This window comes from Channa argus, chromosome 15, assembly GCF_033026475.1.
Source record: "Channa argus isolate prfri chromosome 15, Channa argus male v1.0, whole genome shotgun sequence".
NCBI lineage: Eukaryota > Metazoa > Chordata > Actinopteri > Anabantiformes > Channidae > Channa > Channa argus.
The window spans coordinates 17,605,229-17,666,176 of NC_090211.1; the positions used below are offsets into that span (position 1 = coordinate 17,605,229).

Genomic DNA, 60,948 nt, shown 5'->3' on the forward strand with positions numbered 1-60,948 from the left:
ATAACAATGGCACATTTTACCAAACAGCAGTAATCTGTTATTTATTTATATATTTATTTAGGAAAGCTGTGTCAGACAGACTAAAGCAGCAACAGCCTGGCAGGTAATTAATACTGCTGTCTCATTTCAAAGAAATGGAGAATCTGTGGTTTGTAATATTAGAAGTCAGAAATATGTCAGTGATTTTATTGTGCCAAGTTGTTTTTACTATCCTTCTAAGGCTGCAGTGCTCTGGGAGCGAACCCAAGAAGGGTGAAGCAAGCAACTACAGGATGAGGAAGTCTGATGAGTGCACCTGCTACTTCTAAAAAAAGGATTAAAATTATGTAAATGCCATCTCGGGTTGTTTGCACTTGCTTATTTCTGTAATTGAAACAGATATGCTTTATATTATGTGCTGATGAATGACAAGCATGCGTGTTAACAGATAATAAAAGCACTGAGTCTAAATGACGCAGTGATGCTGAGGACTCCCGCAAGCCATTACTCAGTCCAAATTTGACATAAGTAAAAACTCAAAAGAAATACCGGTATGCTGGGTGTTGACGAGTTGATGAGTGTAAACCGCTAACATTCCTGTCCCTGACTGCAAGTCGGACTAACAAAAACACAGATCATTAAAAATGGCGAGCTCCCTGCCGTTTGGTCTTCAGTACAATGAAGCAGCAAATCCCCGCGCTGCTCCTGTGCGGGCCTGGCTTACCGCAGCGGCCGTTACTTGCCAGCACTGCCACACGTTTCACATAAAACATTCAAACGGCGACGTATTTAGAGAAGCGGCAACTTAACTGAAGCACATTTTACATTCAATGAATTATCATCACCATCTCGTCCTTGCTGAATAGCTAGCTAAACGTGTTATACCTCTGTCATATTTGGAAACCCGGATTGACGCATCTGCGTTAGCCCTATAGCTATGTAGCAAACACTAGCCCCGGATTCAACTGCAGGCCGTCATTAGCCAACATTAGCTGCAATCGCCAGTATCAGCTAACAAGCTAAAGAAAAGACCACCCCGGGTGTCAACACTATACCGACAGATAGTAAAAATAGGCAAGTTCAAAAAATAGAGATCGCGTGATAAAAACATCCAAGGCCTAACAGTCCACCAAAAGCCAAATCAAACGTTGCAAAATACGAGCCACCATTTTGGAACGCCACACACCCCCTCTGCGAGCATTAGCAGATCAGCCAAGTAGCATGCTAGCCGGCGAATGAACGTATCTCAGTGGGACTTGGAGCTAATAGACTAGCTTACAATAGCTATCCTACTAGCAATGTTCATTGCGTTTTACCAGCTTAACGTCCACAACGTCACAAAACGGTCACGTTTTGTGCACATGTTGCTAGGTATTCATAACAAATATTAACTTCTCGGATGTACCGATTCAACATTTTAAGGCCACATTGGCAAATAATGCTCTTACGTTAACATTTCGGAACGCTGCGGGCCCGTATTTGATGTATAAGCTGCCAGACACGATGCTAACGCTGTCTTTTAGATGAACGGCTACGTCGAAAGGTTATTAACGGGCTGTATTATAACATTGCTGCTTGTTCGCTTTATGGACGAAAAGGCTCACTTGGAAGAGGAATGCAGAGAACTTGACACAACCAGCCCAAAGCTGACAGTGAAAGTCAAAGAAGTGATATTAATATACCTAGCGATGATTCCATCCTAATTACAAGACTTAACAACCGCACTGTTTACAAACATTAAAGCTATGTTATCGGCAGTCGTCAGGCCTGGAAACCCTTGACTACGTGTGGATTCTAAATGACGATGATTTAGCAAACTGTCTCTCATAGCTCGTTACAGCTAGCGAGTTTATTTACAAATACAGTGTCCTATTGGAATGGGTAATTTGTGTGGCCAGTCTCTAAAAGTGTGTATACACTTGAACAATTTGGTGTTATCTACAAGCAATGCGATATTGCATTTATGACGTTTTGGATTTAAAAAACATTACACGCTCCATTTGCTTATAACGCAAAATGAGGTCAGCTCCACAAAAGTATGCTGCAACGGACGCGCATTCAGCAAAAATGCAGCCGGCTATCCTAGCTAGCTTCAGGCCTGCGTGTTTACTGTCGGGTTAAGCTCAGTTTCCAAACAAAACTTTATGCATTTCTGGTGCAGCTCTGCGATTACGACAGAATATCCTGTAAAATTTCTATTCAGCATTCTTGGTGCCATTACTTACCTTCCATCTCCATGTCCTCTGGTTCGCTGAGCTGCTGCTCACCGGCTTTCTGCTGCTGCTGCTGCGTGTGGTGATGGTGATGGTTCATGTTGGCAGCTGTTGTTGTAGTTATGATGCGGTGATCCTTACTGTCTTTGTTGCCCTCGACCTTGTCCAGGGTCGGTTCGTTGGGGAACCGGGTTCTGGACTGCTGGTGAGGTGTGGTAGGATGTGAAGGTGGGGTGGACAGGTCGAGCCTCGGCGGCCGGGCCTGCTCTGTTACGACCTCGGCCTTGTCCGCTGTCAGCGCCGGGGATTGAGGAGGGGAGGTCGGCGGGGGAGCGGGTAGAGAAACGCGGACGTATTTGCTCGCTATTCGCCCAATCTCGGCGCCTTTGGTGGGTGCGAGTCGCTGGCTGACGGCAGTGGGTGGGATGGATGGACCAGGGCTCCGAGGCCCGCTGAAATTAGCTAAATCAATCCGGCTTTACCCCGGGAAATGTGGGGCAACAACACAGCTCACAGCACGACCTGCACCTTGAAGACCAATTACCCTGTTTGTAGCTAGCGGTAAGCTACCTGACACTCGGTAGCCAAGTGGTGATATTGGTACAACAACAATGAAAACAAAGGCTCATTTGCTATAGACACACACTCAACAACTTTGCCTGCGATATCCCCAGTCCGTGTGCTCCTCCGATTGTCCCTCGTCTGGGGAAGAGCGGAGGAAGGAGCTATCCATTCAAACCAGTTTCCAGTAAGGAATAGCACTAACGTTAATTTGGAAGTTCGCGGAGCCTAGAGTTGTCACGGCCCGACATAAACCAATTCCACCAACCGGGCTAAAACCGTAAACTACAGAACGCGACAGCTCGTTGCATTTCTAGCTAACCTCTCGTTTCTTATTAGGGATGTGCCCGGTCATAAAACAGTAGCGTGAGCTGTGTGGCTCTAGACCTTCTCCTCCCGTGGTTTGTGATGTGTTGAGTCTGAGGTAAATCTCAAAATGGCGGTCGCGCTCTTCTCTGAAATGTCACATCCGCATGGAGATCCAAACACTGGCCCATCCCCGTTCAGGTTCACATCAGTGCTAAATGATAGGGATCAGGCGTGTGCGTCGGATTCAGGAGAAATAAAATATAAGTACTACTAACAATTATTATATGAATGGAAATTGTAGGAATGACGAACCAGAGTTGAGAATGCACTCAACTACACATTCAAACCTAATCACTAATCCGGCTTGAGCGCAAAAGGAGACACTGAATGTGTAAACAAACTACCAAACGATAAGCGTGTTCATTCAGTTTACAATACCTAATCATTTTTATCCAGTGATCTCCAAAACATACGTTTGAGCCATAACCAAGCAGTCTGTCTGCCAAATAGCCTACGTTTAGAAGTTATATCAAATGTTTATTATTATTATTGTTATTACTGTTGTAGTAGTAGTGTTCCCAGTGGGAAAACTCTTGTTATCCTTGGGGGTGTCATCAAAATATGAGAGACAAATCTAATACAGAATAATAATAAAAAAGACCTTAATCTATGGTTATATCGTTAACCATTAATATTCACTAATTTAGCAGGTGGAGCATGAGACATTAACGCTCGTTGGCCACTATGTCTGTCAGAGCCATAGATTGTATATAAATAAAAATATAATATGGCCAAGGGTGGTAAGTAATTTTACTCGAGTACTGTACTTGAGTTCGTTTTGAGGTACTTTAGTGGAGTATTTCTATTTTATGTCACTTTTACATTTGCTCTAACCACAGTTGAGAAAAACATTGCAGCCTACATTTTCTGCTACATTTAGGCCATCATAGGCAAACATCAGCTATGATATTATGATGTATTATGGATTAACCACCACATTGGTACATAAAGTAGTAATCAGCGTCACCTTTTATCAGAAGTTGTTTTTTTTCTCTTCTCCATAAATTACTACAAATGTATGTTTTTGAATTTATGGCATTAACAGTCGGGAATTCAATACTTTTTAAAATGCATTTTATCGGTATATTTTTTTTGTAGGCTAATTTAAATAGATTTTAAAATGGCAAATGCCTTTAATGGCTCCTTGTACTTGTTGTGGAGCGTTTTTAGGCAAAACACGCATATTTACTTGAATATTGCATTTGAGGACTTCTGTCACATTTGGTCAGGGTTTTTCTTTCATATACTGACGCACTGAGTCTTGACTGAAATAAAATGGACTAGCCCACACACAAAAAAATACCAACGTCAATAGTGGAACCACAGATGAAAAGTAACTTTACAATAAAACAGTAGGCAGACTGCATAAATGTGCAATGAACATTATGGAGGACAATTACCATACATTCAGAAAGGTGACTGTATGAACTGCAGTGCTAAAACGAAAACTTCAGATTTGGAGGAAATGTCTCCATCCAGTGGTGAAAAGTCGGAGCTAGATCCAGACTTGACACTACCGTTATATATTTCGGATGTTTGTAAATATTATTATAACACTATTACTATTTTTTATTTTTTATTGTTCACTTCGTGTGGTTCTTCAGTATGAAACTTTTTTTCATATTAAATAACCTCATACGTGTCATGGACTCATATGATCTCATATTACGAAATATCATACTATTATATTAACATTTGATTGATCCTAAAGAAGGGGAAATCCAAGTGCTTTTGTAAAACAAAAGTGACAAAGCTATAATAGGCATAATAAATAGCAAAATGCAAAATAGAACAATAATGCCAATAGTTGCATCATTACTACTAATGATAAAATTCAAAGTAGGCGAACTAGATAAATTCCGAAATATAGGTCTACATACTTAACTGTATTTGAGTCTCTATTCTATTCGTCTCTATTCAATTTTAATTTATTCTGTTCTGTTCCATTCTATTCTGTTTTACAGAACTTGTGCTCTCTTGCAAGCTTTAGGTTTAGGGGTAGGGATTCTTTTGTGTCAATGCTGTGACGGGACATGTCGGAGAGTCAATGCCATTCGGAGGAAAGACCTCAAGTCCACCCTGCAGTGCTCATTTGACCAATAGTCTTTGACATGGGCGGGCTGAAGCGCATAACAGGATTGTCTGCCCTGCATATATCGCCCAACGTCGGCAACTAGGAAAAAATAGTTAGCTAAGCTAATCTTCACAGATGGTAGCAGTAGGGAGAAATGTTAGGGTGTAGTGCGAAACAGGGAAAATCGTAACAGTGTTTGTCCTACTTGCTACCAAACTCTTCCTACATTGCCCGTGTATCCATATAACGAATAAAAGTGCTTTTTCTTCAAGTTTTTGGTGCATTAAATGGAGGACAAGAAAGAAGACGGAGACTCGGAGATACAGGAACACGGACCCGAGCACTGGTTCTCAAAATGGGAGCGGCAGTGTTTGGCCGAAGCGGAGCAGAGGGAGCCGAGCGAGGAGGAGGCCGACAACGACCAAGATAAACTGTGGCACCTCTTCCAAAACTCCGCCACTGCAGTGGCACAGTTATACAAAGGTCCAGACAACCGCCTTCTGTTTGCTTGCTCGCTCGCCTAACGATACCGCCGTTGGCCGTATTAAATGTAGCAGGCAGTCAGTTGGTTAGCGATCCGCTATTTATTGGGGTTTGGTGTGATTAACATGAGTTAACGAAAGCGTCTGTATCCGAGGAATGCTAATAACTCGTTAGCAAGGTCGCTAGCCAGTATTGGGTAACGTTCACAGCTGATTTTGCAATGCTAAATATAGCTAGCCTAACAGTTATGCTATTCAGAAACCCCCCCCCAAAAAATTAGTTGGTTAGCTATAAACTCGAATCTGACGTCGAATCACCCATTTCGTTTGGTAAACAACATTGTCTAGGTTTATTTACATAAGTACAGTAGCCTACGTTATCGTTGAATACCTTTTTTTTTTTTTCAGAGCTTGTTAGCTAGATTGTTGACACCAAGTAAGACAGTCACGGACAGCTAACGTAATGTTAGCCGGGCAAGTTAGAAAATGGCGATGGCAACGTTAACAACAATCGTAGCTACGCGACATTCCCAGATGGCAGCAACTTGTTTTGTAGGCTGTCAGTGTTACCATCTGTTACACCGGACGCAATGTTCCGTTTAAATTGCCAATAAATCGGCAGCACACAAGTGAACACCTCCTTTTCGACGCCCGGCTTGCTGCTGAGTGAGCAATTTGTTTAGCAACGCACAGCTAGCGTTATAATCACAAAATGGCGAGGATAATATTGGTTCCCTGTAGAAATAATCGTTTGTCTACAATCTGCTAATACTTCGGCATTTTCACGCGTGACGGGCTCCTTGTCGAAACGAACAGCAATCGACCTGCAGAAGTCGATGCATGTGTGACATGGCTTTGCAACTTTACTGCTGAGAGGGCAGTTAAGTTGCTGTTGTGGGTGCTTACTTGTTTAAAAAGCCGCTGCCAGGTTGGGCATCGGCCAGTGGCTGACAGTTGCTTTTTATGACAAACTCTTTCCCTGCATTTGTAGGTGCGAGGCGAAATGGCGAATGAAAAGCCCCTTCCCCTCACACCTTCAGTCACTAAGCTGCTCTGTCTCTGAACTTGTGTCGTGGTTTGGTCCCCTTGACTCTTATCACTAGGATGCTTGCTTTCAAATCACAATCGAACCAGACCAAACGTATTTCCCTTGCCTTCCACAGACAGAGTATGCCATCAACAAGGCCTGTCATTGTGGGTGCCATTTCAGAATGCTGCCACAGCGGTTACCAACCTCTACAAAGGTAGGTAACCTTCTCTCCATCCTTGTGCTTTTGAGTACGTTTTGTTGATCGGCCAACTGCAAACAGTTGTTTTTAGTTCAGTTCATCCATAAAGACTGTAGCTTGCTGTCAGCGTACTTGTACATATAGACACAGTCCCATCCGTCCAGTGGTTAAAAAGGCCTGGGTGTTATCACTGTCGGCTTCATGATGATCAGTCTGTTCCATGGCTTGTAGGTGTTTTTGTATTTCTGTGAAAAAACATTCAACGTGGAGCCAAGAAACTGTACGCAACAATGTCAGGAATTCATAAGATAATCATGTGTTTATTCCTGAAAAAGCAGCGTTAATTACAGAAAATGGGCAGAGTTAAATGTTGTCAGTGTTCTGAGCCAAGCGCTCACCAGAATCGGTTCATGTTTTTCAACGTCACAGAGAGTGTGGAGGCCCATCAGAGGAGCTTTGATCGGGGGGTCCAAATAGGCCACCAACGTCGTAATAAGGTGGGTCATGTTGTTTTTTTTTTAAGAACAATACTACAAAGATTTACAAAGGGGCCTTCATGGGGAAAAAGCATAATGCATCAGTGTTAATTGAAATTTGGTGAACAGATGACTTATGCTGGATTGCAGGACATGTTGGCCTGGGTGAAAAAGCGTCGGAGAACCATCCGTAGGGAGGACCTAATCAGTTTTCTATGTGGCAAGGCACCACCACACAGGAGTAGCAAGGCCAACACCCGCTTGGCCATGGTGGCTCCTAGCCGGGCTAATTCGCCAGCTGAGACTGGCTCATCTGTAGAAGCAGACCTCCAGCCCTTCAGAGAGGCTATAGCGCTGCATGGTAAGGGATGTTTAGAGGAAGCCTTGCTCACAGATTATCTGTCATTCCAGACCTCTAATATAAAACCTGCTTCTACAACCAAGCAAATGGATACATTACCAGCTAGAAAATAACTGTTACTGCTCATCTTTAATGCTAGTATAAAGAACCACTACATTTGCATATCTTTTGTATGTGTTTACATTTTAAGATGTGAAATGAACGAAGAAAATGTAGAACTATGAACTGTTTCTTTTTAATCACTGTCCCCTCAATGTGCACAGTTGTGATTTTTTTATTTATTTTTTTCCCTCTCTGTAAGCAATGAGCTTGTGAGTGTAAACGAGCATGTGTCCTTCAGTCCATCTACTCTGCCACATGTGGCTCAGAGATAAGGTTATGTTGTGCTTGGGCGTGTGTGTATTGGCCAATGGAAAAAGAGTGCCTAATTTTGTTTTGTTTTTTGTGTGTGTGTGTGTGAAGAGAGATTTTACTGAATCAAAAGTGAAATTGGTTTTTGAATATGGTGCAAATTAATGTCATATAGTTCCCTTCAGCAGTCAGATCAAGCACTCCTGTATTTATGTGCACTGACCGCAGAGCAAATGAATATTGAGTACTTTATCTGAAGGTCCTCACATTTTGAAGTGGCCATTTTAGGATATCCTGGAGATTATGGTGAAGGATGTTAGGCATTTGGGTTATTAGGATTAGAAGATCACCAGTTCAGTCTGTCAGGAGGTTTCACTGTGTCTCCTTATTCAGTTATCAAATCTCTTTTGCATTGTGCTTGTAACTAGCCAAAACCGACAAAATCACTTTTATTTATATCTGTGCAGAAAAAAGTGCTTTGCATTTTTGTAAACTGTTTTGTTGCTTTTTATTTGAATTGTTATGTTAAGTGTCATAAGCCAGTTTTGATTTCACAACTGTGAAATCTGTATTTGTTGGCTTAAAATCAAGCTGTGTCATGAATTATTCCCCCGTTTGGGAAATGGAAATATTTTCTTGATCGGTTTACCAGTGTGGTTGAAGTTGCACTTGTTACTTGATAAGTCATAGGTTCTGTTGCCAGCAGAAATCCTACTGCACTCATGCCTATCTTTATTGCCGGGGGAATCATTTTGTGGTAATCTGTGTGTTAGGGACTGATGACTGCTTCAAATGGTTTTTGATGACCAACATGCTTACAACACCACTGTGAAGCAGTCTAAGCTTTTTGACTCCTGTTCTTGGATACAAAGGGGAGACGAGACTGCTCAAGTCGTTTCAAGTGACTTGCCGAAGAACTGTAAACTTGCTGTGTGCCATACGGTTTACATCTGTAACTTATGTTTGAGCTTAATGGTCACAAACGTCATATTTAAGCATATTTACACACTGGGCTGTGTTTTGGATTAATGAATCTGACGTAGCTGCTGGGTTGTAGTTTCACAGTCGTGTGATTCTTTACTTATAGATGCTGACAAACTGCTGTGATCTAAAACTGTTTTTTTTTTTTACTGTTTTAAACATCTGCCCTTGCTGTCTTTTAATGTTGCCCTTTGTGTTTGTGATAGAAGAACAAATTTAACGGGATTTCACCTCTTGGTTTAGGTTTCTGACATAACTTACAAGTCAGATATTTAAATAACATCTGATTAATTGCTGGAGCATTTGCAAATTGGGGACTTTTTTTTTTTTTTGTTGACAGATTTGCTTTTCCTTAGCCTCAGGCTTGCATAAGGTGCCCACAGTAATAGCATGTATGCAAACACCTGAAACAAGGAAAGCTGCGTGGTGCTAAGCTAACTTGACCCTTTTTTAAAGGGATCGTGGGTTGTTTTGCTTCATTCAAATGATGGAGATGTGTTTCTGCAGCTCTTACAAATGTCTTTTGTATAGGAGCAAGTTTTGTGGAGTTTTATTTTGAAGCTTATTATTTTTAAACTAGTTTGCTTATCTAATTTGTCCACATAGTGTTGATATTGTCTGTTGCTGCTCTAACCTGTCTCTTCCTCCTTCTTTCAGGTTTGAGTGGAGCTATGGCGAGTATCAGTGTTCGTTCTGGTACTCCAGGTTCTCCCACACATGTGAGTGGGAGCAGCAGTAACGGGGGAGGCACTGGTGGAGGTAGTTCTTCTGGTTCAGGGCCGGTGTGCCGCAGCAGGCGTAATGGGCTCCAGGACGTTGACCTAAACACTTTCATCTCAGAGGAGATGGCACTGCATCTGGACTCTACAGGTTCTGCCTCTGCTGGAGGAGGGGGAACCAGGAAACGAAACTCCACCCAGTGTAGTGATGTCATCACAGACTCCCCTACGCACAAACGCAACAGAATGATCTGATCTGCTCTGCTGTTCGCCTAAGTGTGTGAAGGGGTAGGGGAGGAAACTTTCCAAGCCAAGGGTATAGGAGGGGAATGGATGGCTTACGCGGGACAGCTGCACAGAACGAAGTTTGAATGAATGGGTGTGCAAAAGACCCTGGGCTGAGCGTAAAATCAGGAACTGAAGGCACACAGTTCAATCAAATGTTGGATGAATTCTTTCCTTTGTCTTCTTTCCCGACACTGTTACTACAAATCACTGACCTGCAATCAGATCACTTCATGTGTGTGAGGAAAAAGAAGGACAACACCACGCACTTCTCGGTTGTCGCTGCTGTCGAAAGGAGATAACAAAGGAAGTCACCAACTCCTTCTGGGATGCAATAGTTCTCAAAGGGGTGGAATTGCACTGTGCTGCTTTACAAGTAAAAGCCACTTGGTCCTTGAGACTCTTGTGCCCTTCCCTCCCCTCCCCTCCCCTCCCCTCCCTCAACCTCATTCATCCTCACCCACCACCTTAATAAGGAAGTGAGGGCCATGATCAAATCATCTCACATGGTGAATGGAGTTGCTCGCCAAATGTTGGACCCAGCTCTGTCAGAGAACCGCCACTGCATCAAACAACCCACCTGTTTTTTTGTTTGTTTTTTTTTGCTGGCATCATTGTGGTTCTTCTTTAGCACTGCCTGTAAGTGGTGGCGCTCAATCACCTAGTAGGATACAGCTGTGGCACCATCCTGCCTCACCTGCTGCTTGTAACCAGTAATATTGTTCTGGCTACTAGGCTAACAACATGTAACTACCAATAGCAGGCTATTGATGTTTGGATATTTAGATCTTATTCTCTTCTAACTACTCTGCTACAACAGTGGCTTGATCTAGTTCAGCCAGTCACCATTTTTGTTTTAAATTTTTCAGCCACAAGTGTTAAAATTCTAGGTTTGGTGCCACTTGTTTGCAGCAGTAATAGCAAAGTTAATATTATGTTCTTCTCCACCATGCGTGTTTTTTTTTTTTTTTTTTTTTTTTTTTTTTGTGTTGCAGGATAATGGAAAGGAGTGAGTGTGTGTGTGTCTCTCTGTGTGTGTGTGTGGCTTCTCAAGACAGCCCATTTTCAGACTGCGACGCCCTCTCTCCCATTTATCCTAGTCTTATTACAAAAGCAGCTGCTGTCTTATGTGATTGTGTGACTATTCTGATGAGTTGCAATAAGGATTTTTGCACTTAGCTTTCACCTTTTTAACTCATGCAAACAAATCGGCTCTTCCATTGTATCCCAGTTGTAGCCTTGTCCAGCCCTAAACAGGTCCACACATTACTTTACTAGTTGGTGCTTAAGAAAAGTAAACACTTGAGTTGAGTAGAAAATAAGCTCTGGCACACACCTCTGGTTTTGATAACTCTTTAAAAGTTTAATCAAGTTGTGGCGCTTTCTTCATGGGGGCTCAACTTGTATTCAGGGACTCTGAGTCCCCGCAACTGCCAAATGACTTAACTCATTGGAATATAATTGGTGCTCTTAAAAAATGGAAAAGCATAAATTAAAACATAAGTCTTACAAAAGTGGCATTTCTCAGCAGATCCATTATACTTGCCAACAAGATTAATTTTGGGGGGGAACAGCTTTTTGTGTAACGGCTTCATGCGTTAATGATATTTGGAAGGGTTGTATTTTTCAGTCCTTCTAGGAATTTACTATGATATGATTGCAACAATTAATTCAGCTAATCCCCTGTAAATCCTGTGCCCCCCTGCAATCTAAAATGGCATAAAGACACTTTTTTCTGTTTTTTTTTTTTTTTTTTTTTTTTTTTTTTTTTTTTTTTTTTTTTTTTTTTTTTTTTTGTTTTGTTTTAATAAAAAAAGCTGTTCGGAAATCTGACATTTTAGCTGCAACAATCACAAAAGTCAATGAGATTCTGGAGGGACTTTTTTTTTTTTTTAACAAATACTTGGTACAGGGTGGATCAGTGGGGGTTGTGTTTCATTCTTAAAAGGGTTGTTGCCTTCCAGCTGTAAGGGTTAGAGTAGGAGACACTGATATAACAAGCCAGAAATGTCAGTATATTTAATTTCTCCAGTACCAGCTCACATTACTTTACAGAGTGATAAAGCTACATGTAAGCTTGTCTGTGGGCATAATGTTGGAATATGCTTCATTTAGCATAGTAAGTTGATTGAAGATCTTGTGCAGATATTAAACCAATTGCTAAATGTTTTAGTGGTGCCCTGCCAAAGTAGTGATACAGTAGATTGTCAGTGAGCTGACGGGGGATGAAAAATCAATTTCCTAGTGAGATTGACGTGCGTCAGTGTTTCCTTCTCTTATCTTCATTTGTCTTATCTTCACCTTTATGACCTGAAAAGTGGGTTTTTAGTTGTATAAAGCATGCCATTTTAAACTCCTGTTACATTTTGGTCACAGATTTCATTTTTGCCTTATAGGTTGCTTTTATATTCACACCTGTTTGCTGGAGGGACAATGTAAGAAAAGATCCAAGCTGAGATTTGTTGATTCTGTCAAAAATAAGAGGTTTGCCTGGAGTTGCTTTTTGTGTATAAGTGAAAACCACTGAATGAGACTGAAAATGAAAACTGGTATTGGGAAAGTGGAATGTGAATTTGTTTTTGAGAAGCTTGGATAATTGTGAAGGAGGGTCAAAAGGTAATCCCAGTTAAATCATGTTTTGCAAAAAAAAAAAACAAACATCTTGTAAGTTCTTTGTAACTTCAGCAGTCACAGGTCTAGTGAAAAATGTAACAATGGATGGACCCGTTTCTTGAATAGGAATTTTGGCCTGAGAGTCCTGTTTTCAGAGTTCGTTATCTCTGGGACTTAACTTTGCAGGATGCAGTGCTGGGGGCCAACAGAAGATTGCAGATGGAGTGAATCCTGAGGCCTGACCTAACAGCCTGTACACGCACTCCTCATTAAACCAGAGGAATGCATTTTGAATATTTGTTTTCTTTCTCCAGACACATTACTGTTTTGTGTTCAACACTCCGCATTGGCATTGGTAGCATTCCTGACTGAAACCAGATGGTGTGTTTAACTACAAATGAGTAGTTACAACCTCCCAGTGTCTCTGTTGCATGGTAAGATGTCATTTAAAGGGAATATGTAATGTGTCTAATGACAGGAAAAATTTTGACTATCAAAGGACTTTTATTTTTTTTTCTCCCCCAAATGCCCTACTAGAAGGTTGGCTACAGAAATGATTGCACCGCTGTTATAATCACAATGTTCAAGCTGCGGTGTTGATCTCCACTGGTTATAATAAAAGGGGCACTTTGTGTTTTTCTTTTCCTGAACCAGTCACCGGCCTTCATCCACAGTTTCAAAGGACTGACTCATGCCATGTGTCTCTGGAGCCAACACTATTATCAGCTGTTTCTTGATACTTATTTGTTTAAAAAGTAATAAATGGCTAATCTATATACTTAACATTTAATTGTTGGTAATGATATGTGGTTCACATTGTAAAATAAATAAAACCATTGAGTTGCAATTGAATGGATTGTTTCATTAAAAAAAAGAAAAGTGTTTACAGTGATTGCTTGTGCATTTTGTACAGAAGGATCTCATTTGGGTTTTATTTTGAGCACAAAGCAAACTTATCTGTGTATGGTGGAGAAAGACACTTAGACATTTACAGATGTATTTAAGATATTGTGATACTGTCACTGGAAGCAAGTCTTGTACTATTCTTGTCTCTCAGAGACTAAAATAACCTCAGACTTTAGTCTAGATATGAAGTCAAGTTAAACTCTTAAATGCAAACAGAAAGGGGGGAAAAAAGGTGTAAGCACCTTGACAGGCCACTAGGTGGTAGCAGCCCACGCGAATAAAACATTCTTTACACAATGAAATGTGGAATGTAAGTCTGCTAAGTTGATGTATTAGTCCGTTACCATACGGTGGGGCAGCATTTAAAATGTCAACATACTTACATCCATCTTCAGATAAAAGTACAGCTCTTAAATCTGTCCAGCCTTAAAAGTACCTTTGTGGAGTTTTGATTGTCTCTTGCACAAAGTCTGCTTCATATTGTATTTTAAAGGGAATTCAGTGATCTACTTCATAACACCTCAATATGTTTTGCTGAGTAGCTCTTCTTGTAACTACAACCCAAATGTGTTTATATTCACTTTTTCCTGGTGGTGGAAATATATTATTTCCTTCTTTTCAAAACATCCATGGAGCAGATTTGTTTTAAAAATATTGTAATTGCTACCTTGTTTACATCTATGTTCATTTGCTTGTATTCATCCTTCGTGCCTTTGTGGATGCGCTGTTACACTTATCTGCACATTACCACTCGTTTGCCACAATAGCATGAAATCAATGATAGTTGTATGCATTGATATGTCTTCATGCATCGAGGTTTAAAAACAGAGAGGAACCAACTAATAAAAAAGTGGTATGTGGTACTTATGCTCAATACTCTACAAGGAACCTTTTACAAAAATCCAGTCCAGCTCATACTATGCAGATTTTCAAGAATTTATTTTTATTTATGCTGCACTAGTTGAGATGTTGTCTGGGTATTGTATTTCCCATCCTGTTACAACATACAGTATTAAACACTGCAATTGAAATTAGATACAATTAAATTAGATTTATGAAAAATTACATACCAGTAAAGCACAATGCAAACAAGCCCCTTGTCAACATATATATTTAAAAAAAAAAAAAAAAAAGAAACTGAATATTTTCTTTGTTTTGTTGCACCAATGGATGTGAATGATGCACAAGAGCAGCCAACATCCTGAAACTGTTCTTTTGGTCCATCAGTGTTATGCCTCACAAGCCCTTGGCGTTCTTCAAACACCTCTACCCATCATCTTTTATCCTCATTGCTCCTCCACCTTCTCATTTTCTACTGCTGCTGTCACCAAAGGTCAAGAATTCCTGAACAAGGACTTCTCTGCTAATCTGAATCTCTGTGAATGCTAGCAATCACGTGACTCACGTGATTCTTGAGTTTTTTCATAGCACATATACCAGGAAAAAAAGAGTCAGACCTCTAAAACCTAATTCTTAACAAAATCAAAGCATTTATAAGGAGAAGAAATAGACTGAAGGACCCTTGGCAAAGGTAAAACCCCTTAAACTTACTGGGTTGATTAACCTAATTGCACTGTAACCAATTTAATAACCACACACCGAAGGGTTTCCAGATTTAAAAGATTGGAGCTGCATACATAGAAATATACTTTCTGCAGCTATTTGCTTCTCTGCTAGAAATCATAGAAGGGCTCTAAATAGAACATTGTTCTTCCCTGGGCAGTGAAGTTCAGTGCCTCTTGAAGATGAATGATAAAAGGTTAGCTCTTGAGTCAAACGGACTCCAACCTGCACCTGGTTGAGCATTGGGCTAGATTCTGCTGGTTATGGTTTAGGACTCAGATCTGGCTAAGGGGGAGGAACTTCTGGTAGTAGCTCTTGGTCACATCAATCATCAGCTCCTGCGTGCACTCTGGGAGCTCTCCTGAAAAAAGGCCTGAGAGAAAGAGAGAAAGGGGATCAAAGGTAAAGACTGTTATGAACAGAAAGTGGGTTAAGTCCGGTGTGTGTTTGGGCAGTGGCGCTGACCTGGGCATCCAGAGAAGACAGTGAAAGGTGGTACCACTGTCTCAGGAGGAAGCACAGTGTTGTCTAAGATCTTACAGCAATCCTTCAGCACACAGCGACGGCCCTGTACACAACACGCAAAACGCAACTGCTGATTCAAATGCTTTCGCTGTGTTTAAATTATGCTGCTATTACACAACGATGAAAAACAGATAACGACTGTTCAGAACAACATGGTTATGTATTATCTTTGTGATGGAAAAGAAAAACTTGCTTCTGTTACACTTAGAGCTTCTGTAATAACCATGACATTCATGTGACTCATTGACGACAGGCATGAGGAAACACTATTGCTGTTCATTTCTTCTCTTGCTGGTGCAAATCTTAGTCTCGCTTAGCACGGTTTCCCCCTTCTTGTTCATTTGCGTTATTGTGACTTGTGTGCTCTCATTCCACTCACTATGACACAGTTTTTCCCAATGTGAACGTAGGAACCGATCTGCGCTGCGTTGACTACACAGTCCTCCTCGATGAACACATGATCCCCTATGTGCAGCGGAAAGAATGCTACTCTGGAGGTAAAGGGAGAGTAAAGGAAAAGACTTGAAGCAGACAAGTGAGCAATGTTTTGCTTTTGATGAAAATGTTTGCTGTAGAGTACTACTGTACACCTGCCAGATTAAAATGTAAAGATGACATAGTTTATATTTTAATATTTCAACAAAGTACATGTACTATGTGTTCTAGTTTAAATGCTGCTGCATTACATTAAAGTAAATTCTCTGAGCATATTTGACTGTTTTGCATTAAATAAAGAAAAATCCTGTCTTTCCTCTTATACACACAATATTATACAATTCTCAGTGATTATATCATATGGTATAATTGCTTGAAAAGTGTGTGGAAACACTCCAACCCAAATACCGTTATGGAGACATTCAGTAAAATAATACAAAAACATATTGTAATATTCAGATTGGACACAACTTTAACTTAAATATTCTGAATATTTGCCATAACAGTAAGAGTTTTTACCCTTTGCTGAACTTTTTAAAAGGTGGTCGAATGACACTACGACTCTTCACAACACAGTGTCTGCCCACCCTGACATTAGCCAGGTCTCCTCTGATGATACAGTCATTCATGACAATAGTCTGCAAAATAGACCACATATCATATTATATAACAGCATATTTGCACCATAAGTTAAACTGTCAGCAGACTCCCAAGTATGACGTTTTTATTTCCTTACTTTGCCATTGAGGACGATATTTTGGCTTCCACAAAGCACCGACTGTCTGCTCACTTTGTTGCCAGAAGCCTGAAATATAACGACAGAAACTATTAATATTTGTAAAAAAAAAAAAAGTGTTCTCCTGATTTTGTTTTTAATATTATAATCAATCCATCATCCACCTAAATACACATCACAGACAAGGATTTCACTTATCCAGCACCCAACGCCCCGTCTAGTTGAGGCTATTAGCTAAATAGCCAGCGACTAACGTTAGCTATCTAACAACGCTTTAAAATAAAACATTTTACCGTCTCAATATACTCTGCTTTGTTGTACAGTATTTCTGACAACTCCATGGCAAGCGAGCTGGTAAAAATATGAAACCAAGCGCTTAATATCCAACAATAATCTCTAAGGTTTCTGTCTGTGTTTGCTCTCTGCTATGCTGTCAGCTTCTCCTGTTCTGCGATCGATTAATGTTTTCCAGACAATACTAGGTGTCATAAATCATCGATGAATTAAACCCAACAAATTATATAGTTCTGTAGTATGTATCATATTTGAATTGAATATCGACTCACTCTTTAATAAACCCCCTCTTGTCATAAACTTCACACGTGTTCTAATTCTCGTTTCAATTGTCTCATCAATTCATCCAAGAAAATAATCTTTGATCTATTAAGCGTGCCTGTGGTAAATCTCTGCGCGTTTATATTTTCTTTTTTTTTCAAAGTAAATGTTTAAATATAAATAATATAATAATAATAACATCAATATTTTTGACTATGTGTTTATGTATTTACATTTGATAAAGCTTTTTACAAGTTACAAAAGAAAGACAACGTTTGCAATGTGCGCATGCGTACTGCGGAGCCCTTGACCCCGTTTCTTCTTCGCCTTGCACGCCGGGAATCGGTAGTACTTTCTCGCAAACATGGCGACCCGTGCCCTGCTGCAATGTGTCCGCTCGGTCGCCCGGCCCTCTCTGAGGCTTTGTACCGGCAACCTAGCAGTCAGAGCTGTTGCCGCTCCGGCGCCAGCCTTCTTCCGAGGCCACTGCTTCACCGCAGACAGCCGGAGGACGCGGTTGCTCGGGAACAGCCGGGTGAGTCTGCGGTAACATTGAACCGTCGCGGCCTAGCTTGTGCTGCTGTGACCTACCGACGCCTTTCAAATGCGCCAGGGTGTCCTGCTGCAGTTAGTGCTGGAATATAGACACTTTATTTTACTACGAGCGGAAACCTTTACATGTCTGTTGTCCCGAAACCCAGAAAAAACTCGTAGTGTTATGCTTTATGCGTAGATTACACAGCGGCTAAGCTTGACTGGCTAGCTGATTTAGCTACTTGGCAATGTTGGTGGGTTAATTGACACACACACACTTGTGCCTTTAAAATCCTCTAACCCAAAGACCGAGCGTGCACTGGCAAATCTATCAGTTGACAGACTTGTCTCAATTCCATGTGAAATTAAATTGTGTATCCTAAAAGTACTACTTTTATTGCAGCTGTGGTTTACTTGAGGTTTTTAAATACAGCACCTCCTCACGTGAAAGGCTTCTTCAGTTCCGACACGTATATTCTTTGGAGGCGTTAGGAATTAAGAAGCCTTTCGAAAAGGTGACAGGTGAAACATCTTCCGATTAACCTCAAGCCACTGACTAGCACCTTTTAGGATGACCATGGCCTTGATAACTGAGAATCCGAATCCAGCTGCATTTTTTTTTTCAGTAAACTCTGCTATTGCATCAGTATTTATTATATTACACAGTGATATTTGACTTTTATATTTAATCTTCTAGTGATTGTCACAAACACCCTTTTTATGGAGGTGTTTTATTTCTTGATACTTGATGCTTGTGTTGACACATGTCCTGTCATGTCTGTCATTGATTAGAATCTGTAGCATTAAAAAAAAGAAACATCTTTGGCACAAACATCTTCAGGCTGTCTTGCGAGCTTAATTATCAACATGTTTCCTCTCTGTGCCGTTTCCCCCCTCTTTAGATCTCCTCAGTGGGCATCCTGTGCCGACAGTATGGAGATCTGCCCCCTCTGACCCTAGAGACCATCAAAGAGCGCGTCATGTACGTGCTTAAGCTCTACGACAAGATTAACCCAGAGAAGGTGAGAGTGAGGGCTACGTCTCCTTTTGGCTCAAAGAATTAACGAATATTTGAAGTGAAATTAAAACTGATACATTTCGTAGCTTTTATCACAGCAGCTTTATTTCAGTAATTAAGAAGGAACCTTGTCTCTGTCCCCACATTGCCAAAGGAGTTCTGTCCTCTTTCATTCTGTTAGTTAGTGTACAATCACCTACTGTTTCTGGAATTTTCTCATTTGTTGTGATTCTAGCCCCTGGACCCTTCTCACATGAGTCCCCAAGGTCTTTGCATTAGTAAAAAGTTTTATAGTGTCTAATTCATGCAGCCTGATCCCTTCCCTCATATGACTTTTTTTTTGTGTGAATGAGACCCATAAATTAAGTTTCATATGAACAAACCTTAGAGGTAGAGATGGTGAAAATTCTCTTCTGTAACGTCCTTTGAGTTCTTCATGTATGGCGTATGTGCCAGGTTGTAAAAGTGAAATATTTGAAAATTGTTGCCTCTATGGTAGCAGGTCAGCAGAGTTTGCCGCCTTACATTTGCTAAATATGACTGTACTCTGGCAGTTTGCTGGTTTGTAAACAAGCAGATCTGGCGCAGAACCACTGGAAAACTATTCATGTTTACATATCTTCCCATCTCCATCAAATCTGAACAATTTCAACTACAAACTTTGATTTGTATTTAAGCCGCAGTAACAGGCACAGGTATAAATAAAGTGCATAGACGGGAGGATCGTGTCTGTGTTAACATGATGTAACGCTACATTTCCTATAGTTCTGTTACATTGCACTTTGCCAGTTACCTTGCTATTTGTAATGCCAGTGTAACTTTCTGCTCTGCAGCTGCAGACATCCTCCCACTTCATGAAAGACCTGGGTCTAGACAGCCTGGACCAGGTGGAGATCATCATGGCCATGGAGGATGAGTTTGGTGAGTGGGGGCATTTCAAACTTCTTAATGACTATGTATGTCAGTAGCTGTAGGTCATGGTGTGTCAGGAGTTTAACAGAAATCTTTTGTTTGTCGTTTGTGTTCCTGCAGGCTTTGAGATCCCAGACGCAGAAGCAGAGAAGTTGATGACTCCTGAGGAGATTGTACAATACATCGCAGACAAGAAGGATGTTTATGAATAATCTGTTCTAAAACTCGCTTCACAGGCAAGTTTCTGTGCAAGCTCTTATCGGCCTCATTGTATGCGACTTATTCTTGATTAATTTCTTATTTAAAATGTTTCCTTGCAGAGAGGTTAAACCCAGTGTGATTCCCCAAAGGGACTTCAAACCATTTGCCATTTCCCACTTCAGCTTTTTTGTCCATTGCAGCAGTTGGAATCAGCTGCCACGTCTTGACTGTGACTTAACTGAGTTTGGGCATGAAGCAAAATGTTAAATGAGAATGTTTCAGTTTTTGTTGTAGCTTCACCCTGTTGTTCAAATGTATGATTCCTAAAGAATAGATCAATAAAGACAAGATGTATAGTTGTGTCACAGCTGTGATGTTTGAAGTGTCTCTGTCACATTACCAGTGTTATTTAGCTGTCAGGCAAAATTCAAACTTTTTAATTTGGCTGCCATAATGTTAAGCTTAACCTAATGTTTTTCAGTCCGAGTTATGTCCAGGGAAACAGAAGAAGTGCTGAAATAAGATTTCAAACTACAAAGTTGGCCAGATTGATGTGAAAATTTCATGCAGAAATTAGCTGTTAGATTCAGAACAAGGTCAAATCAGTGAAGGATAGATTTTCTTACCTGCAGTGTTCACTACAGGTAACTGAGGTAATTCCTTGTAATAAGAGTTTTTCTACATTTCTGTTAATTAAGGTAACTCAGATAAAACAGTGGCCTGTGTATTAACTAAGTCAATATTCTGGAATGAAAACATTGTACACTAACTCTTAAACACTTTTGATGAATTATATTTTAATGCAGAAATTGTAGTTTCAAATTACGATACTTAGAATAAATTTTTAATTAGGGGGAAGAAACATGTCTTCTTCCCACATTGAACATCAGCTGTTAATGTTTTTTTCCTTTAAAATGCCCAACTTAAGAAATCAGATGTTACATTCAAAATTAAAATACAAGTGGACACATGTCCTCATAGAACTCCTGTTACTAAAAGGTGGGCACATGTTCAGGGGGTAGAATAGCTTACAGCAGATTCTTACCCAAATTCTCTTAAATTTAAAATTATACAGAATCAATTTACCAATATTTGCAGATTTTTGTCTTCAAGAGTTGCAATTAAATAGAAATGAAAACTCCAGGCAGCAACCACTGAGTCATTGTTAGTCTTTTATTGAGGGTTGTACCCAAGTTATACAGCTTTGTATGCTGGCTGCAGGAGCCAGAGGGTTACAAACAGTAATCAGTATACGAGTACAGCCAACAGAAGACCTACTACCTACTACTCTACACCTTAGTACAGATTCTCTTAAGAGCACTAGAATCCAGAAAAGAGTAAGAGGAGAAAAAAATAAAATTAAAATAAAATACAGAACAAACCAAGCAACAAAAGGAAGTAGATTAAAAAGATTAAATGAAACCAAATAGACAGCATCAGAGGAGACATTCATTATTAGAGCACACTGGAGTTGGTTTTTCTATACCTTGTAATAGCAGGCGACTTCGTTTTTGTCAATTATTATACCCATACAAATAAAGATTGTCCTTCAAAAAGTGCAGTTTCCGCCGAAGTTTAAGATAAAATCCTTTGATGACCCGAGGAAGACGTTTGAAAATAAAAAGATACTTCCTGTTTGTTTCTAAGAGAGGAAGACTTCCTCCCGTTGATTATAGACACTGTACGCTTATATTCTCATATATATTTATATATATATTATAATTTCAACAGTCTCCCAAAGCAATGTGCATAATAGGTTTACAGGTGATCCAACTACACACTGTGGATTGATAGAATCTCTATAAAAAACATTGTAGTTGTGTAAAATTTGCAGTTTCACCGGCCTCACTCTCCTCAGCTCATTGGAGGAGACAAGCTGTGAAAATAAAGACATGGACTTTGCAAATCTTAACCTGTCCTCCTCTCCTGCTACAACTGGCCCGACGGTTGCTAGGTAAAGTTTTTTTTTTTTCTTTTTCAGTTTTTACTATTAGTAGTAGTAGTAGTAGTACGATTCAATGATGGCACAACATGTTATTATTGGGAATCCCATCTCATCTGTGTTTTTAAAAGTTTTTTGGGATTTTTTATTATTTATTCATTTATTTAAAGAAAGCAAAGACCCAAGGTGGACATGGAAGTCTGGGTTCAACACTCCACTGCATAGTCTCTCTGAGCGACACCCTCCCCTTCCCGCTGTAATGTACCCTCCCACTCCCGCCCTAGGTATCCCGCCCGGCCCACCCACCCACATCTTTGTGCTGGTTAGACTAAAGCTTTTCAGGGTTTGTTTGTGTTTATTCATACTAAATGTAAAATGACAAGACAGCAGATTCTCACAGTTTTTGATTTTTTTTCTCTTTTGTTTGTTTTTTTTTTGTTTGTTTTTTTTAATGTATTTTTGTGTCAAAAAAATAGCCTTTTGATCGACAGTAGGAGCTGTTGGGTGTGTGATGAAATAGCATTTGCTCACAGGATAGTTAAGAGAAAAACAAAAAGTCACATTATTTTTCTTATATATTAAAAAGTAGTTGAGTATCACCAGCCAGCTTCCCTCCTCTCCTACCCTCCTTTCATTCCCTCTTTGCTCCCCTCCTCTGGCCCTGTTGGGAAGCTGCTTGGCAGCCCTGGGGATTGTACATTGCTCATGGTGGTTTTCCTCACATCATCCTTTTGCAAATGACTTTTTTTCTTCAAGCTTTTAACATTGTCCAGCTTTTTAAATACACATACACAACAACCGGAGAAAAAAAAAAAAAAAAAAGAAAATCGATCCCTTTCCTTCCCTCATACCCTCCCTCCCTACTCAATTTGGCATGATAATGTGTTTGAACACACACACACACACACACACACACACGCAAAATCTTTACAAGACCAGGCTTTTGAATCTTTCCACAACATACACTTAACAGCAGATTGGACTAAGAGTAATATCAAGCTGGGAACCAATGCAGTAACAACATGAATGAGGTGTTTTACAGACACGACTTGTCTCTTCTCTAACAGCAGTACAGTGCTGCCGCCTCATCTGCTGATCTGGCGCCAATTTTTGTTCCACTAATGGTTAAAGTAAGGATAATAAGGAGAGGAAAACACTTCCCAGATCAGCACGAGGACCGAAGCACTGCCTAAATCAGAATGAATGAAGTTTAAAGTAATTTTATCAATAGTGGAAAGGGAATATAGACTATTTAGAGTTCACTAGCTCCAGACCTCCTGTCAGTTTTGCGTTTTCTCTCCTGTAGTTAAGCTTTGGAGTTAGAAAGAGTTAGAGAGAGAGAACTTATCCTGGAATAGTCAGCAAAGAGGCAAGAGCAACCCCGTGTCCCTGAAAAGCCACGAAGAACCAGCCAAGGAGTGACATCCCCTTGCCTGAGTCACCACGGGCCAGTATGAAGCCTCATTTCAGTCAAGCTCAAGACGCGAGCGTCTACGAGGCAAAAGCCCCAACGAACCAGGTGCGGTCAGAGCAGTAGCTGAATACTTCTGCAAACACCAGCGAGCTATAAGTGGTGGTTCCAGGTTTGAGGCTGATCAGGTGCAGCAGAAGGCAAATAGAGGCGCCAGTCGTCGTCTATACTTTATAAAACCGTTTTCAGCTTACATTCTAGCTTAGGTCAGGCGGCGTGGCAAGGTTGCTGCTCTGACCGGCCCGCCCAGTGTGCAGGGAGAGGGTAAACCTGAGAAAGGAGGACGACACCCCCTCCTTCCCCTCTAGCTCCCTCACTGGGACCAACAAAGCACCATCTTCTCTAATCACCACACACACACACATACACACACACACACACACACACCTGACCCTGTTACAATACTCACAGGCGCAGCTTCTCCTGAAAATCCAAACTACACTGCCGTCATCTGTCTGACTGCCCATCTCAGCTCTGCTCTCTCCGTTCCACACAAGTGCAAAATCCAAGGCTCCTCATTTCAATTTGTCAAATTAAGTAACAAAAGAAAAACAATGACAAACATGTTTCAGATGTCCCACTTGATAACATTTGTTAAGCAAGACAAAAACAAATACAAATAATAGATACATATAGTTTAAGCAAAGAGATCTGGAAATAAGTAAACTAATCTTTTGTAGGATTTCATTATTTGGTAGAGAGCAGTTCAATACTGGCACACACCACTGTCAAGTCTGGCTAATACTTAAGGTTCTGTCTCACTACATATGCTCTGAAGTTGTTAAATATGTACGGCTAAACTTAAAAACACAACTAAAGCCAATGTTTCTAGTACATATGAAATAAAACCTCTATATCTGAGGGGGAAAACACACCCACACGCAACAAGCTTAACAGAACATAATAACATGATGAAGAAACAAAATTAAGGTCCATGGCTTTGCTAATGCTGACTTCTCGTTTATGTATTCGGAAGCTTTTCTTCCCCCAAAAAACAAAAAAAAAAAATAAAAATAAATTGTGCATCATGGTAGTCAAACAATCACTGGTAGCCAGGTAAATCTATTATTCACATGTGTATTTTGTAGACGAACACCACTGGTGGATTTTACATTCACGCATCTCTCACGCACATCCATAACTTCCTCTTTTCCCCTGAAACCCAACCCCTTCTCCTCCAGCGCTACAGAATGTGCCAAACACACACACACAAACACACGCGATTCATCGGGTCAGGAACATCAGATGAATAAACGCTCCCTCCATCCAGAGAGAAAAAAAAAAAAAAAAAAAAAAAAAACAGTACAACAATACAATCATATTCTATTTGTAAACAGGTAGAAGCCACTTGACTTGCTGTTGCATCTTCAGGACACAATTACGATCAAGGCAATGAAATGTGGACGACTTTTGCACTGTTAAAATATTATCTTCAACCAAAACAAGATTTTTAAAGTTATTCTTCTTTCCATTTTTTTTTTTTTCAAAACACCATCTGTGGCAATGATGGCGATTAAAAAAAAAAACGACGAAGAAAAAAAGCAAGTAATATTTGTGTTGTACTTAATGAAACATTTAAAACATTTTGTGAAACACGGGAGGAAAAAAAAAAGATGCCTCTCAGTAGGCCGTGTGAGAGGCTACAGTATGCATAGATACAGATTCGCCTTTCTCTTGGTTTAGAAGTCTGACGAGACAGAATGTTTTCAACTGACAGTCACACATTCACACGATAAACACTCTCTCCTTTTTTTTTTTTTATTTATTTTTTTTTAAATATCAGTGGAGTGGAGGAGTGGAGGAAAAGGAGGAGAGAGGGAGCGTTGGGATTTCTACAGCCCATCCTCCACAACTCCCCCCCCCAACCCCAATTAGGACCCCACCCCCCCAAAAGACAGCATATTGAAAGCAGTGTGTTGAGCTTCTCCAGCTTAAAGCAGTTATTTGGCAGAGGAAAAAAAATACAGACCTATACATAGTTTTCAGTGCTAGAAGTTGGATTTTCCTTTCCTACAAGGAGTAGTAGTTTTTTTTTTTTTTAATTCAACTACAAGGGGGGAAAACTGGCTTGATTTCCTGAGAACCATTGCTGGTTATTTAGCAGACAAAGAGGAATAGTTCAAATAACCAACGCCATGGCCAAAACACTGATCCGAATTCCCAGAGTTACAAAGCATCGTCTTCATCCTCAGTAAGAGTTAAATTTTTTTTTTTTTTTACATTTTCTATTGTTTTATACATTTTTTAATATTTTTAAGTAATTTTAATATTTTTTTCTCCGTTTTTTAAATTTTTTTTTAATATTTTTCCATCTTCTCTTTAAAATGAAGAATGAACACACCTTTCGCCTCCTAAGTCTTGTAAACAAGAGGTTGCAGTGTGGCACCTCCAAAACATTGAAAGCCTATTCTGAAAGTGCTGTTCCCCACCCCACTGCCTACTAGGAAGGCTAATGGGGGGGGGGCCTTGCTAGAAAGACCCGTCCCCTTTATTAGGGCCTGGGGGCTTGCTAGTCCCAGCTGCGGCTACAGTTCTTTGCACTGCAGAGCTCAACGTTCTTTAGTTTTAAAACAAAATTGGTGCAATACTTTTTAATGTCACTTTTACCATCACCAGATAATTCTCCTAAGTCAGCTTTAATTCTTCAACTATCTGTTGATCTTGAACTCCACGACAACGCAGTAAGGTAGGCGTGCCAAGGCAGAGAGGAGCGCACACATACTCATTCACACACAATCTCTCACACACATGGGCATACACACATACGGTAAGGACCTCAATGAGTAAACAGCTACACTGGAAAAACTGGCTGCTCCCTCTATATTGCAGATTATATATATATATATTTTTTTTATATTTATATATATATATATACTGAGAAAAAAAACACATTCAGTGCAAAGTTAAAAAAGCTCATACTCCAACATTGTCAGCAAACAAATGCAAAAAAAAAAAAAATTGGAATTCAAATAAACATGACGAATGAAACAAAATAATATATATAATGAGCTCGATTGAAGCTTTTTTCGGTCTGAAAGAGCACTACCTGGAAGCAAATATCCATCTGTTCACATTATAGAATTGGCCTGCATGATTCAAGTATTCCGACTGATATGTTTTTGGGCTAAAACAAAGTGGACATATGTGCAGAGAGAGAAACGTAACTTGTCTTCCACAGGGGGAGGCCCCGTTTTTTTGAATATCTTGTAAGTGAGAAAGAGTCCAACTAGTGCCATTGTGTTTAGAACTACTTTCCCCCCATTTTCTTCCGCTGATTTTTGATAATTCTTTACTGACCCTTCTGCCAGCTTTTTTGATTACCAGGCGGCTTACATGGAGTCTCCAGCCCCCGTCAGGTGATCTACTGGGAGGAAGGAGCTGATTGGAGATGGGCTGCTGATCCTCCCGGTCTCAGTGCCACTGGGGGTCCCCCACAGGCTGCTGGAATAGTTGGGTCCGCCCCAGAGGGAGGAGCTGTGGAGGTCGCTGCTGCTGTTCCATTGGTTAGGTTCAGGAGCGCGGCTGGGAAAGGGGTGAGACTGATCCATTCTGCTCTGAGAGGAGCCAATAGCCTGCCAGGCAGAGGAGGGAGTGGCCAAAGACTGCCCTTGTGCAAAGAAACGGTTGATTTCCTCCTCGCTGGCAATCTCAGCCAGAATAGTAGTGTTCCCCAAAACACACCTGAAGGGACACGATAGACAAGTGAGCATGTGCTGCCTCAAAACATTGGAATCTACTCAATGGCAACTGGCTTTGCTTAATCCTCTTGAAAACATTTTTTTCCGTTCATCCCAAAGGTTTCTTCAGTTTTTAATGGGATTGGTAGGGAGCCTCAAGTATTTCTTAGTTTAAATAGCTAAGGCTCCCAACCAGTCAGTCAGATGAGATCAGAAAGGTCTTCCAGAGCTTTAAAACGTCTAGCTAAGAGTCATGCACTTCAAGAGTCTGCTACAAAAGCAGCTGAGTGATAGAAACATCATCCACATGCCCATTCGCTTCTTTAAAACCTCCCAAAAATTCTTGGTGGACACACGAGCTCCCGCGGATCGTATGGATATTTTAGTGGTGGCGGTGGTGCATGTGCTGTTATCCACAGTACAGTTCTATATGTATTGCCGTTTTTTCTTGAAGTGCAAATCCATTTTTCAAATACTTAAGTGCTCAGCTACAGACGATTTATTTGGGACTACATTCATTTGGTACTACATTAAAACAATTCTGAAGTAATATTTGTCATCTTCCAGTTCTAAATCAAGTTACAAGTTTACATACTATAGAGATTAGGTATGACGTGCTTTACAAGAGTGGTCATGATTAAACTGAAAGATAACTAATTCAATACAGGGCTGGAATAGATTTTAAAGTGTGTGTCCTTACATGTGCAGGCTCTTCTGGGCCTTGGCGGCCTCATCCTTGGTGCTGTAGCATACCACAGCGTTGCCATGTGGCAGGTTGAGGTGGAATGTGATCAGAGGGCCGTGCTGCATGCACAGGGTCCTCAGGGTAGAGCCGTCAATCTGCAAGATACATGGACCAAATCATGTAAACTACAATTGTGTTTTATATGTATTTTGTAGGCCTGATATTAGGCTTTTTTCTTCTACACAATAATGTTCTATCATGTGTTATAATTTTGTAGTTTTAAACTTAAAAAAAATTACATAGAGATTCACTTCAACTGCTGAGAATTATAATGTACAAAAATCTCCACGTCTTCAACTACAAAACAGACACAACACTTCATATACAGTCAAGATATTTGTTCTAACCAAAGACACACACACACGTACCTGAGGTGTGAGATTTTTCAGAACAAGCCATTGGGTTCTCCCTGAGCTGCTGCTGTCACCCCAACTGGAACCTGCCATTATACACACAGTGAAATCGCAATCAAATATATGCTGAGAACAAGTGAAAAGGAACGTGTCCGTTAATCTGAAATCAATGGCACTGCAGGTACTCTTGCAAATGTATATGTGTCTCTCTTGCTCTGCTCTCACCAGGTGTGTATCTGGACTCAGAGGAGCCCCATCCCCCCAACCTCAAAGCAGAGCTATCCCAGCCAGAGGAGGCAGGGCTGGGCTTCTGGCTGGTGAGGCCGGGTGGTGGTCTGGAGGGGGCTGCCACAGACAGTGCCTTCGGAGGCAGGGGGACTTTCCACAGCTCATGGGCCAGGGAGGAGTTTGACACAGAACCGCCACCGGGAGACCACTTTGACTCACTGGGTCTGGCTACAAGGGCAGGAGAGTAGAGATTAAAATTGTTGCACTTTAACAGATGTGATGTCTGTCTTTTTATTTATTTTTTTTACTTTCTTGTCAAAAATGTTTGTCATTCTATTGCCAACGTCTTAAATCCCTCTCTGCTGTAAGACAGGTGCATATAACTAATGATATCTGCAGTTTCTAAGTTTCTTATTTTTAACAGGCTTTAGACTCTACTTACAAATCTATGAATTCGTATTTACATTTTCTCAACTGTGGCCACCCAACAGCCTCAACATTTCTACTTTTCTTTGTCTGAAGTTCTTTAAGATGGTTTAGCTTGGAAGCGAAAGGGCAGGGGGACAAGATGCTAAAGCACAAAGAGAAAGCATACCTGAAGTGCTTTGTGCTGTACTGGTGAGGGAACCGCTGTGGCTGGAGGCACGAATGGATGACCAGGCACTATTAGAAGGCATCGTGGTGTTCAGTGATGAGGATGGCCCTGAGAAGAACAAAGAAGGGTTTAGCATTTTTTTAAATTACAGATCGCGAACAATAAAAAGATACAAAATCAACAAAATCTCAAATCATAATGAGCGTTTATTGGCAAAGAATCACTACAGATCTAAATGGTAGCAAAATAATGCTCAACACCTGTGGCTACAGCCGAATAAGATACGAAGAGCAGCATAAAATGTCAATAAATGGCTAAGAAACAGCCACACACCAGCGAGTCACAAAGCCCTTTTTCTTTCCACTTTTGTGGCACATGGTCAGGGCCAGCACCCTGAACATTGATGTGCATTTACTTGAGCTGTTAAATTTCAGAAGCCCATGCTCATAAAAATGCAGCCCAATAACAATACGGGAAGATGCTTCTTACGCTGTTGTCAAAAACTGACACCAAATGAACAGAATGAAATTATGCTTTGGTTTGTGTTCGATTGTAGGTGTACAACCTACCGTTGTTCCTGTCCCTGAGGTGGTCTGTGTCACGGACGGTGTTGATGGAGAGGTTATTGATGACACTGCCGGGGGTCACATAGGGGTCGGTCTCAGGGTCAATGTTGGGGTAACCTTTCCAAGGCTCCCCGGGCCGGAACTCTACAGACACAAATGCAAAGTGATAAGCAGATTTCAAAACAAACCGTTTTCGTGTATTTGTGTGCTAAAGTACACAAACCTGGGGGCCAGGTGACAGTGTTTCCATGGGTTGGGGGGGAGTTGGCACGGGGCGGCCAGCCATCGCCCACCGAGCCCATTGATTGGCCGGGAGGACTCAGGGGAGAAGGGCCAGGAGACAGGAAGTCATAGAAGGAAGAGTCCTCCAGACGCAGCCCAGACGACATAGCACCTGTAGGACAAACACACACAGACTTAAGCATAAACCACAAAACAAAACTTGCTTGGTTATACTACTGGAACATATTGAGGCACAAAAACAAGGATAAAATAATCACAGCTAGTCAGAGCTTCTCTCACCAACAGTCTAATGCAACAGTCCTGCAATAAATCCTACCTTCATAAAGGCTACAAGTTTTTGCTCAAATTGTTTGGGAGAAGTCTATAACACTGAGAACTCAACTATTGTTTTAAACAGGTCCTTTTTGTGGTCTCTTTGCCTGGTTAACACACTTTGGACTTTAAGAAAACCATTTTGGGCTCAACTCTTACCCCGGACTACATATTCAACTTTATTCAGCCACTCTGATTTTAGTGGTGCGACTTGTCAGCAGGTCAGTTTGATGATACATTATGTAGAGGTGCAAGCACATTATTCTGTACCAGGTTTGCTGTTCTGCTCCAGAGACTCAGTAGCCCAAAGTTTTTTCAGTCTGGATTGGGGTGGCTCTTTGTAGCTCACACCTCCGCCACCACTACCAACAACACCACCACCAACACCCATGTCCAGGGGTACATTCAGGTTAGAGTTCAAGCCTGATGAAAAGAAGGAGGGGAAGAAAGGAAAAAAGAAAGAACTTTAGTTCCTCTCCATTTAAGGAGGATTACAACAAAATCTGACAAACAGGGGTTATACAATTATACTTTTACATATCATTATATATATATATGTTATACAAAACAATATCTACGCCTACATGTGGGGGGGGCGGGGTACACTTTAATACATGACTGATAATAGCCAACATACTTAAAGGGAAGTTGCTGAAGGATCCCAGAGACGCAGCATCCTTCTGCATCTCAGCGGTATTGTGTGACAAGTAGTTATCCAAGTACGGCTTGAGTGGTGAGGACTGTTTCAGCAGGGAGGGGTCCAGTTGCCGTGGATGCTGCATCATTGATGGAGAAGATCCAATAGGACGAGTCTACAGACAGAATTTGGGAAGTTGGATAAGTCAACCAATGAGAGACACCCCTTCAAAATAATTGTATTTCGGATGTAAAGAAGCAGAAATCAGGGAGACTCAATGTTGCACCCCACAACACACAGACACACACACCTGTTCACTCTGTCGTCCCACAGGCATGGCCCTCTGGCTCTGAGCCTTCTGCTGTTGCTGCTGGAGGAGAAGACGCTGCAGACACACGTGGCATAAGGAAAAGAAAAAGGGTGGGGGGGGGGTAAATATAAATTTTCTTTCCATCTCACAGAAACAAGCATTTTCCACAAAGAATAAAAGTGTCGAAATACGGATGGTTCAAAACCTATCAACGTAAAAACTTATTTTATTGAGAAGTGAAATATCCTTATTTACATGCTTAGTGTATCTTTCTATCACTCTACCTGTAACTGGTTGATCTGGTTGAGCTGTGACAGATGACTAAGCTGTGAGAGTTGGTTGAGCATTGCCACCTGCTGAGCGCCAAACAGAGGGTTCAGACCTCCATTACCTCCTGGGTACTTAAGCAGGGATGGTGGGACCTGAGCATAGAGAAGATTCTGGTTTGAGTTTATCTGATAGCATTCAAGTTTTTTTTTTTTTTTTTTAATTGCATGTAACAACGCAAATAAAATCCCCACTCTTTTAAAAGCTATTGGTGCTTTAAAAATGAGGGAAAAAAGAGGCACGTTCCAGACTTGTTAAACTTTGTGGCCCGAACAACAATGAGGTGGCATATCATGTTTTTGTGTGTTAGCTACCTGAGTGGGCAGGATGGGTTGAGGCACTTGGTTACGAAGGCTGGGATGAGGGGGGGGCTGGGACTGGGGACCACCTCGGCCCTGTGCTACGCTGTTGCCACCCAACATAGGGTTTACATTCTGAGCAGGAGAAACATCACACACACACTTTTAGTGATCAAACAATGTAAAACAAGGAAGAAGTGTTCGCCAATCTCTTCAGGACCCTCTGCCAGTGATTTTGTGACAACAAGCTGTTACAAGTGCAATCAAAAGAAATGTATTAATGTGGATTGGCATACAACATCTCAAACGTTGACCTGCTAGAACACATGCATGTAATAGTCAACATTTAATTTCTCAACATTCGCATTATGTTTTTTTTGGGTCTTCATCTGAAAAATTTGGCAGAACACGGACACAGGCTCCGGTTCTTAAAGACCACATCCTCTTCATCCTTCGTCACTCACCTGCCGAGCAGCCCCAGGACTAGTGAGGGCAGGAGATGGCCCAGAGTCGAGACAGGGGATAGGTTGAGCAGAATTGGAAGGGGAAAAGCTCATGCTTTGATTGGAGGAGAGTTCATCAGAAGCTGGATTATCATAAGCAGAGGGAGAAACAGACAGCTGCAGAAGCAACGCCAGGTGCACAGCAGATGGACGGCAAGCAGAGAGGAACAGGAAGCGCATCGGCAGCCAGACAAGTGCAGAGAGGGAAGGAGAAAAGAAGGAAAATAGTTAATTTTGCAGAAGAATTGGGGTAAAAGAGAGGGAAAGAGAAAGTAATGTGAGGACAGAGGTCACAAGGGTCGTGAAGGAGTATAAGGAGTCACTTTGGATGAGTATGACAAAGGTAAGCAATAGAGAGGAAGAGAGCAAAGTAGAGGGTGGCAGCAGAGGATGGGAATGAGAAACATAAAAACAAGCCAAAGAAAGCAGCAAAGCCAAACCAACACACTGCAGCTTTGTACAGGCATATGAAAATAAATCATTCCTGCATAATTACAAAGCCCTCCCAAAAGAATTTCTTAGAATACAGACGTATGTGTGCTGGATTTGTGTCATTTGTTTCTGTGTCTGATTATATACAGAATCGTTGGTTTGTAGTGATGATATGAAAAAATGGTGCAAATTTGCAAACACAAACAGCCAAATAAAACACCACTTCATAGAGCTACATATCAAATGCAGTATGTCAGAACCACCACTGGGGGGCACAATGGGGCTGAGAGAGAGCACTTCCCAGAGTCTATTTCATATTTCAACCACCAATATCAGAGATACTGACTAACCCTCTATCATGTATCTGTTACCTATAGTGTACTCCAGAACATACCTTTTCATAGTAAGGATTGCGATCCATAACAGACTCTTTGTGGAGCTGGTGCCGAGAACCGGGGTTCTTCCCCATTACTCCACTGAAGTCTCCCATACCGCCCATGTCCATACGCTTGTCCTGCACCATCCCTCCTCCTGTCTTCATGGAATCATCAGGAGAGTCTCTCTGTAAGTGGCAAAAACAAAAAGGGCAATAAGATTATAGTGAGAGAAAATGAGGAGTACCCTCGTGCAGAAAGATTTATGTAGCTGAAAAAGCAAATGTTCACGTGGACATGAAATTAAGTCTTTTACAGTATATGTGGCCAATCAGGGAGTTGCCATGGTAACTACAACATGCTTTTTTTCACAATAAACCTATCAGAGGATTCATGTAGTTTAAAACATTGCTGCCATTTAAATATGCAGAAAGTGAAAAAGCCAAATAAAATGCTATGGGAAGTAGCACTCACAGGGAAGTTCATACTGTTGAACTGGTTGATGAAAGGTTTCATCCAGGGTTCATCCTGCTTGTTGACTGGTTTGTTGATCTGAAACAGCAGACAAATTGTTTTATAAAAATGTAGCTGGCTGAAACACATGCCAACTGTCAAAAACACAAGCAGTAACAAAATTAAAATAAAAAATCCAACCATTAACACATAAGTGCAAAGCAAATATAAACAAACCTTATTTGAGCCTTTATGCTTGTAGTTCCAGGTGTTTTGGTCATGGGACCTGTTGTCCTGTTGACTGTTGCTCCACATGCCGATCTCCACCTCTTCTTCCTGGTCCCAGCTATTGCCCATGGACACCTCATCACCACACCACGTCTCCATGGTCTTGGGACCTGGACCTATCAAATACGAAAGGAATAAAAAAATGAATTCCGCATACTGACCACAAAGAAAGTACCTCTATTCTCTACATTAGGGTTCACAGACAGTAAGGACGACTACTAATTTTTACCTTTACATTTCAAAAGCAATATTCAAGTTTATGTGAGCACCTACCAGACTTGTGCTGGCCATCCCATCGAGAGCCAGAATCTCCACTGTCCCTGCTGAGTTCGTTCCAGCTGGAGCTGCTGTCCATAGGCTTTCCCCATGCAGACGTCCCATTGTCTACAGTCACAGGTGGAGCAGGTGCTGGCTCCCCCCATGCTGAGGACTCCTTCTGTTGGGGGTATGGCTCACCCCAGCCTGTAGAGGGAAAAAAAATGTGACCAAGGATAAAACTTGTTTACTTATACCTACAGGCTAAATTTTAGCAGGATTTGTTAGCAACCGTGTATATACAGTATTTGCTTAAATGTTTCTTATTACGATAAAACCTATAATCCTTTACTTTAAGGTTATAATTTCAAAACCGTATTAGTTAAACATAATTATACAGCTACATTATTTCAGACATGTGAGACTTCTCTTTCCTCTATGAGAACAGGTGCATCAGGCACTTGGCAAGAGCTGGAAAGAGGTTTGCATCATGTGTAGAGTATTTATTTGCTCACATTTTTATATTAAAATGTCTGAGGTTCTTTGCTCTTCTCTGCTGAAATCAGAGCTTTGGGAGAGAACCCTGCTCATGTCTACAGGGAACCCCGTTTCAACTTGCTTATGTAGGTGTTTACTTTAGCTCTTTGGGTGCGTAGATGTGCACACAGACAGTTTCTCAGCGAGTGTACGTATGACTTCAGATGGCTCCAGTTACAGCTGACCATCCAGACCTGCTACTTTCTCCCTTCAACAGGCATTCAGGGAGATGCCAGGGATACCTCCCCATGAAAAATAGGACAGATCATGAGTTGGCCTTGGGCTCCAGTGTCCCCCATGTGACTGGGCATGCTCGCATACAAGTACATGCAAATAATGTCACCAAAAAAAAAACAAAAAAAAAAAAACACACAGACACAGCTAAAAAGACAGCGAGGTAGACATAAATGGAAACATACATAAATGTTTCAAGGCAGTGGAGATTTGCTACAATTACAAAAACAGAGGTGAATATACATCTATATATTATGCATATACACCAATCTGTAACCTTGAGATATAGCTCTGCCTACCAATGTGCATCAGCTGATCAAAAAAGAAACTTAGATGAATAATCCAATAATCTGTGTGTAGTAAATGTGTTAATTTATCAAATTGTTTGAATATAAAGATATATAATGACCTACTTTCACAACTATCTCTCAGTATACAGTATAAAGTTGTGTGTTAAAAAAACAAAACAGAATACAACAAGAGGTCTAAAAACCTACACAATCATTATTTTCTAAATACAGTAACTGACAAGTTCACCAGCGTCATTGTTTAGTTGATCCAGTTACCTTACAAGACCAGCAACCCTGAATAACCCCAACAACCCTCCCCTTCTCAGCCCACTTCTGCAGAATGGCTACCTTCCTAGTTTTAGTTTTCATACACTGGAACCATTCCTATTACCAAGTCACCAGATCTCCTCCTCTACCACTCATGGACTCTCTCTCAAACCCAACAAAGCCTGTGTTTCTACAGAAAGCAGCATGGGTGGGTGCAAATGAAAAGGGGGAGGGAAAAAAAAGGCAAATGAGAGAAGAGAAAAATCGATGCTCTTAGCATTCCAAAGGGATGACTCAACCTGCTTTACAAAAAGCTCCCAACATAGGCAACACTTCAGGGAGATGGGAGTGAATGCCCGTGTTTGTTTTCTCTCCATGCTTCTGTGCAAACTCAGTATATATTTCTGTGTGCATTTACACTTCTGGTGTTTGTATCTCAATCTTAATAATAGCACTATCATTTCTAAATCATTTCAGCCATTTCAAAAAAAAAAAAAAAATAAAAATAAAAAAAAAATAAAAAAAGATAGTATGGTCGGATTACAGAATGCACAGGAAGGCTTGCATTTACACATTCACACATCCAAGCATTTCTAATGTGTCTCTCAAACTAAAGCACCTTGAAGCAAACCCAACATTTAAGTTAATCTGCTAACTAACCCAGAGTCCATTTCTACATTGGGCTAATTCGTTTCTAAAAGCCTTTTTTATTACAGTCAAACCTGTGTTAAACACTTTGGCTGTTGAAAGTGGTGACTTTAAATTTAGTTTATTAAAAACTAACTTATGCTTACAATACATGAAATGTTATAGACCTTAGTAAAGACATTAACTATTACTTGCTGAACTGTACTATTGCCATATTGTCACTTATGTTATTAAATCAAGAAATATTTGTTTAATATTATATAGTTTTAAGTTCATATCACGTAGCCCTGATTCCAACTCACCAGAACTGCAGCTTTTTTCTTTGGCAGGAGGCTGCATAGGTTGAGGGGGATGCACCACGCTGTGTGCGGAGTGGGACTGGGAGGATGGGCCCATGTTATCCTGGTCTGATTGACCAGTTCTATTCCACATGTTTACAGTTCCACTACTGTATTTGCCTGGGGGGAGGGTATAATTAACAGTGAACACATCATTGAGGTAAAATCATGTGCAAGTCTTTTACAGCTTTGGTAACAGTGTCAAATGCTTACCAGGATCTCCCCAAGCTGCAGTTCCATCATCGATCTCCATCCTTCGCCGTATTGACTCTGGAGAAGGCTCCTCCCACCCTGATGCTACTTCTTCCTTCTGACCTACTGTGGGGATGGGTCCTCCATGCCAACCTGAGGGAAACAATACATAAGATTCAAAGTGATTCATCAATTTGATGTCCTCCACCTTAAATGTGTTGCTACTTAGTGTTAGCCCTCCTGTTAACAGCTAGAGTTTTGTTTTGGACATGCACACACACACACACACACACACAAAAAAAGAATACTTGTTAAAAATGTAGCGGGATGAATCATTTAAAATCTACCTGTGGGCTTGTTCGAGCCTTGATTGGTTCTGGGCATGTTAGTTTCAGGACCTTTTCCCCACTCGTTAGAGGACTTGGAATTCCCCTCGCCCCAATTCTGGGCTCCATAGCTGTTCTTCATTGGCTCACCCCAGGCCTGGCTGCTACTCTGAGTATTGGGCTTCTGGACTGAGTCAGCCCAGTTGGGACCTGGGTTTGGAGTGCTCTGGTCTGGAGTATTTGATCCTCCACTCCCTATCCAAGTGTTGTTGCTGCTGCTGGTGTTGGCCCGGCTTGGCTCGCTCCAATATCCAGAGCCGGACCGGTCACTGTCGCTTTCCCAGCCCGCAGAGCCTGTGTTTTTCGTGGGCTCCCCCCAGTGATTGTTGGTTCCTCCTCTGGCACTGTCTCCACCACTACCCCATCCTTCATTTGTATTTCCACTACTAGAACCCCAGCCCTGCTGTGGTTTTGGGGCATTCGTCCAGGTATTGGATCTAAACAAAAATATATTAAAATATATATTTTTATATCAAAGTAGGGAAAATGGACAGTAGAAAAGGTTAGGGCTCAATACACAAAACATGAATTACCTGTCATCTTTGTTAATGTTGTTCCTGGTGTTGTTGCATCCTTTGTAGCTGGATCCATCGCCCCAGCCACTTTGCCCACCTCCTCCACTCACTGGGACTTTGTTTTCCCAACCAGAAGTGTGTCTCTGCTCTCCCCAGCCAGAACCTTCCGTGTCAGGGCCTGAGCTTCCTGGCCCACTGCCCCAACCTGCAAATACATGAACGGAGATAATTGTATTACTTAACTGTTGTATTCTGTGCTCTAGCCTGGAGTATTTGGTGCTCCATTCCGATTTTAAACATGAATCTTTTCCTACCTCCAGATGTTTGGGAGGGAGCTGCCTGTGTTGCTGTGCCCCAACCAGAGGTTCCACTGCTGTGCTTTCTTTCATCTCCTCTGGAACCCTGATGCTGATTCTTAGCAGGAGAATTGACATCCCAGGCGGTGTTCTGCCTTACTGGGGTCTGTCCCCATCCAGTGTTAGACAGCACTCTTGGGTCCACATCTGCTCGGCCAAGAGCTGATATTATAGATCCAGAATGTGTGCCTTTTCTCCGGTTTGCCCCTTTGGGTTGGCTGTTGTCTCTGTCGGAGCTGGATCGACCTCCAGAACTCTCTCCACTTCCCTCGCTTCCTCCGGAGCGGCCCCAGCCTCCAGTAATGGCACCTAAGCCATGGCTTCCACCACCTCCTCCTCCACCAATCCCCATGGCGTCATCCTCCAAGCTCTTCCAGCCATTGTTGGCAGAGCTTCCTTTATGAATTCCAGCATCTGAATGGTTGTTACCAGGAGTTCCTGACCCCCATTCTCCATTCAACATTTTGTTTGATGTAGAGGAGGATGATGAGGAAGATGACGCACCGCTTCCCCAGGAGCGGGGTACCCCTGCTGGAGGGCCCATCATAGTTTGGTTCCCATTTCCTGGTGTTTGGCCTGCAGAGCCTGATATTTGATTGGAGCTGACACCCCAGGACAAGTTGCTCTGAGGTTGGTTTGGGTTATTGGCAGGCCCCTGGTCCCAGCATGGGGACCCAGTGTTATTGTGGTTATTATTACTTTTGTAAGCAGCAGTAGAGGAGATTTGGGGGTTCCCAGCCTGCATTAAGGCAGGGTTTTGGGAGTTCACAGTGTCTGCATCTGGGGGGCCCTTGTCTCCAGGGTAGGTAGTTGCACCCCAAGGCGTACCGAAGGCCCCAGGACCCCCTAGATCTCCTTGGGGAGGCTGGGGGGTAGAAGAGGGGTTTCCATTGGCCAGGGGACCCCCATTCCCTGCTCCAATGGAGCCCCAGGAACAATCCCCGCTGACTTGTGATGAGGCGGTAGAGTTTGGTGGACTAGAGGTCATTGTGGCGTTAGTAGTAGTAGTAGTATTCATCATAATAGTGTTATTTGGTCCATTGGATTCAGTGTTAAGGTTGGTAGACTGCAGGCCACCATTTCCACTGTTGCTGCTTCCTAACACCTTGCTGCTTGCTGTACCATTATTCACCTCAGTGTCTTCCATTATACTGCTGTTGTCTGGAGCTGCCATGCCACCCCAGCCCAACAAGGGGCCCTGTTGGGGAGCTATACCAAGTTTGGAACTCATCCCTATAGCCTGTGGAGGCCGTGGGCCCTGGGAAACTGAGCTTGGGGTTGGATTCTGTGGCCAGGCACCGTGGTTGGCATTTGGGTTCAAAGTGTTTGGGTTTAACCCTCCATTGATGCAGGGGGTGCTTCCACCTGTGGTGGTTATGTTGCTGCCTGATTGCATGCCCCATACACCACTGTTATTGACAAGCTTGCTGTTGTGGTTCCCAATGTTATTGCTGCCAATACTGCTGGACCCAGCTACAGAGTAGTGGGAAGGCCCGGTGCCATTATTTCCATTATTTGCACCGCTGATGGTTCCCATCCCTCCACCGATAACCTGACGACCATTGCCGTTGCCGTCACCATTCACAGAAATGCCAACCATCATGGCAGAAGTCAAAGATGAGGAGGGAGAAGAAGCTGTAGAAGACACAGAGGAAGAAGCATTTGCTGACATCATCATCACTGTTGTCACAGCAACAGCGGAAAGGTTTTTCTCTGAGCCAATCGAGGAGCTAGAGTCTGCGTCCATGCATTCTGATGCTAGCTCAGGGTCTGATCCTGACCCACAGCCAGAAGAGGAAGAAGATGAGCAAGAGAATGACGAGGAGGAGGGAGGCCAGACAGAAGAGTTGGCTGAAGAAGAATTGTTGGGTTTGTCAGCGCTTCCGTCGACTAGAACTTTGCCCCAGTTGCTGTCACTGCTGCAGGGAGAGCCAGAGGACCAGGGGGAAGACTCATACTGCGAGTCCAAGCCAGGATGCTCCAGACCTGGAAAAAATTAGCGAGGACAGAGCAGATCATATCGTTAGATTGAAGATTTTTTTAAAATGAATTTAGAAAAAAAAAAAAGTTTCAAAAACCAAAAAAACAAAAAGCTTTGATGTGCCAATGTATCCCTTGTAAACTACTTAAACCACAAATAAAAATGTGTGGGTTTAAATCCCTCATTCAGCTTTGACATTTTTCTTCAACCCCCACCTCCCCTTTAACTGCCCAACTGTTCTTGATGTGATCCGTGCCAGTCCTGAGCCTGGACACAGCTGCCACCATTTTGTCACCACAGCAGGACCCAAAAGCATTGCCAAGACTATAAACTATGATTCAGGGAGGCAGAGGATGACCGTCAGCAGCAGAAGCGAGATGGAGGAGCATAAGGGAGATGGCAAATGAGTGTGAAAAAGGAAGCTAGGTTGGAGGGACTGAGCAGAGGAGATTACAAGCCAGGCAGTACATGGTTGTGACTCAATATTTGTGTGGTTTAAACCTAGATATAACACTAACATGCAATATGGGATTGTTCTTAAATTAAAGGAGTTTTAATAACAATGTAACACAGAGGGAAGGGAAGCAGTTGAAGGTTAAGTCAACAAAATATTTGTTAAAAAAATTATTTTGACAGTTTTTTTCCACAAGGTTTTAAATCTTTCAAGTTAGAACAGATTGTAAAAGACAGAGTTATATCAAACGTCTATAAAATATCATCTACATTTCCATCTTAAGACCAAAAAATTAACTCTTAGTTAATGATGACAAATTCTATAGAGGAACTGTGCAGTTTAGCAATTTGTTTTTAAGTTTGTGGACAAAAATGAGAAACAGTGTTAGAGCTTTTCCCTTACAGGTGCAGCTGTCCAAGGAATGAGAAAAGTCACCTTTAATTTGATAGTTTAAACTTGTTCAATTGGTTGCCCATCTTTGGGCCTCTCTCACTACGAGGGTGTCTCACTTTAAAAGCCTTTCACATAAAGTGGCTGCCAGTACCCTGTGCCGCTTATTGCGTTTTGCTTGCCAAGTCTCCTTTTGCTTCCTTTCACACCCACTTTCTCACAGTTCAGACTGTGCCCACCTAGTCTGACATACACAAAACAGCAAGCCAAAGTAAGACACTGGGAGGAAGACTGAAACACAGAGGATCTGGGAAGAAAGAAGATCATGTGTAGTCACCTGTTTGATTAGGGGAGTGGCTGACGGAATCCCGAATGGGAGCCATGCCTGGAAACAAAGAGGAAAGACTGTCAAACAGGAGTTAGAGATAGAAAAATAACAGTTTGGAAATGTTAGAAACAGGTGCAATAGATCTTTCAATGTGAATTGAGCACACAGAATAGTCAGAGGGGTTCACAGTGAGAGGGGGCTTGCAAGAAGAAGAGTATTAGTAGACAGAGTGCTGGTAATTTGTTTACAGATGGTTATCCAATTTATAAAATAAAGGGAGCGCTGGGAAAAATTCAACTCAGGGTCTAAGCCGAATTTTATAATACTTACACCCACCACTTTGAGTTAAATAGCTTGCTTTCTGACTATATTTGTTCCAACTATATTAGAAAGAAAAATAGTCAGAAAATGTGAGTAAGAACACACCCCCATTTTAACATTTACTGATGTATAAACTTTATCCAAAAGTGTGATCTTTGGCAGACCACATGCTTGCGTAGGCTTATGTCTCTGTGCAACTGAGGATATAATCCAAATTGCATCCAATTTTATGTAGGTTTTAACCACTGACATTCACTTGTTCACTTTTTCTTTCTTCCAAAGTTTACCTGTGAGTGCGTTTCTTGGCTGAGGCTCCTGGCTGGACAGGAGGACGTCTCCAAATTGAGTAGCAAATAAGTGACCTCTGGTTCCCACGTCGACAAAAAAGAGGTGAAAGATCAAAACTTGGAGGGCACAGCCTCAAGGGCCAAAGGTGAATAGGCAGGGCTTATCAGAGCGGGCAACAGGTTGATCAGGCCCCCTTGGCATCGCTGAGAGCTGTGTTTGTGTTTGTGTGTGTGTGTGTGTGTGTGGGGATGTGGGGAAGGGGTTGGGGGTGTATATAGGTGTTTGTGTGGGGAGGGGGGACGTGGTTTAGATTTAGGACTCTGGCTTGACTTGGTATTCTCTGGCACTGAAAATAGAGCAAGACAGAAAAGAAAGTTTGTTAGTTTAACATTATAAATAATTTCACATGCAATTATCAGTTTGTGAATCACTCCATCGCATGCACCAACATTTTTTGAAGAGGGCTAAAGTCTCCACTGTCAACAATCTTTACCACCATCACAATACAAAAAAATAAAAAATAAATATTGGTTATGGTCTCTATGTAGCAACATCCTGGCTCTGATAGCCTTTATGTATAGTCATAAACATAAACAGTGTTTACATGCACTCAAGTAACCAGGTTACAGTTGGCTTTCTGGGAAACCCAGATTTCTTAAGTGTCACGTAAGCTGGAAAGCTGGCTTCGGAAATTTGGTTGGGGATTAGGGAAACGTGGTTTCCCCAGGTAGATTTCTGTCGGAGAACGCCGATTATTGTTCCATGTATATGCATAACCAAGTTTCTAATCGGCTTTCTCCAACTGCGCATGTTTATAACCAAAGGCTGCACACAGCTTAGTGAAAGAATGAATGAAAGTAGAGATTTTTAATGGGGCAATGCCGCCTCATTTTAAAAACAAAGTCCCCATAAGGTCCATCAGAAATATTAATGTACACAAAGCGTCTCGAAGAAGTCTAAATCAGTCCCTTTCCCCCATGTGTCTTTCCCTTCTCTCCCCTCTGCTGTGACATAAACACATGCACACACACAAACCCGCACACAGAGAGCTCGGCTTGCAGGGGTCGCCACAGAAAGTGTTCCGCACGTTGGCATAAGTTATTATGCCGGATGCTCTTCCTGACGCAACCCTCCCATTTTTTTTTTAATCTAGGCTCGGCACCAAGGTGGATGGGCGGGGCTACACCTGGTGAGGTGGGATTCGAACACAGAGCCTTCTGCATCCCAACCCAATGCCCTACCACTTGGGGCCCCCTACTCAGACAATCAACATTGCCAGTAAGTCAGATGTGGAGAAGAAATCAGATTACTCTTCTGCTGCATGTACACCCGGATTTCCTGTAACCAGGTTCTTTAAGTGCATGTAAACACAGTTCCCAATTACCCAAGAAAGCTGATTTCCCCGAGTACCCCGGTTTATTAAAAGTTAACTCAGGACTTTTTATTCGGCTTTTTATTCTGTCCCTCTGGTGTCTGAACATAGCTTTATCCTGTACTATCGTTTTCTTCAACTAATGCTGTTGAAGATGACTAATTATTCCCATTTTTTCCCCCATTTCCCGAGTTTAAGGAAAAAGTATGTGAGTCAGCTATTTAGAAAAGGAGCGTGAAGAAGTGAGACCTTGTAACCTTCTTTTCTTAAGGGGAAAATAATGTGTATGAGGTTAGACTAGATTAAGGTTACACAACAGGCTTAAAGCTCGTAGCGATGCCCTTGGACATCACAGCAAGTAAAAACCTCTTATCCTAGATAAGAAAAGTAGTAAGGAGACAAAGACAGGAAGCAACTGGGAAGAAAGGAGGAAAAGAAAATAGAAGAAAGTCAACAAAGATGCTAATCATCAGAAGGCAAAGGGATAGAACTGGCCTCAGTGAAGGGGACAGCAAGTATGTGACAGCAAGTAGAAAAGATCGTGTGTCTCCTGACCTTTTCTCAGTAGATGTTAGCAAATGTGTTCGTTCACCGTGCCTGCTGTAGCAGTACATATGTCTATTTATAAATGTTTAGTTCAAATAGCAACCACTCTGTTCACTAGCCAACATGATAAGAGAACAAACAAATCCATGTGTGCATGATGAGCAAGTGTGCAGATACAAACATGCGTTTTAAGTTTGGAGCATGTGTTATAAATGTTGCTGATAAACTTTATTGCCAACTTTAGTACAAAAATCTTATTGCAGTAAGTCTAACCCTCCAACGAAGTAAAAAAAATAATAATCTGGTCGATCATTCGGACACACATTACTACGAGGACTATAAAAGCCCATTTATTGAACAGACAAAACTCCACCTCTGTTAACACACACCTCACTAGCTAAACTGAGACATCTGCCAGAAGCTGCGTGACTGCTCCTCTGGAACTAATCAAACACCAGACAGGACAATGATATCATCATGATAAAACTCCCCAGAAAGTGGCTTAAAAGAAGCAACATCATTCACAAGATAAGGAAGGGGAAAAAAATGCAGCAGAGTAAAAATGTAGAGCGTCCAGTATGGAATTGATTTCTATCAGGAAAACCCTGAATCGTGATCAGAATCCTGATAGAACCCCCTCTATCAGGAACAGTGCTAAACGGGCAAGCCCCTTCCAGCAATCTCAGTTTGTTTGCTTCCATAAATACTTGACTGAACTTTCCTACATGGATGGACTTCAGTCAGCCCCAGAGCGTCTGATTCACAGTGGCCAAGCAAGGAAAAACATTTAACCTTATACAGTAACATAAAGATATTTACAAGTACTGGTCTTAACATAGTCTTTTTTTATGTGCATCTAGCATCTCCAGGATCTCAAAAGGGAGGAATTTCAGTTCTTTTTTATTCAACTGAGTATTTAAAATAACACAGCAAAGGCCACAGCAAACAACATAGCCACTATTTCTCTCCACATAAAAAAAAAAGACACTATATGACTGACAAGATTGAAGGCACGTGTCCTGCCAAATAAAAGAACAGTTTAAAATGTCACAATAATACAACTATTTATGATCTTTAACAAGTCTGCCAGGGCTGTATCATTTGTTTGTAGTATTTTGAATATTTTGTGAAGAATTTTTGTTGCGTCACTTTTAAGCTATTTTAGGTTGTACATTTTGCCTTTATATGGAAGGATACAAACAGTTTCCCCCATGGCTGTACGACAGTAACGTGCAAGCCCTTAGGTTTTGGTTTCATTTTTAGATAAACCAAGTGGCCCTGGCTTAAACCGAAGTGCATTTTTAATTATTTCCTGATGTTTTATAGGTCTGTGAGTAAGTATCAATGGGCATTTTCATTAGTCTATTTCATTTCATCACTAATTTAGTGTTTTGAAGATAGTTTAATTTAGAAGGTTTGTTCATTTGTTTGGAGCGATTACAACACATTGCTCATTTTTATTAAGTGCAACAGGGAAACGCTAAACATCGCTCAAACTCAGAGTGTACAAGCATGTTCACGAATGCTGCTCAGTACATTTCGTTCCCTTTTACCCTGCTTCCATCTGAGAACGGCTTTCATGGGGCCCCTGGAGTTGGCAGGAGCTCGACTGCTGCTATCATCTTACAGAAAGAGAGGGGTGAAGAGAGACAGAATAAAAGTAAGGAAAAGAACCCGGGGGGGGGGGGGGGGGGGGGGGCTAATAACAGACGACATTAAGGTAAAAAAAGAAAAAAAGAGAGAAGTGGAATGTGAAAATGGAAGGAGAAGGCAGAGGTAACAAAACGTGCCACTGAATTTAATTTGAGAGGAATCCAGCTGCAGCTTCTAACATGTATAAAAAGGTTAACTCACTGAAGTCAGCAGCATAAACACAGTACAGTCTATTCTCCGTTTAAGAGACAGATCAGTAAGAGTTTAAAAGAGACAAAATAGCCAACATGCTGAATCAAGAGAGGGTTTTAGAATTGTTTTCTAGCCATTATATAAACTAGTCTGGATAGTAGGAGTAAAACCGAGGTGGTTCTAAACAAAATCACAAAGCCTATAAAAACGCAGGTACATTTCTCTCACTTGAGGCTTTTTCCAGTGTTTAGCACCTACAAAACTAATTTTTAATGCCACTTAACAGCAGTTAAGCTGGTATAAATTCAAAATTTAGTACACAAATGTGTGCTGTAAGGGATGAAACTAAGATGTTAACGAACACTTAGTCATTTTTAGCAGATGCTTTTTATCCAAAGCAAGTTTAAACTGATTTAAAGGTTAGAGCCTTTCCTAAACCTATTAGGGTTCTCCTAAGATCAACCTTTCTTTTAGCATTTCCTGTCCAATTTTATTTTAACAATGCAGTATACGTTTTTCTTACGCTCACATTGTAAAGGTTAATAAATGGAGAAAATGCACTGGAAGCTTCAAATGGTTTAACTTGTCTAAAAATTTCTGTATGAAGTGACTCAACTGTCGAGATCCAAAGGCAATTCGTGTTTCTGCTGTTGCTATGCAACTGCAAAATTTAAAACATGGTGCTTGGTTTCTAAAAGCTGACATTTAAAAACAAAATGATATGCATGACATTATAAATACATCAGGCACTGAGCAAAGACCTTACTAAACTTGAAAAAAAAAAAAAAAGGCCTTTAACAATGAACTTTCTAAAAAAAAAAAAAACAACAACAGAAAAGCATATACTTTATTAACAATCCCTGCTAATTGTTCACACAAAGTTGTTTTAAACAAGTTTAATAGTTCCGACTGACAATGTCACAATGGAGGGAGACCTACAGTAACAACTGCTTTACCTTAAGTTAGCTTTGTTTTACAAAACTACTTTAATTTGCAATTTAGGTTCTATTGTCCATGTCGTCCTCACCTTTCTATCCAGGCCCTCTTTTGTTCTTTTTCTCTACATGCAAATTTTAACGATGTTATAAAGAGAAACAGTTCTCGGTTGACAATTAATTTGTTTTGACCAAAGAACAGGCAAGAATTTCCTTTCTCATAGAATTTGCTGGTATGTTTATCTTTAAGTTCCAGTTGTTTAGGAAGAGTCGTTGATAATTTACCAAAATTATCTTTTATTATTAAACTTGTGTTATTAAATTGTTTTCTAAATTATTTATACTGTCCACCATTACCATACAGATGCTTAAACTAACACTCTTCTTTACTCATGTTACTCACATTAAAGTGTCAATAGGTGTGTGCCCCATCCAGACCGTCAAAGACTAAAATTCTGTGACAATTGCTCAAAATAGTCTTCATGTTTAAACTGTGCAGTCCATGAAAGTCTTGGCTAGTCTTTAGGTGTGCCACCAGCTTAAGGAAGACTGTGCAGGACTCAGGAGTCTTACGTTTCAGATTTTTCTGATGCACCTTCGCACATGTAGATGCTGGGATTTTGTCGGTTATAAACTTTTTACACCCCAAGCAGAGCATTATTACTGTGCTTGGGGTTTGTTGTAGTGCAAAGAATGGTGCGTTTGTGTGTCTCTTCATCTTAAAACACTTAGTATCCCCCGATTTTCAACAAGCATCTGTTTCTGTCACTTGCTATGCTGTTGTTTACGGTTATCATTAGATCCCACAGCTCAAGTGGGCAGTGTTACACATATAAAAAGCATCTTGGCTAATAAATACAACATGATATGGATTTACTTAGAGTTAGTTCTGGTATGCAGGGGCACATGCAAACATTGCAAGTGCAATTACTTTGTCACACTTTGCTTTTACACTATAGAAAACCAATGCTTGGTGGAAAAGTTGACTTTCTTCATAAATGAACACATCTCCTCTTCTTCTGAAGCTACCTCTATAGCATCTTGTTTGGAAATATGCTTTAGTTTTAACGGTTTTAACACAGGCAAACCGTCAAATATTCCTCACGTTTGCACTATACTGTATATGCTTGAATCTCTTTAAGGACAATAATAAAGATTTAGAAATCATATCTTTACCACTAAACTGTTAAATTGAATCTTTTGAACCTTTTAAAATCTATTATGTAGAGTCAAAGTCAACAGAAAATAGGTGCCCTTGTTAGGGAAGACACTGTTGCTATGACAACATTCCTAAATGCTCAAAATTCCTATGGGCTTGTCTGAGCAGGATGGCATCAGTGCAAGGAGCATATGTCAGTGTTTCTCAAACAGGCAAAACAGCTCAGTTTTTATCTATAGAGTCAGGGGAATCCTCAGGAGTAAAAGCAAGCAGTTTCGACTTAGTAAATTTAGTGTGAGATCAACATGAAGGACTAAAGAAAATGAGAAAGTATTACAAAAAAGGTGCATTTTACAGGAGTGACTCTTCTGCACATGTCTGCAGTCTTTCCAAAAGAGTACGCATTACATGAGATTACATGTGCACTAAGTGTGTGCGGGAACAGATAAGCAAATTGTCAAGACCATCACATAAACATTGGGAGGGGTTTGGGAGCTATTTGCACACACCAAAGTCAAACTAAGGAAAAGGCGCACAAGCTTCAGGTTTTGCTTATGATTTATACTGAGCCAGTCATCCATTTAACTTGTCCACCCACACCCATGCAGGTATTGGTTGCCACCAGGCGAGTTCAGTACATTTTATCTAATCTACAAATAGTTTAAATTAGTAGAGAGTACAGTTTGTTTTTCCCCCTTCAAGTTGCCAGTTTGAGCACAAGAGCTATTGGACCTTTAAGTCTTGTAGTTGCTGAGCATGCTTTGCCATTTTAGACTGCGCCAATTTCCTCCATGTGATGCCAGATTCAATTCTCTCTACTAAACAGCAGCACTGAGGCTTGTGAAACTATTTTGAGCTCACACGACCCATCTACTCCACCAGCCAATGTTTACTATTAACATGCTATTATTTTATTATGACTTAATGTCTACATATTCAATTTTCTTTTCTATTGCTGCATGTGTCTATTTCAGTATCAAAACATTTTTATTTATTTTTTTTACTATTTTTAGTTTAAGTTTTCTGTCAGTTTATTTTAACAGTTTGGTGCATACAAGGTCAGAAAATAATATATGACAAGTTATTTTAAAAAAATTCTTGCTGATGAAAGAAAAAAGAAGAATTTCAGTAAAAGAAATTATTTGAGGGATTTCTGCTTAAAAAGGGTTTTAATTAATCAGCCAAAAAATGCTAATTAGCTTAGTACCTTGGCACAGCATCTTGTTCTCTATAGATACTGAGACTTTCAAAAAAATAAGTGGTTGTTCCAGTTCATTGTCTAGTACTGCTGATAAACTGTCAAAACAGAGGCAGGTCTTAAAAACAATAATATAGTAAGAAACAACAAGACAGTGGCGAAGAGAAGTGAAAAAGTGAGAGACAGCGAGAACAATTGAAACTTAAGGCACACTCAAGGTCAGAGATAGATGCTATCAGACTCCCAGCCTCTGTTAGGAGTGACAGTTTCAGCTGTAACAGTAGTAGGCTTGTACTAACAGGACTCAATGGAAACTTTAACAGCAACACAGAGAACACCGCTATGTCACATGGCAAAGTTACACCACCAGTGCTGTCACCGGAGCAAAGCAAACTGCATATTGGGACAGAATATTTCCAAAAACATTTCTGTGAAAACTTTCAGGAGTGGTGATTTTTAATGTTTGTGGAGTCGAACCAGTCCAACATGCTCTGCTGTTTTATACTGAGCCAGCTCTTATTGTGTGTTGCCAAATTCATGTCTATACACTAAACTCCAGCACTGGGGCGCGCTAAACTATTTTAACATTACTACAAAAAGGTAACAGTCTTCTGATGTGCAATAAGAATCCTAGGCTTGCTCACGTTAAGGAACTGCATCAGCAGCTTGTCAAGAGGCCAAATGAACACTATGAGAAAGCACCTAGGACCTTGCCGTTTTAGTGGAAGGTGATCGGAGGTTGGTGTCTTAAAAGCAGTAAATGCAGACAACTCACAAACCAAATCTTGACCTAGGAAAGCTACTTTAAAATGTGCAAAATCTATACATATGATTTGACTAAGTGATAACCAATATCGTTTTTAATTAACATGTTTGTGAGAAATATTTTTACAGTTATAAAAAAAAAAGAAAAAAAAAAAAGAAAACTGAACTTCTTCGTTTGGTACCAGAACACAAACACAACAATTGCACAACACTGGACAGAAGCCACGACCCCTTCTCTCACCTTTTGTCCAGTCCTGTATCTTTTTATCCTCCTTCCTCTTCACACTCTCCGTCTCTCTCCCTCTTCCATCCACTGTTCTTCCCTCTATGGGTGTGTTCCTTGTGAAGTACAGGAAGGGATAATATTATTTTTACTGTTTTGCTTCTTTTCAATTTGTCATTTGACAATAATTTGTGTCAGTATTTTTTTTTTTTTTTTTATTGAGTAAACCAGAGCATTATCAAGAGCTAATCTGATAATTTAACCTCTGAGCAAACATGGAGTAAAAGTTAAATCTGGAAGTCTAAGATAAGGGAGCAGACCGGCATTCAAACAAAAGATGAATACTTTCAACAAAAAATTATTATGACAGATTTATTATTCCAACAATACCCAGTAATACCTTTCATGTTTTGCAAACATATGCACGGAAATCCACCAACAACCGCAACTAAATACACATTCTTTGCACAAGCGAATTGCATCATTTACTCATGAGGACATGATCGTGGTTGCGAGTATAAAAATAAGCAGAGGAAAAAAATGTGTGCACAAATGTAAATTATTAGTTTTATACCACAGTGACCAGAATATCTTTGGGATTTAGATTGTTTAATGTTACAACAATTTCACAACTGCCAGCCATTATGGGTCTGATTGTTTTCTTGGCTCACACGAGATAAAGAAAAAAGTTCTTTCTTAGTACCCTATTAGTTTGCAATTAAACTCCGGCTTGTCCCTCAGCAACTGTTAAGTTTAGCTGCACTGGTCCCCGTGGGTGTGCCATTTAACCTGCAGGAGAAAGCTGCAGGCTGTGCTTTAATCCAGTAATGGGATTACGGCACAGCACTTACCTTGGCTATATACAGACATGACACAAAGTGTAGCTCAAACAACTTAGTAACCATGGTTGTCATTTTAAACATGTAAATCACCTGGAATTATTTTACTTAGCATTTTACAGCCGGCCATGGAAATATTTTTCGGAATTTTCCGACAGTACCTCACAAAGGCAACATGTTAACAGAAGTCTATATTAACATGCAAAACAATGTTTTAAATTCATGCGAAAGACACAGTCGGTTTAACAAAATACTATTCTATTTTATTTACTAAAAACAGCCACTGCAGACATTATAATAGCTAAAATAAAATGGCTATTAAGATGAGAGTTATAACCTAACCACGTCATAACTGAAAATCAGCCACTTACAAATCACATTTAAGAGTAAAACTGATTATTCATTTAGACACACACAACCATTGTGTACAGTTATCCATCTTAAAAACATAACTGAGCTGTGATGAGCCTCCTGTTTATCTTTAGGACATTTTTCATGACAGAGAATAGCCTTGCAAAAATGTATTGCACGCTGAACTAAGAGTTTTCAGTGATCAGTAAAAAAAAAAAAAAAAACTGTTACCAAGGCTTGAAAACCTCATACAAAAACATGCAATGCCGTTTGACATTGCAGTAAGAGAAACGTTTTGTGGTTCCTGTACAAACTTTCTGGTCAACATATTCAAATTTAAATCAAACTAGCCATTTGCCTTAATCTATTATTGCGAACTATAAATGCACAGTTACGTCCTTTTTCTGACACCACTTCCAGACTCACAACCCCTCTCTTCCCACCCCCCAGCCCCCCCTTTCTCCTGGCTCCAGTACTTCCCAACCATCAAGTGTTTAAGCAGATGGCTCCAGGATCAACAACATCAACAACAGCAGAACATGGTGGGGGCCCTCCTGCAGTGCACACATACACATCACAAATAGCATCTGTTTATGAATGGACCAACAATTGTCCATCCCCCAACAGCTACAGCTGACGGAGGGAACCACTGAATCACAAAGCAGAATCAGGGATAAAAATGACCATGGTGAAAAAAAAATGGTTTTATGGTTTGTTAGTGCCAGATAATTGCTATAAATATGTTCAATTAAAGACTACAAAGCAATGGGAACCATCTTGACCACAAAATGGTGTCTGCATGTTGCTTTTTATCTCTATTATTGCAGAAATAGGTAAGTTTTTATTTGATCACAGAGCATGTGCACATATCAAGAAGAGTAGGACTTATCCAGGACTGCTGACAGTCAAAACACATCCCTACTGGGCACACACTTCACCTTTAACCTTTTAAGGTCATTGCTGAAAGTGAGGTATGTGTCTGTGTCTATGTCTGGACAAGGGTTAGGGTTTAAGAGGGTGGATTTGCCTGAAGTGTGCCTTCCCTGATTGACAAGTGGCAGCTCACTCACATTAGAGCTACAAACAATGAAGATTCTTAATGTGTTTTTTTTTTTTAAATGTCGTGAGAAATGCATTTAGAATTTTTGGTTCATTTTGAATATTTTTATAGTATTATAGTATATTTGTGGTTTTAGGTACACCCTAAACCTGATTATAACTACTTTTTGCCTAAACTAGACCACCTAAAAAGGTGATGAGTACAGGTACTGACCATGTGCTTTTGGTCTATGTTCTTTAATGGGTCTGTTAATGTAAAACAATAACAAATTAGGCCAATAGACATGATAACCATCTCTCCACATTTGCTTGAAAAGACCTGCCAATGTCAGTGTAAAATACATGTCAGACTGCTGAAGACAAATTGCTTTCCGAAAATATCTTACCTCTAAATATGGCCTTTGTTGTATTTAAAGAGGATAAAACTACAATAAGAACAGTTGACTGCACACTTGAGGCCTTGGTTTTTCCATCTTTAGACAAAAGGGAGGAGTGGGTGGTAAATTAAAAGGTGCAAACAGAAATATGCAAGATACTTTTGGGACGTTGACATTTTCTGATAAACTCATCAAACTACAACGCATTCTGGTTTAAATGTAAAACAAAAAAAAATGCTGTTTATGCTATCTCTATATTCAATATATCACCCCAAACTTAAGCTTAAAGCTATTTCTAGTGAGATTTACCATATACCACAGGCTATCGCTGTATCCTATTGCCTTTTCTTTGAGACCTTTTTAGCCTGCTGTCAAACAAAGCTGTAAAACTTTAAAAATAAAGACACTAGTTGGGTTTTTGAATAGGTACAGAGCAGAGATCAGACTTTAAGCTATTGGCTTCTAAGACCCTGTAGGATTGCTTTTCACTCCCGGTAGTGAGTCATGCAGTGAAGGCATCAAGGATTGGTAAAATTTATAGAAGACAGAGTATTGATTGCATTTGCAGCCTTGTGGATGTAGCCGTTTTCACAGACACGCACCCAAACATGAACCTAAAACAAGTGCATCCAAAAATATGCCCTCACAAGGGTTTGGTCTGTCACTGGAAAAACAAAAGCCAGAGGGTAGTCGCATGGCTAATTTGCATGTACAACACCACATTATTTGCATCAATTTGCTTTAGCATGTTCTGAAAGAAACTGAACACTTGACACTTCATTCAGGGAAACCATCACTCAATAAATGACATCTATCACAAACTACTCATCACAAACAGCCCACTAGCAAAAGCTTTGTGAGGATGATATTGCAAGATGTGACATTTCCAGCCTAGTTGCATTAAATCTGTGAATTCAACTGTGTAGTTAAACTCAGATAGGTTCATTTCAGGTCATGGTAACTTAAAAAAAGGCAATATGATATTTGTGGCTGAAAAAAGCCATTAAATTTTGCTGCTGGCAGGGGAGGTTGAGGCTAGTTATCAAAATATTTTGTACAGCAAAGGTTTTTTTGCAGGTTTTAGAAATGCACATGTAGGTAAAACAAAATAAAATAAGTAAACTTTAAAAAGGCAGATCCTGTTAACATATCAAAGAATAAGTAGATTGTTTGTGGTACGGAAATTGGGATATAAGCTGTAAGTTTATATGGCAAACATTGATTAGAAAAGGTGCAAAAACTGCAAACACCCAGTCTGATTAAATACTTATTTAATAAAATGCATTGACATGCCTGACATTCTGATTTAATAACAGCATTTTACCTAATCTGACTTCCCACCCCCCAGGAGCTACTTGATCCAAATACTCCAAGTCGTGGTTTAAAATTATTACATAGTACATTACAGGTACATACTTAAATCTTTTATACAATTGGTTGAACACACTGACGCCAATTTCTGAAATTGACATGACAGGGTATGCCACAGCCAAGACTAGGGATTTCCCAAACCATTTTTTTGGATCCAATATTTGATAACTTTAGTATCAGGTATCGGCAGTTAACGATTCCAATTCAATACGTACATTCAGTTACAGTAAAAGATTAAATGTGTCTGATACCTCACACACTGTATATTTCAGAATTTAATTACAATACTGAAGGTCCAAAAATATTAGATTAAAAAAAAGGTTCAAAATGTAGTTAACCAACCTTAACAAGTACAATCGGAACTTGAAACTAATGGTATGATACAATAAGACTTTGTCCATTTATACAAGCGTTACAAAACCTTCCCTCAATGTCTTTCAAACTAAAAGACACTGGCTACTTAGACATTTTAATCAACTAGTTGCAAACATTACCCCTCTGCCCAAAGTTCCACTAGTCTCTTGTAAATCAATAGGTTCTCCCTGAAGAATGCAAATCATAAACAAGTCAAATAAACAGTCTATATTTAAACACTTTCATGTAAAATACATGTGCTGCATCTGCACAGGTCAATGGCATCACATTAAAAAACTTATACCAACACAGTAGTAAATTTCCAGTAAAACAAAGATGCTATGGCTTCAAGACTTAACACCCTTGTGAAAACCTACGATGTTCTTAAACAAAAAGAACATGTTTAAAGAAAAACAGATGACGACTGAAGACAGAGAACCAAAAGTGAAAGTGGAGCAAGGAAGCACATTTTTCTACAAAGTCTAAGAAAATATTACCAGTCAAAATTAATTACACATTATTTCTCATTGAAAACAGAACTGACTCATGGGAAATAAACTGAATCTGAGAGCGTCTGTGAAAAAGCTGAATGGTGTTTCTGTGTTTAGAAACGGAGTCAAATTTTTTCCCCTTAAAGACCAAAGTAAAACCACATTCCAAATCCAAAATGACCTTAAAAAAAAATACTGCACTGTTGGCAGTGTTATTTATGGAACAAAACTGGACCGTTTCCATACAACTAAAGTTTGAAAAAAAATTGCAGCTATTCAATGCACACATTTCATAATTAAGTGAATTTAAACTAGGTGAAACACAGTTCCATGTTGAATGTGTAGCTTTTTAAACAATAAACAAAACATAATTCCCCAGAAATATTTAATGAGTCTGGGAGAGTTGCAAGCAATTAACTGCAAATGTGTCATGTTAAATGAAATATAATTCATGTGATTTTACATCTAAGGCTATTAATAAAGGATCAACTATTTTTTTTTTTTTTTTAGTTCAACAGCAGTCGCTCCCACATACACACAACTGGAAAATATGTTCTGGTGCTAGGAAAATGTGAAACATCATCCGTCTTTAGCAACAAACTCCAAACAAACCAGCATAACAGAATACGTTTACAAAGCAGTTAGGCAAACAATATTTGCAAAAGGTGAAATTAAAAATTTGAGCAAAAATAGGATTCAACTGACATTAAAAAGAAGGATGCTGTTAGGTTTTACATCTCATGTTTAAACAACATCCTCTAACACTGACAAAAACAGACACTTTTGGAAAGGAGATGTGAAGACCAGTGAGTAAATGCTCTGGCGGTTCCCATTTACTGTAGATTTTTTTAACAAGCATTTCAAGAAACTGAGCACAACATCAAGACCCATATACACATCTAGGATCTACAAGCAGATTAACTGCTGCCTTTTGAGTGATGGACTAGTTATGGTGGTTCCATTGTGTGTGTGTGCATGTAGACCAACTGTATGGGCACAATGAGCTGCACAAACACCTCTCTGCACACAAAACATCAGGACTCTGGCTTCTCATTTAGCAATTTTAAAACAGCAAAGCTTACTCAGCACAATGGGACCTAGACTAACCCAGACCCTCCAATTCAATTCAAACGGAACTGCATGTGCTTGCATAAGCAGCAGCTGCCCATCCCGTGTCTCCCTGATCCCCACCCCACCCCCCCTACCCACACTCACACACACTAGTAGCCCACCCCACAGAGACACACAGGTCCTGCTACCATCTAAAGAGATGTGGCTAGAAAGTAAATACTCACATGTACACGTGTTTACGTTTGCACACTCACCTGTTAAGATGCTTCAGTTTCTTTGGTGGCAACAGCTTCCAATTCCGAATCTCTGGGGAAACAAAATGAAAAATCATATGCATCTTATAAAAACAAAGGTGAGAGGCCTACACAGAGTAGTAATTAAAAATCATAATTGCTGAAGTTGCACAGGTAAAAGACAGGCACCTCACCCACATAATCAACACAGACTGCAAACAAACTGTGAGAAATCATCCGTAATTGGTGTATGAAAGTATTTCATCTAGCCGATGTGGAAATGCAGGTTGAACCGCATAACAGGGCCACATAAGCACAAATGCTCCAAGATGAACAGAGAATGACGGACCATGATACAAAGACGGTGACCGTGTGTGCAGGTCAGAGTTACGGCTCTGGTCCTGATCGGCCATTATCTCAGCTGTTGCCTGACTTTCAGCTTAACCAACATGGCTTCTCTCGAGCCTGGTATTTTTCCAGTGCAGGCAAGACTGAGAAATTGCCTTTTGAGGGCACCCAATTACAGACGCTGCAAGGACAATATTATGTAGCTTAGCAAGGTTTGCAGACTCGTCGGCTGAGTGCAAAAAGTTGGTGAATGCGACTGCAAAACCAGGATAGCGAGGTCAGAACTAGCCAGAGGTTCCGTAGTTCTGCCAACAGGGGGAGGTACACTCTCTCACGGACATACAATTCCGGAGGTTAACAATTCCACAAACAAAAATCACATTTGAAATTACGTTTCATCACAAAAATGTGCACATTTGAGGACATCCAGACAACTACATCCCCTGTGCAGGACACCAAAAAACCGAGCGATCAGCCGGACCCGCAAACGAGCAACCTGCGTCGTAAAATTAGCATGGGTGCTAATGCTAGCTGAAAGCTAACACTGCGAAGCGACGAACTTACCCAGATTAATTAAATTATAACAATTATGCCAATTCGTTAAATGCCTGGCTCCCGCAAACAACTGTTTAATACCATATGAATAATAAACGCGAATATCCATTTCAAAGAACTGTACGCTCACCTTGCGAGTTATTAATGTTAACCAGCTTTCGTAAGTTACTGGTTAGCGTTAGCAAACAGCAAAGTTAAGCTACCTACAACAATTACAGATTTCGCCCGTCCAACCTGTACTCACCGGCTAGCAGAATCCCCTGGTTAGTCAGTCTATGCGTCTGTCCCTCAAATTTGCAAACTGCATTGCAACCGAGCCGCATTGCCAAGTGCTAGCTCAATAAAAGGGATGCTAGTTAGCCATCTATCCCAGTTGTAGCTAACGTTAACTAAACAACAGCGGCTGCTCAAGTTATCTACACCAGTGCCCAGTCACACGGCTCCGGGCTCTCTGTGTACATTAGCTCGACAAAAAAAAAAAGAAATGTTATTCTCTAATAAACACCATAAAGCATCCTCACCTCATTGAAGTATAAAGTGCAACAGAGTGGAAAGGAAAGCCGGCTGTAAGGCTAAAAGAATTTCAACGCGTTTGCAGCATCTACGAGGGGAGGCATTCGTTCTGCATGATCGCCATTTTCTTCTCTCGCTGCTTGCTAACCTTCTTTCGCTTGAGCTCTGCTTTCCCCTCCTCTCTCTCTGCATTCACTTCAGCTCTGTGTGTGTGTGTGTGTGTACGTTCCTGGAGGAGGAGGGGGGGGGGGGGGGGGGGGCAGGAAACACATTCACCGCTTCCTCTGAGACAACCCAAACACAACAAAAGGTGGCGAAATAAACGGCAAGTAAAAGCATGTTTACTCTGTTCAAGGTAAGCAGTTATCTATCCGACTTTAAATAAATGAACCCAGGCGAAAAATAAGCCAAGTAAATCATTCGCCCTGCCAGGTTACAGAACTGGTGAATCGTGTCTTATGTCAGTGACAAAAATATATTTCAAGAACATTGAAAAGCATAGAAAACAATAGCCAGCTGGGTTCAATGTAAACAGTAATATCAACAGCCTTCATGAACCAAATGAAACTAGATTCATTATATGAATTTATTTAATTTTTGTTTACACTTCATCAAACTGAATGAAACACATTTCCTTACATCTACTCACTCTCCCCCTTTTTTTTTCCAAAACAGTAAACACAAAACTCAAACTCCCAGCAACATTCACAAGACCTTTTGTGACTTGTCTGGCAAAACCACATCAACTCAAATCTATTTGCTCTTTGCTCAAAACTTAATACGGCTGTCAAATGATGCACGATGTCAGCCAGAGTAGTAACACAGAGCGGTCATTAAACACTACTAAAAAAAAAATAATAAAAATGATGTTCATGCCATAACAGGACAAATGTTTGTTACTTGTGTATTTACTACTTTACTACTTATGAAAGTACCTATGTTGCATTGTATTCAGAGGTGGTTCTAATGTTTTGCTATCCCTGTTTAAAATGAATGACAGGGCCAAAACTTTAGAACCACCTCTTACTATAACGCACTTTCTGATTGCACCACCCTCTAGGACCTAAACATACCTTTCTGAAATTGAGACTAAAACATTATAACCTTATAAAAACTTGGCAGAGATTCTGTATTCGATTCTGTATTGCATTAGAGCAGGTTTATTCAATTAAGATTTAAGGCCCAACTAGAGAACAATTCCTCATGTACATGTCCTCAGCATCGTGTATAAGTTGGATAATAATATAGTTATACATTACAGGTAATTCATATGTATTGAAGTAGCATTGTCGTTGTATCAACATCTGCACTGTGTGAAGTCAACAACTCAAATCAAATGAAGAAAGCTATAATTCATTGACATTTAAACAATATTTCTTTTCTGTAAACCTCTGGACTCTGCAGGGCTAAGTACAATATGAAGTAATAAATAAAAAAATAAATAATAAAAGTAAAAGCAAAGTAAATTTTAAATTCAACCGAGAATTATAAATAGGTATTTTCATACTGATAATATTAATAACAAAAACATGACAAACAATGACAAGTTTTAACATTTCAAGTAAAAATTCGGAGGGTAAATTTTTTCGAGTGTAACTTTGTGTTTTGTTTTGTGGTGGCGATCATATTCCCGCTTTTAACCACTGCCACCGCCTCAGAGCAGATAAGACACCGCTTTCAAGTTTCCTAAACGGGCAGGACGAACATGTACGGCTCACTCCATTCTGCAATAAAAGCCCGGTTTTCTGTGTCAACATTCCCCCGTTTAGCAGAGGCCATGACACACTGCCTTGTAATTTCTTTATGTATTTCTCTCCACTCTCACTGTCACTGCCGCTGGTTTCACTCGTAATGCGGGGTTTCCGCGCCTCCATTCGGTGAAGGCCCGCCCTACTCTGCCTGTGATTGGCTGACACCTTTACTTTGACCAATCTCAAAACTCAATCATTACTCAATGGAAACGACTACTGGCCAATCAGAGACAGGTAGGATGTCCCTGTTGCTGAGTAGCGGTGTAGAAACAAGAGTCGGAAAAAAAGTCATCGGTGGCGTGTGTGTGTGTGTGTGTGTGTGTGTGTGTGTGTGTGTGTGTGTGTGTGTGTGTGTGTGTGTGTGTGTGTGTGTGTGTGTGTAAACTACAATATTATACAGTATTTGTTTTTACAGAATACGTTTACAATTTTCTTAAAACGGTTAAATCAGATCTGAAAACTATGTAACTGGGTGACAAATATTGTAATTTTTGCAAAAAATAATGATTCTTTTGAAACAGGAGTTATGGTAGTTGACCGTTTTTGTTCCAAAAATGTGGTTTAGTGTCTTAGCAAATCATAAAAAGAGTCATCTGTTCTGTGGGGTAGATAACTCAGACCCACACTCGAATGAACCAATACTGTTCGATTGCCCTAAGAAGAAAATAATAAAAAGAAGAAGCTTGGTGCCATGTGCAATAAAGCTAAAAAAGTTCAGTTTTTTTTTTTTATTTCAATTTACAATATGCACTCTAAGTCTAATAACTGGGTATGTGAAAAAGAATAAATAAAAACCACCTCTATCACTAGATAGAATTTTAGACTTTAGACTAAACAGAAAATCATATCATAAACATACCAAAAATATCTAAAATTTGTTTTATTTGGATTTTTTTTATCAAGTTAAACATTCAATTATTGTTGTTCTATTTTGCTTGCCTAAACATAGTCAAATTTCTTGAAACTGATTTCAAGTCATAAATTAGCAATCAGTATTTTTTTTTATTATTATTTTTATTTATTTATTTATTTATTTATTTATTTATTTATTTATTTATCCTTTCGGCTTATCTCGTGAGTTCAGGGTATGAAGGTTTTTAAATTATCCAGGCAGTCCTGATTTAGTCAATGGTCAATAGAATGTAAGCTGTCTTGGAATCTGTCATTTATGTTTTTTAAATTTTTTGGCTCTTGGCTAAATTCAACAGAGATGCTCCTTTATAATATTTAAACAACAAAATGTGTGTCACGTGTTACAGCATTAAAAAACCTACACATAACATTAAAGACACTATAAATTAACTGTATGTTTTCTTGACCTGTGCAAAGTCCAAATATTGTAAGTATACAAAAATGTTAGTTGCAAACTTTACCTCTTATTTCTTTCTATCAGACTAATAGAACTCTTGAGTACAGTTACTTTTAACAAACCTTGTTAGTTAGTTTTTTTTTTATAGGGCCTGCTTTTCTACACAGATATTAATGTCAAGATAAAAACTCACCTTTTGCTGTTTGCAAACTGCAAACAGCAGCATCAATTATTTATTCACTGGGAGGAGGAAAGACAGATAGGATCCCCAGTTAACCCCCCACGTCCACATTAACTTCCTTCACCCATGAATCCCCCGTTTCCTTCTGCAGGTGATACTGACCTCAAGGTTGAAGAGAAATAATTTCATAAATGTCTTACAGTTATGTACCAAGTCTCAGTCATGTGTAATTGTGTTAGTTTGAATTCATCCTGTTAATAAAGTAAGTCTGTAAGTGTCTCATCAAAGCACCATCGCTGCTAACCAGTGTTAACCACAGAAAGCACAAAAACAATACAAGAGGAAATGCTTTCATGTTACTGTTGGGTGTACACGAATTTACAGTGTGTAGAAAAGAAAGTGAAAATATCCATCACACACGTTACAGTCAACCGATTCCATCATGTCTCTACTGTTTTTTATCATCTCATCTTGGCCGTCAGTGCATAG

General features: G+C 40.4%; 5 protein-coding genes across 17 annotated transcripts in view; 2 read left to right on the top strand and 3 right to left on the bottom strand.

The window, feature by feature from the left end:
- The window catches only part of usp7 (ubiquitin specific peptidase 7 (herpes virus-associated)), a 25,198-nt gene extending 22,529 nt beyond the window's left edge, over positions 1 to 2,669 (bottom strand). For 4 of the 8 annotated variants that reach the window (XM_067476343.1, XM_067476340.1, XM_067476341.1 and 1 more), the window contains exon 1: positions 2,205 to 2,426. In XM_067476343.1, the coding sequence (XP_067332444.1) occupies positions 2,205 to 2,292 (88 nt within the window). In that variant the 5' untranslated portion in view covers positions 2,293 to 2,426. Of the gene's footprint in view, positions 1 to 528; positions 1,160 to 2,204 lie in introns of those variants that run through there. The other 4 variants (XM_067476347.1, XM_067476346.1, XM_067476342.1 and 1 more) reach the window with 2 other exon arrangements.
- Positions 2,670 to 5,228: 2,559 nt separating this feature from the next.
- On the top strand, positions 5,229 to 11,857 carry hapstr1a (HUWE1 associated protein modifying stress responses a). The gene is made up of 5 exons (XM_067477082.1): positions 5,229 to 5,679; positions 6,842 to 6,922; positions 7,337 to 7,404; positions 7,534 to 7,744; positions 9,734 to 11,857. The coding sequence occupies exons 1-5, from the start codon at positions 5,484 to 5,486 to the stop codon at positions 10,048 to 10,050; spliced, it is 873 nt and encodes a 290-aa protein (XP_067333183.1). The 5' UTR covers positions 5,229 to 5,483; the 3' UTR covers positions 10,051 to 11,857.
- A 2,664-nt stretch (positions 11,858 to 14,521) lies between these two features.
- On the bottom strand, positions 14,522 to 17,321 carry dctn5 (dynactin 5). Its single transcript, XM_067477083.1, has 6 exons — positions 17,152 to 17,321; positions 16,859 to 16,927; positions 16,642 to 16,760; positions 16,067 to 16,178; positions 15,628 to 15,730; positions 14,522 to 15,535 (listed from the first exon to the last, which is right to left on the bottom strand). The coding sequence occupies exons 1-6, from the start codon at positions 17,197 to 17,199 to the stop codon at positions 15,438 to 15,440; spliced, it is 549 nt and encodes a 182-aa protein (XP_067333184.1). The 5' UTR covers positions 17,200 to 17,321; the 3' UTR covers positions 14,522 to 15,437.
- Positions 17,322 to 17,734: 413 nt separating this feature from the next.
- On the top strand, positions 17,735 to 20,445 carry ndufab1b (NADH:ubiquinone oxidoreductase subunit AB1b). 2 transcript variants are annotated; one of them, XM_067476159.1, is made up of 5 exons: positions 17,735 to 17,948; positions 18,850 to 18,969; positions 19,799 to 19,886; positions 19,998 to 20,117; positions 20,202 to 20,445. In XM_067476159.1, the coding sequence occupies exons 1-4, from the start codon at positions 17,778 to 17,780 to the stop codon at positions 20,087 to 20,089; spliced, it is 471 nt and encodes a 156-aa protein (XP_067332260.1). In that variant the 5' UTR covers positions 17,735 to 17,777; the 3' UTR covers positions 20,090 to 20,117; positions 20,202 to 20,445. The 2 variants fall into 2 exon arrangements, with proteins under 2 accessions (XP_067332260.1, XP_067332259.1); XM_067476158.1 differs by having other exon boundaries at positions 19,998 to 20,445.
- Positions 20,446 to 21,237: 792 nt separating this feature from the next.
- Positions 21,238 to 57,430, bottom strand: LOC137099391 (trinucleotide repeat-containing gene 6A protein-like). Of its 5 annotated transcripts, none has more exons than XM_067476152.1 (27): positions 57,227 to 57,430; positions 55,824 to 55,875; positions 49,675 to 49,772; positions 41,613 to 41,959; positions 41,014 to 41,061; positions 37,810 to 39,837; positions 37,514 to 37,700; positions 36,942 to 37,417; positions 36,616 to 36,747; positions 36,367 to 36,522; positions 34,107 to 34,295; positions 33,783 to 33,949; positions 33,567 to 33,644; positions 33,113 to 33,280; positions 32,248 to 32,403; positions 31,799 to 31,918; positions 31,442 to 31,579; positions 31,158 to 31,232; positions 30,848 to 31,022; positions 30,481 to 30,633; positions 29,879 to 30,049; positions 29,659 to 29,799; positions 29,090 to 29,197; positions 28,492 to 28,722; positions 28,282 to 28,352; positions 27,869 to 28,008; positions 21,238 to 27,172 (listed from the first exon to the last, which is right to left on the bottom strand). In XM_067476152.1, exons 5-27 carry the CDS (start codon positions 41,057 to 41,059, stop codon positions 26,821 to 26,823), a joined length of 5,658 nt encoding a protein of 1,885 aa, XP_067332253.1. In that variant the 5' UTR covers positions 41,060 to 41,061; positions 41,613 to 41,959; positions 49,675 to 49,772; positions 55,824 to 55,875; positions 57,227 to 57,430; the 3' UTR covers positions 21,238 to 26,820. The 5 variants fall into 5 exon arrangements, with proteins under 5 accessions (XP_067332253.1, XP_067332254.1, XP_067332255.1 ...); XM_067476153.1 differs by lacking the exon at positions 57,227 to 57,430 and adding an exon at positions 56,950 to 57,079; XM_067476154.1 differs by lacking the exon at positions 49,675 to 49,772.
- Between the last annotated feature and the right edge of the window lie 3,518 nt (positions 57,431 to 60,948).

Bases quoted from the DNA above. Each gene is read 5' to 3' on its own strand.
- hapstr1a (XM_067477082.1), top strand. From the start codon at position 5,484: ATGGAGGACAAGAAAGAAGACGGAGACTCGGAGATACAGGAACACGGA. The intron at 5,680-6,841 runs GTCCAGACAACC...TGCCTTCCACAG, and splicing joins AGTGGCACAGTTATACAAAG to ACAGAGTATGCCATCAACAA. The intron at 6,923-7,336 runs GTAGGTAACCTT...TCAACGTCACAG, and splicing joins GGTTACCAACCTCTACAAAG to AGAGTGTGGAGGCCCATCAG.
- dctn5 (XM_067477083.1), bottom strand. From the start codon at position 17,199: ATGGAGTTGTCAGAAATACTGTACAACAAAGCAGAGTATATTGAGACG. The intron at 16,928-17,151 runs GTAAAATGTTTT...GTTATATTTCAG, and splicing joins AAGCAGAGTATATTGAGACG to GCTTCTGGCAACAAAGTGAG. The intron at 15,536-15,627 runs GTCAGCGCCACT...TCTTTCTCTCAG, and splicing joins TGTCTTCTCTGGATGCCCAG to GCCTTTTTTCAGGAGAGCTC.
- ndufab1b (XM_067476158.1), top strand. From the start codon at position 17,778: ATGGCGACCCGTGCCCTGCTGCAATGTGTCCGCTCGGTCGCCCGGCCC. The intron at 17,949-18,849 runs GTGAGTCTGCGG...CCCCCTCTTTAG, and splicing joins GGTTGCTCGGGAACAGCCGG to ATCTCCTCAGTGGGCATCCT. The intron at 18,970-19,798 runs GTGAGAGTGAGG...TCTGCTCTGCAG, and splicing joins ACAAGATTAACCCAGAGAAG to CTGCAGACATCCTCCCACTT.
- LOC137099391 (XM_067476154.1), bottom strand. From the start codon at position 41,059: ATGGCTCCCATTCGGGATTCCGTCAGCCACTCCCCTAATCAAACAG. The intron at 31,919-32,247 runs GTGAGTGACGAA...TCTCCTGCTCAG, and splicing joins GTCCTGGGGCTGCTCGGCAG to AATGTAAACCCTATGTTGGG. The intron at 28,723-29,089 runs GTATGCTTTCTC...CTGCCCTTGTAG, and splicing joins TACAGCACAAAGCACTTCAG to CCAGACCCAGTGAGTCAAAG.